The following is a 72089-nucleotide window of genomic DNA, read 5'->3' on the forward strand; positions in this document are numbered from 1 at the left end:
AACGTCCTGTCATTTTCCTCTGATGCAAGTGCAGTGACTGGCGATTTTCCCTGGGTCCTCGTCTCTATCTTCTCGGAGGTGTATGGGACCGGTTGGGTTCGGATTCCTGGGTAATGGGCTCCTTCCGGAGGGGGGTATCAGTTGCCGTTCCTGTCTCCTTCTATCCAGGGTTGCATGTTTAGGACATTGGTACCCAGCGCACGGTCCAAGTAGTTGGCCATGGGATCCGTTCTCTCCGAATGATTGTTGTGGGTTACCGTCTTGCCCGTTCCTCTCCCTTTTCAGGGTCAAGTTTTCTACTTGCGGGTGTTCCTGGTCCCTATGCCTTCTAGGATGTATCACCTGTTTATGGGTCTCAAGGCCCTGCACTGCTTGTCCGGACGGAACGCTTCAACATGGGGGCTTTGCGGAACGTACTCTGGATGTTGTGCAGGGGGGGCACTTGCTGGCTGTTCTGGGCTGGGTTCTCAGAAGGCAGTATGTCTCGGCTCGCCTGTTGCTGAAGTTATGGGGCACATGGCTTCTTGCGTGTTTTCTAGTTCCTTGAGCCCGTCTTCAGTTATGTCCCTTGGTGTATTATACTCTCTCCCACTGGCTCCCGACGTCTCGGCTTTCGTAGTTTTGTTTTCAGTCTCCCCAGCGCTGCGAGTCACTCTGCTATGGTGGCGGGGGTTTCAGGTCTACAGGCTGAGGTGTGCATGGTCCTTCCTCCTGTGGCCTCTCTTACTACTGACGCCAGCAGAATGGGTCGGGGGGTCTACATTGGGGCTCAAGGGTTGTGAGATCTGGGGAGAGGTGGCGATCATCCAATTGGCAAGAGTTGTGCCATTATCCAAGCTCTGGTATACTTCGAGGAGTTTCTGGACAGTCGGCGGTTTTGGTCTGATCGGACAATAGGACGGCCTTGGCATATGTCAACTGCAAAAGGGGTTCCGGGTGCTCCTTGAATGCTCTGGTAGCGCTGATAGGCACCTGGGAGGAATCTCATCTGGTGTCTCTGGTGGCCTCACGTATCAGAGGGGTGGACAATGTTCAAGCAGATCTTCTCAGATGCCGGTTTTACTCCTCTGCAGAATTGGTCCTGTCAGCCCAGGTCTTTGCGGTGACCTGTGTCAGATTAAGGTCCCCGGTTCTAGACCTGTTTGCATCCCCGGGCTCAGCAGAAGTTCCCCTCTTCTGCTCTCGGTGTCAGGCCGAGAGGATTGGGGGATGAATGCCCTCTCTGTACAGTGGCCTTGGGGTTTTCCTTTATGCCTTTCCGCCTATTCCCCTTCTGCCCCGGGTGGTTTGGCGCATCAAAGTGTTCAGGGTGACTGTGTTGTTGTTAGCTCTGTTCTGGTCCAGCCGGAGTTGGCTCCCCTCTCTGTTGGAGCTTCGGTCCTAGGAACCATGGCTGGTTCCGAGGTAGCCGTGTCCCCTTCAAGGGGATCTGCGGTTGGAAGTCCACCGGATGCAATGGGCAGTGTGGCTATTGCTTAGTCTAGGTTGATATCTCAGGGGTTCTCAGATCCTGTAGTTGAGTCCATAATGGATGCTCTTGGACCCTCCACTCTGAAGGTGTTTGGCAGGCATTGGGGCCATTTCCGAGACTGGTATGGGCGGTCTGGGATCCCTCCCCTGCGTTCTGGACTCTCTGCTATCCTTTGATTCCTCCAGGAGGGGTTTTGACAGGGGCCTGGCAGTTTTTTTCCAGGCTTCGCTCTCAGTGGGCCTCCATGAAATTCCTTTTGGGGGACTCTGATGGTCACATGGATGGGAAGGTGTTGTGGGGAAGTTGCTCCAGGGTTTTTCTTCTTCCGTCCTTGTGCTGATAAAGGGCTTCCCCCTTGGGATCTCCCTCTTGTATTACGGATCTTTCAAGGGCCTCCTTTTGAGCCCATTTCCAAGATTGAAATCAAACATCTTACACTGAAATCTGCTTTTCTTATTGCCCTCGCTTCTGCCCGTAGGCTTGGAGAGATTGGGGCTCTCTTCCGTCACCCTCCTTTCCTGAGGGTGCTGCCAGACTCGGTGGTGCTGGGGTGTGGTCCGAAGTTCCTCCCTTAAGTTGTATCTCGGTTTTTACACCTCTCAGGATCTGGTTCTCCCAGACTTCTTTCATAATCTGAGAATGCCTGAGGAGGTGGCTTGGCTTAACATTATATCCGGCGGGATGTGTTGGAGTATTTGACTCGGTTTGCTTTTTTCCACCAATCTGATAGTCTTCTGATTGCTTGTGGTCTGGCTGGGGCTGGGCATAACGCATCTGTGGTTTCAATTTTCCGGTGGTTCCGTGTAGTGATCTCCAGGGCCTATGTGGCTTCTGGCCTGGTTGTGCCTGCGCACAATCAGGGGCGGTCCGCCAGGGGTTTGGCGGCTTCCTGGGCCGATGCAAGGAGGGTTTTCCTGCAAGAGATTTGTATGGCTACCGCATTGGCTGGTCTAGGCATTTTCATCAACCGCTATGGGTTGAGTTTCTCCCACTCGGGGGTTGGTTCGTTCGTGGTTGGAGTTTTGTCTGTGGGGATGTGAATTAAGAGTTATTGTGGGTGTGTGTTTTGCTGCACTGTTTTTGGCTCTGTGTCTCATTGGGACCTTTTCCCCGTTGCTGCTTTGGTATACCTCATGAGGCAAGTACTGGGACGAGGAAGAGTGGACGTGGAGGTAATGCTCTGATTACTTACCAGTAATCTTCATTACTCCTAGTCCTACGTTTCCTCGTCACAGTACTGACGACCCTCCCCACCCTCACTGCGGGGAAGGTCTCATGCTCTGGCTTGGTAATATGAAACTGAGTGACGTGGATGTGGGGGAGGAGTTATAGGGATTTAAAGAAATAGAAGAAGGTCTTGTGTCGGAGGCAGGGGCCTCATGAGGTAAGTACTGTGACGAGGAAGAGAAACACTAGGAGTAATGAAGATTACCAGTAAGTAATCAGAGCATCAGTTTCCAAGTTGTTTTCTCTTTGTTGAGATTGTTTGATGTGTGTGCTAATCGTTAGTTTAAACTCTTTGCCGAATTAAAAAGTCAATAGATATATTGTAATAAAGTTTGGGTATTGATACACATTTTCTGTTATGTTTTCCAAATAGCTACATCCTGCCTTTCTGTGATTGTCATAGATTCCAGATGCCAACTGACAGCTTCTTCAATCTGACTGTTTTTTGGGACGAACGCCTAGGGCCAATGTGCCCGTACACTGTACTAGCGATTAGGAGTAACATAACATCCTTTATGGTGGTCTAGGACCAAGTTGATGCAGAAGCCCTGGAATTCACTGTGCGACCCAAGCGGTTCTTTTATCGAAAACGAACACTTTGTGTACAGAAAAAGAACAACGTGTGCCTCACGATTAACATTTTGCATCATGAGCGAAGAAACAAATTTGCAATTTTGATTTAATATGGGAATAGTCGGATGTTGTCGGAGCGTTTATTGTGGAACAAAAGTACTTTACAAATTGTACAGTGTTATTGTTTTCTTTTAAGGAACGGTTTAATATTCCGAATTGTGACGTGCTGTGTTGTTAGTCGATGTGTGTTGATTTTCGGGTTCTGCGTCACGTGACGTAGGTGATTATGGGCGCGTTTGGATACGCTGAAGAGGAACGTCACAGAGAAAGGTGTAGAATATCACTAGGGTTGGTGATGTGGTGGTCAGGGGCGGGGCATATGATTTAGTGACGTCAAGGCAGTTTACCTTAAGCAGATGCAACAATGGATAGGAATAGCACAAGATGGACGCGCCCTGCTGCCAGATTTCAAATGTTTTTAAAAGAGGAAAAGTGAGGTAAGGTGAATTGGAAATGTTTGCGATAGATTAACGTATGTATAAAAATAAATGGCCGAACCCTCGGGACAATAATATTTTCTGAGCATTGCACTTGTGAAACTTATGAAATAATGTTTGGGGAGGTGAGGGGTGATGATGATGGGTGGGATATTTCTGACGTGATTTCGAATGAGTTTACAAAGTTTGGTGGGATTTTGTGAGGAGCTTATATGACGATTGTATGTGCATTCATTTGACAGTTTTGAAAAAATAAAACGTGGGTGGATTTCCAGCAAACTTGCGTAAGGCGCATTGGCAAGGATCAAAAAGCATGGTTTTGCAAATGTGGCAGTGTTTTCTTATTTGACAAGTGTCATAATGTCTTTAGTGACTGAGGGGTAGGCTGTAGCCATGGGCAGTGGGCAGAATGTCTGGGTCATGGAATAAGGTCATGATACGGACAATGTGGCTACTGGCCATGACCAGAAGGGACAAAACATAGGATTAAAGTGGCCATGTCCACCTGGGACTGGCTTTGTGGTAAAGTTATTCGAAATTAGGATAGATTTGAAAGGGAAGAAAAATGTGTTTGTGGTAATATGGTCATAGGGTTTTCTTTTCGCCTTTTGCAGGCTGCAATTGAAAGCGAAGAGGGGCCCTGTATGGAACCCCCACCTTCCCTTTCCATTGTGGCCATCTTGGAAAAGGATTTTCCTTCCTATACCGGACGAAAAATCCTCTTTTTTAGTACCACGCGTTACCGCTTTGGGAACCTAGGCTGCTAATGGCCTTCATCCCCCATTTCAGGGGCTGGAATGGGTGGTAATGGTTCAGAGACCTCGTTATCCACCCTCGCTTGGCTTGGGCTGCTGGGCCGGTATCCACCATTGCAGTCTATGGAACGGAGGATGAACGCCCCAATATTCCCAGTAGCATAACACAAAATGTAAATGGAAATGTTGGAAAATCTTATTGAGTCTATGTACTTTACTGAGAAATATAAAGTAGATGGAGTCTATGCGTTTTGTTTTTTAGTTCTATTTTTTAACTGTGAAAGGTGGTTCCTAAAGGAACATGTATTTTGTTTTTGAATGGAATTTTCTTGGCAGGAGAGCTTAGAACGAAAGGTGGGGAGGGAAATGAGGGAAGAGGCACCAAACACTAATATGGAGGAGCAGGTGGACAGGGGAAAATGTTGCGCCTGTGTTATTTCTAAAGTAGGGGGCAGTGTTTCTCATGCTCCTTGATTACAGCAGTGGTGGTGTTCTTGGGGAGGAGGAATGGGCTTAGCTGATGCCATTTTAAGATAAATAGCAGTTTTGGTAAAAGTTTGTACTGTGTACTAGGTTGTTAATGGATGAGTAACAATAGGTGTTGGAGCTCTGCAAGGGACATTTTGAAGTTGAAAGTTCCTAGATCAGTAGAAAATGCAGTTGCAAACTGTCCGCGAAGCACAGATTTTATTGTGAAGTGCCTACGGGTTCTCGGACACGTCATCATGCTGTGCGCCAGCATATGGTCATCTGGCACTGTCCGGAAGGTCCGCAATAAAGTCAGATGTTTGTAGACATTATGGTTAAGTTGCACTAATAAAAACCTGTGATATTCAATTAAAAACCTTTGTTAAGGGGATGTTATGGTTAAGTTGCGCTACTAAAAACCTATAAATTCAGTAAAAAAACTTTGTTAAAGGGACGTTATGGTTTCAAGTAAAACCGAAAAACCCCTGAAATTCGCCAGTTATGGTCAGCTAAGCAACCATAACTCGCGCCACCACCGTGCACTGCTAAGACTAACACCCAGGACATCAAAGATGACATCACAAATGTCACTGATGACATCACTGATGACATCACATGTCTGGCTCCCCCTTTTTTCCTATACTGACATATCTAGGCCACATGGTTTTCTTCAGTAACAGTCAGGAACTAAAAATTGGAAAGGTACTACATTTGTAGACTTATCCTTCAAGTATGTTCTTACAGTAATTCCCTTAGAGTCCAGACACATCATATCAAACATATACATAGGGGAAGACACAAGCTCGAAAGACAGCAATCCTTTCTGTACATGAAGAGAATCAGTGGGGTTATCAGCACTTTCTGATAGCTCTGTTGTTTTTTATTACTGTACTTTCCTTGTGTATGCTCATATTTGTATACATTGTACTCACACTACTTTCTTTAGGGTCCAGTCACATCATGTGATACATATACATAGGGTAAGTAGCAGCTTTGAAACAGAGCAATCATTTCTCTGCATTAAGATAATCAGTTAGGTTATGAATACTTTCTGCTACTACTGCTGTTTTTTTGCTTATTTCACTTTCCCTGTGTATACTCATATTTGTATGTGTTGTTGTCTCTTTGTGTTTTGTCTGTAATAATGCAATTATGTAGTAAGTGGGTTTTATAAGCTACTTATTACATTTTTCACAGTACGCAAAACTCTAATAAGAAAGCAGTTATCATTTCACTGTTCAACATGGAAAGGTTATGAATATTGCACCTCCATCATGTATGCTGTATATAACGCCTATGTTTCTACATGAGTAGCTTAGTATACTGAATAGAACTTCATAATAGAATGCTATTTATATCAATGCATTGCTTAATGCACTAAGTAGCACAAGATATTTATGCCAATGATCCTTGACACTTTTTTGTCAACATTATAAAAAGAATCCCTTGTACAGTGTTTTCATGAAAAGTAAATGCACATGTGATGTCATCAGTGATGTCATCAATGACATTTGTGATGTCATCTTTGATGTCCTGGGTGTTAGTCTTAGCAGTGCACGTTTATGGTGTCAGTCATGGTTGCTTAGCTAACCATAACTGGCGAATTTCAGGGGTTTTAACAAAGTTTTTTTACTGAATTTCATAGGTTTTTAGTAGCGCAACTTAACCATAACGTCCCCTTAACAAGGTTTTTTCATTGAATACATACATATTTCTTTTTGATTGGAGGAATTGGGCAGGGACGGCTCAAATGGTCAGACTGGAGCATAAAACTGTTTCAGGCAACAATTAAATAGTGGCCCGCATTTGCAAATGGAAATATTCATTTCTTTAGTTACAGACTGTTTGAATAGTACCCAATGGGATGTTTTTGTTAAAATGTAAGCAATGTGATATTTAAAGAATATTTATTCAGCAACAATGGTCAAAACTACTAGCTGCATAGTGAAGTAACTCACACATCCACCCAGTGGACCCTTAATCCTTTATGGAGGAGCCGAGAAGCCAGCCCAGTGTAACACTGAGCACTCCCTCAGCTGCTTTTTCCAGCTGAGGGAGTGCTCCTGGGATGGCTGAACTCTCAAAGGGGGGAACCATTGTTTCCCTTTGACAGTTCAGTTCAGCTCCCCAGCTGCACATGCTCAGTGAGCCATGCAAGGCTGGGGGCATTTTGCTTTGCCAGGCTTGCATAGCTCATTGGAATTGCTGGCTGGGGTACTGCATGTCTGTATGTGCGAGGGGGAGCTGCTGCACCTCCTCGCACATACGAACATATCAGCCTGGAGTGGGGCGTTTCAGCACCCACATGCAGGCCCCTGCAGAAGGTACGTTTATGTTCATTTATTTTTTTATTTAAATATGTGTATGGATGCGTGTATGCTTTTATTATGAGTGAGTGTATGGTGATGGGTGCTCCTGTGAATGATAGAGTGATTGCTGTGTGAATGTGTATGTGGCTGGGTTTCTTTTGGTCCAATGAGCTGATTTGGGCGAGTGTGGGGTTGAGGGGGGAAGGAGGGTTGTACAACAAAGGCATTTTAAAAATGTCTTTGGTGCACAATCCCCCTAGCCACCTGCCAAAATCAGTTCACCTTCTGAGGCGCTGTGGAGCCCATGGGAAAGGGATGTTAATTCTTTACTGGATAGCTATCATAGATGTCCAGTCAAACATATCATGCTTCCCTCCTTGGCCCTCCAGCACCTTGCATACACACATAATCATGTTAGGCCAAGGGGACAGGGATGGTTCGACTCGGAATGGCCCGGTATGTCCTTATTCCGAGGACTCGGACATGGATGTGATTTCGGCGCAGCCATGCCACCAATAGCGGCATGGCTACCGGCCGAACTCGTAATGAGGGCCACTGTCCATTTGGCATTTCTGGGGATGCCCGGCCTGCCCACATTTTGCTCGTGGAGTGGGGGGGCCAGGCCTAAAAAGTTTGAACACCACTGGTTTAGAGGTACCCGTGGCTATAATCCATCTGACAGAGCATCACATTATTTTGAAAAAAAGGCATTACAGGTATCTACCTTTTCCAATATACTTAAAAAGTTATTTGGGTGGCTCTTAAAATAGACTTTGCATTCTTTTAGCAATATATAACCAAAAAGTAATTTTTCAATCATAAAAATACTCTTCACTTCTATTACAAAAAATAAATCTTGGACCATTTCTCTGTGCTCTTTGTTTAGATGATTAATTCATTTTCTTTTCCCAAACAGAAAAAAACCTGTGCTCATTGTCAAAAATATTTCTCCACAATTGCAGCATAAACCTCTAATTTCAAACACTCCCTCTAAAATAATATTATAGAACCAAAAAAACTTGGTAAGCCACTGCTTTGACAACACATCACCTATGTCCTCAACATCACTATGAACCCAATTCTCAAAATTATTCTCAAATTCTCGACAGTCTTCTGAACAATCAAATTCTTCTCCTTCTGAAATTGACTGCATGTTTGAAATATCCAATCAAACAATAAATATAACACCAAAATACAACGATCTCCAAAAACTAGACCTCACTCTCAAGCAACAAAAATGTACTATGTAGGAAAACTCTTAATACAATGATACAATATAATCTACAGTTTCATTTGCATGTAAAAGCTTCACTCAAAAAATATGTTCTCTGATAGGTTCAACAATTCAACAGCATCTGAGGTACTTGACATCCTATTGGAAGCCACCCACCACACAACCAATCAGAAATGAAATGCAAACATTCCACCTTCTCTCATATACTCTTCCTCCATTGCTAATTCTAATATCTGAAGTGAGAAGTGGATTTTCTTTCTACCGCAAAAAAATGGAAAACTACATGTAATGGCTGGTGTACAATTATCGTACAGAAAAAGACATTAAAAAAGAAGATGCTGAACACAATGCACCAGAAGAAAATATAGCACAATCAGGATTTTGTATGTACATTCTATATATTCATTTAAAATTAGACTAACAATTAAATTTAAAGGAACAAATATCACTCACCAAATATCACTTATCTACCTACTATCAAACTACCAAATGTTTATACAACCAGCACAAATATTTATAAAATGTATTATATCTTCAATTGTTTAAAAATATTTGAAATATTTTCAAACAGTTGAAGAAGTGATTCAAGCCTCATGAGGATTCAAACAGGAACCACCACAACAAGTACCCACAAATATAATTATGGATTGCTTAACAGAAGTAAAATAACTATTTATTAATATTCATCAAGAAATACAATCAATGAAAAAGGACATTACAAATTTAAGACAAATCATGGACAGTAAAAACCCAGATAATTGGGCAACAGAAGATGTATCATGTGTTCCACCTAAATTTAAACAGAAACCCACAACCACATTCCCACCCAAATAAACATGTTTTGAACAGACTTTGTTTGCATATTTATTTACCTTTTTCAAATATGTACACTTATATGTATTATTAATGTATAAAAAGTATTTAAAATGTTGCAATAACTGTTTACAAACACTGCACTCAATACATCTTAAATGTTTTTTCCACATTTATTCTCTTTCCAAAAGATTTAGTATAGTCACGGCTATAGAATTGTGTGTGTTTCTTTTAATAAAATATTGATAACAAAAGAGACAGTAAAAAGAGTACATAAAAAGAGTGTACATTTTGTGCATTCCAGCTGTAGCCGTGGCTATAATTAATCAAACCTGCAGCTAGGATACCCCCAGTCATTGCTGCGGTAATCCGTGCCTCCAAAATCCAACAGCCCATTGGACAAAACCATAGGCACGGTTATTCATCTATGTTTTAAAAAAACATATATATCCTTCTATCTGAAAAAAAGAAAACGTAGTCAGCTCAAGAACACACACACTTTAATAAACACAATTTAATACACAACTTTTTATGACCCTCATACTTTGTATATAGTGCATTACATGCCCTGTATAAAATACAACATTCGTGCATATACCACTGTTGTTCTCCTTGCACATATTAATCATTGGGTCATTGGGGAAAAATCCATCTTGGATTAAAAAAACATACAACAATATAACAAAGTATAAGAAAATACCTTTACAAAAAACAAACGGATATATAAATTGAGTGAGAATAAATAAACAACATTATGCTGGGTGGTTGCAGGACAGAGGATGGGGAAGGCTAAGTAAACTTGGAGAACAAGAGAGAATAGGGTGGGATAATACAATTTGGAGAACAAGGGATAGAAAACAATTACACAGATAGAAACACTAGTACTGTCATTTAATTAAAGAAATGAAGACCACTACAGATAGTTGGCAATATTGAGGCATTGTCTTTTTAGTGCTCTCATTTTAATTGTTTTACTTATTCCTCCCCGTTGACCATTCCAACATGTCCAACCATGATATTAACAGTAGTGATGAATGTCACTAAAGTCCCGAATCCATCACCACCAGGGGAAAAAGCAATGGAATGAAAACCGTCGCAGAAGTGAAACAACGCTGTTCAAAAGAGTGACCAAGGATGTACTATGTACATTGCACAATAAAGCTATACGACGGGCCCTTCTAATGGACCGTCACAAAGCCTAGAACACCAATAATGAGAAACCATCTGGTGCGAATCAACTGCGAAGATGTGGATGATGCCTATCGTAATGCCTATCGTTCTGAATGTAGGTTGGCCTTTCACAGGAGTTAACTGTACAACATCTAGTGAAAGTCCACTGGGTTGATGAGATCGATACAGCTACAATAAAATACACACAAAAATTGCTAAAATGAACTTGCAAACCACCATCAATTCAACACTCAAAAAAGACCCAAGAATACTGCATACCTGAAAGTGCATTAGAATTACAATAAATACATTCAAATAAACCTTCAACCTCACTAACATAAATACAAAAACTAAATCCCTGCATGTAAATATCATGAATTGACAAATCTAATTTTATAGATCCATATTAAATATCAAAGCAGGTTAACAAATCATAATCACCAGCTGATAGCTGTAGTAAATATAACTAACAACCACATGACTGCAAATAAACTTTCAAACATTAACAAAATGTATTAACACTTACTTTCACGTTAGCCACACTCTTGCCACCTTCACAGTGAGAGTTCTGGAATCAAAAGGATAAAACTGCAGATAATGGTGGCTTTTATACTTTCAAATTGAATACCAAAAAAAGAGAACTATATACCAATATAACTACTAAAATGGATAACACATTTTCACTACAACCAATCACAAAGACCTACACAAATAGAACAGTAACAACAACCAATAACAAACAATGAAGCGCACAGAAATCTATTTTTCCCCACCCTGCCTCTTTCATAGCTGTGACTATTTGACGTGGGTGCAGACCTTGCTTTGTAACCACGGCTACACGTACATTATTCTACAAACCCAAAATCCAACTAAATTGGCCTTCAAAACTTGAAATCAAATAAGTGAACAACTAAGTACATACAATAGCACAACCAATACAATTATGTACTTTATCATCCACATAAAAATATGATTATTGCACAGAACATTTATGTTTATAGGCGCGGCTTTAAATGTACCTGCGGTTCTGTCCACAACTAAACTAATTAAACGCAGAATAGTACCAACGCACCTACACATGTCCTTTTTCTTTTCTTTTGAAAAAAATAATATTTTTATTGGCATTTCTTTAAACATCAACATTGGGATTTCAACATCATCCCTTCCCCCTTTTCCCCTCCCTCCTCCCCCCTCACCGGTTATTCTGTCCTTCATTTTCTTCTGCTTCCACTCTTTGTGTTTTGACTCATCCCATATAGTCGCTTTGTAGATAAACTATCACCTCTCCCACGTTCGTTATACATTTTCGTCTGGCTCCTTGTATGTTGTAAGTAATTCTCTCCATCGTGACAAATGCCCAAATTCTCTGTAGCCACTCTTGATTGGATGGGGGTGTCGTCTGTTTACATTTTTGTGCCATTGCTAGCCATGCCGCTGTGAGGAATCCCATAAAGTTTCTCTTCTGTATCTTTGTTAATGTCCTGTCTCGAGGTTACCACATGCCACACATCAACACCTCTTCCCCTAGCCTTTCTGCGCCTTTAAACATTCCTTGCATTTGGGTCTTTACTTCTGACTAGAAGTTTTGTAATTCTGGGCAGTCCCACCAGATGTGCCTCCAGTTGCTCACAGCGTCACATCCCCTCCAGCATCTGTCTTGTGTTGTGTTGAACATTCGGTGGAGTCTTTCCGGGGTGTAGTGCCATTGAATGATCATTTTCATCCACGCTTCTCTTGTCTGGATCGCCCGAGTCCACTTGGGAATTATTTGCCAGATGTATGTCCATTGCTCTCTCGTGATGTTTTTGCATAGGGTAGTTTCCCATTTCTTCATATATTGCCATTTTATTTCCTCTGTCTGGGTGTTTATGAATTTGTACAGTGTGGAGACACATTTTTTCCCCCGTCTGTGTCATCATATATGTTTCAAATGGGGTCAGGTCTCTTGTTAATGCCTGTGTCAATCTCGGGGAGATGAGCCAGTGATGTAGTTGTTCATATTGGTATCTGTCCTTTTCTGAAAGGCCCAGTATATCCTGACATTACGTGAATGATCTGATCTGTAGACCGTCATACATGTCTCCCACTTTCGTGCAGTCTGCTTCTCTCCATTTCTGGAATGCTCCTTTCTCCATGCCCAGGAGGAATTCCGGGTTGTCGAGGATAGGTATGGATGGGGCTCGATCTTTTGACAATGTTTCTCTTTTGGTCGCTCTGTCCCATATTTCCAAGGTTGATCTCATGATCTCACTTATTAGGGCGTTCTGGTGTCTGTGCTCCGGTTTGATCCATAACAGGTGTCGCATGTTTGATCTTGCCACAGCTCTGTCCTGTGCCTCCCATATGTTTTCTGATGTGTTTGGGATCCACTCCTTCAGGACCCACAATTGGGCTGCCTCGTAATACTTCCGGAAGTGGAGGAGAGCCATACCTCCTTCTTCTTTTTGCGCCATTAATGTTTGATTTGACAATCTCTGGGTTTTGTTCTGCCAGATGTATTTCGTAATTACTTTGGTAAGTGATTTAAAGAATGACGCCGGTATTCTTATTGGGAGTGCTTGAAAGTAATATCGAAGTTTGGGTAGTATTGTCATTTCTATGGCTGTAATTCTGCCCCACCATGATATTTAGAGGGGGTTCCACTTTTCCAAATCTCTTTTCATCTGCTATTAAGTTCGTGTAGTTTCCTGCATAGAGGTTTTTTATCGATTTGGTCAGAGTGACTCCTAGGTATCGTATCCCTTGTTCGGCCGTTTGCAGCTGAAGCTCTTCTGTTTTTTTCTGTATTTCTTGTGTGTCTCTGGCCAGTATCATTATCAATGACTTTTGTCTATTTATTTTTAGCCCTGATATTGTTCTGTAGTCTTCTTTTTCTTGTATGAGGTGAGGTAGTGAGTTTACTGGATTGGTTAGGGTCATCAGCATGTCATCCGCATATGCCGCTGTCTTGTGTGTCTGTCCTCCCATTTCTATGCCCTTGATGTCGAGAGACGCCCTTTTCTTTGCCAGCAGTGGCTCGAGAAAGATTGCATATAAGAGGGGGGACAATGGGTAACCCTGTTTAGTGCCTCTCCCTATGTTGATCTTGTTTGAAAGTTCTCAGTTTACTGCTATTCTTGCCGTGGGTGAGTTGTAGTTGGCTCATATCATGTCTATGTACGTGTTGCCCATGTCCATTTTCTCTAGAATTGCGAACAACATAGACCACTCCACACGGTCGAAGGCCTTTTCGGCGTCTACCGCTAGGATTGCTGCCGGGGTGTTGGTGATGCCCACTTTCTCTATCAAGTGTGCGATTCGTCTGATATTGTCATGCGTTTTCCTGTTTGGGATGAATCCTGATTGGTCTTGTTGTATCAGTTTAGGCACAAGGGGCGACAGTCTGTTAGCTAGTATCTTAGTCTAAAGTTTTGCATCAATATTTATTAATACATATGAGCTCGGATTCTCTGGGTCATTTCCTTTCTTGTGGAAAACCAGTATTTTTGCCTCGTTCATTGATGTTGCAATGTTTGCCGTGTCTTTAAAGGTATCGAAGAGGTTCGTTAAGATTGGGGCCAAGATTTCCGTGTACGTTTTATAGAAGGCCGCCGTGTAGCCGTCCGGGACTGGGGATTTATTTTTAGGTAGGTCTCTAATTGCTCTTGTTACCTCCTCCAATGTTATCGGTTCATCCAGTATTGTTTTTTCTTCTGGGGTGATGGTTGGTAGTGTGATCCCCCTCAGGTATGTTTTCTGTTCCTCCTCCTCTGGTTTGTGCGAAGTGTATAGGTTCTGATAATAGTCTCTGAATATTTCTTTTATCTCTTTAGATTTTGTTACCCTTTGCCCATTTGCGGCTTTTAATTCTTTTATCGTATGAATTTGTTGTTTCCCTTTCAGCTGTCTTGCCAGTAGTTTGTCCGCTTTGTTAGATTTCATTGAGTACCAATGTTTTAGGTGTAGCAGTTGCATTTCCGCTCTTTTGGTTCTGATTGCTTCTTGCTGGCTTTGAACGTGTCTGTAGGCTCTCTTTAATTTCAGAGATCTATTGTCTGCCATTTATTCTCTTATCTCTTCCAGTTTGTTTTCTAATTCATTTTCCCATATTCTGGATTGCTTGTCCTTCTGTGCTTTCAGGGCTATTAGCTGTCCTCTTATTACCGCTTTGAATATTGTGTGTTTTTTTTTTAGATATCCCGAGTTTCGTTTTGTTTGAAGTATTCTGTTATTTTCTCTCTGATTATTTCTGTCGGTACTGGATCCTGTAATGTTTCCCTAGGAAGTGTCCATTGCCATAGGCCAGAGTGTTTGCGAATCTTGGGGAGTGACATCCACAATGGGGCGTGATCTGAAAGGGAAATCTGGCCTTTTTCTATGTCCTGAATCTCCCCTAACAGGGTGGTGGTTACCCAGATGAAATCTATTCTGGAGCTTGTGCCATGTACATGTGAGTGGTATGTATATTCCGGGGTTGTGCCTCTGATTCTGCGCCATGCGTCGTCTAGGGCCATTTTTTTCATCAGATCATTTAGAGATTGTGACAGAGACCTTTGTTGCATTTGTTTGGGGTGTGAGTGATCTTCCCTCGGATTCCATTCAATATTGAAGTCTCCTGACAGAATTATTTCTCTGACTGCGAACTGTTCCAGTTTGTTCAGTGTGTCTTTTAGGAATCCATCCTGGCCTGTGTTTGGGGCATATATGGTTGCTAATGTCAGAGGGCGGTTTTCGATCTGCACAGATCTGCACGATCTGAATAGATAGCAGCCTTTTTTGTCTGGCATCGTTTCTCATATTTGTACATTTAGATGGTTGGCAAACGCTATTAGGACACCTTTCTTCTTCTCTTTATCATTCGCTTGGATTATTTGATTGTAACCTCTTATTCGAAGTTGTCCTTTCCTTTTCTTCCGTATGTGTCTCTTGCAGCATTATGATATCGAATTTTTATCTGTGTAGAAAGTGTTCCGTTTTCTTTCTTTTTACGGGAGAGTTCAGCCCTCTAATATTGTATGTGAGTATTTTCAGCCCCATCCTTCCCTTTGCATTTGTAGCTTACTCTGTCTCTTGCCGTGTGGTTCGCAGATATGTTCCTTGGTACCGGTGATTGAACTTTCCCCCACAACTCCCCCCATCCCTCCCTCCCTTTCCCCCCAACTTTTTCCCTGAGGAGGGCAATGGGCCCTATGGGTGCTTGGGCGGGTGGCCTTCGCTCCATGTCCTCTAATGACTCAGGTGTCTTTGCAGGGGATCCTAATCCTAAATTTCATGCGACATTTGGCCCTAAACCTTCTTATCGTAGCGTATGCAAAGTCTCTCTTTTATCAGAGAAGCCTTCGTCTTTCTGTCTTGGGATGGTGTTATTTATGGTCCTGGTTTCTGGTTTAGCAGCGCTTTCGCTTATCTTCTGTTTGCCATCCCCTCGGCGCTCGTCGTTCTCGGCGTATGTTCCCATCTGTTACTGCATCTTTGTCTTGCTCTTGCATATTCAGTATCTTGAGGCCCTCCTCACATGTGGAGATGCAATGTTGCTTCTCTTCCCACACGCACCTGTTTCTCTGTCAAGTGTTTTGTTATTTGGGCCATCTCTCTTCGTTTCCTGAGCGTTGATTGTGCCAAATCTTGGAAGAGCTGTATTTCTTTGCCGTTCATCCTTATGTGGTCTATGATCCTGGCCTTCCTTAGGATTTGTTCTTTTTGGGTGTATTGCGCTAATGCGACCAGCACATCTCTTGGGCGGGCTCCTGGTTCTCCCGCTCTTCTGGGGCCAACCCTGTGTATTCTGTCTATTTGGATTTCTTCACCTGTGCCATCCGTAAGTATGTCCTGGAACACCTGTTGTACTGCCGTGCAGAGGTCTTTGTCCTCGACGGATTACGCCATATTCTTGATTCTTATGTTTGACCTACAGGAACAGTTCTCTAGGTCTTCACATTGGGTTTCTAGTTATTGGGCCAGTCTTGCCAGGCACTCTTGAGTCTCGGTGTAATGCTGTGTTTCCTCATCTAAGCTCTGCAATGTTCTTTCCCGATGGTCCGTTCGCTACTCCAGGTTCCCCATGTCCTTCTTCAGTTCCTGAATTGCTTATTTCATCTTGCCTTTCATATTTTCAAACTGTGTTTGCGTGGAGGAGATGAATTGGTCTTGGAATTATTTGAACCATGTTTTCATGTCATTTTTCGTGGCCATTTCTGTGGCTTCTGGGAGCTCGGAAGTCGTCTTCCCCTTATCTTTCTGCGTATGTGGTTTCGGTTTTGTTCCTTTGTCTGTTCCCAGATTTGAGTTAAGTCTTGATCTTGTTGGTGCTTGCTACTGTGTGGCTGGTGAAGGCGAGCGTCCCCCAGATAGCACGATCCTCTCCGTCTATGAGAGACAATAATGGACTCTTCCAAGATGGGAATAAGGCTAAGACAAAGTGCGGGTGAGCTTAAATGGGAGTTTATCAATCAGAATAGAGCATGCAAAGGACTCTGCAAACTCCGAGAGCGCTCTGTCCGACAATAGCAAAGACAGGCATATATATTTACAAAAAACGCCATAAGAACCTACATGCTATAGGGGGCACAAGTTCGAGGGGATTGGGTGGCGACGACTAACTATAGGTGCTGCTGCGATGTGGTTTGCCGTGGTCGGTGGACGTCACTGGTTACCCTCGTGGGCTGGGCTGGGCCGGGCAGGTCAGCTGGGCTCATCCGGATGGTGTTGTTGTGCCAGCCGTGACCAGTGTCAGTGATGAACGTCTTTCCTGGCTTTCTGCCCTAAGGCCACGCACACCGCAGTCATTCAACATTGCAATATTATCTTCCTCGGTAAATATTCCAATAGGTTATTCTACAGGTTAATGCAACACAGGAGGAATGCACCTAGAGTGGGGTCTTTTGGTGATACATCAATACATGGTTACCATCGTCCTGTTGACCGGGTATCATAGGTTGCGAGGTTGGGTCTCAGGGCATGGGATGGGCTGTCCGAGTTATCATGTCTCGTTAGAAGTCATTATGAATGTGTTCCTGTTGTGTTGCTATAATATTGGGTGTCCTAATTTTAAAGGGGACCATTAACCTAAGGTCAGCCGGTGGGTCGTGGAGCCTAAGAAAGGGCGCCTTTGGATCTGTGTTTTAAGGCCGGGGTTTACTGCTGGGTTGTAAATAATTCAGGTGGCAGGCCGTGGCCTTGGGTGCTGCGGGGGAATGTAAATGTTTGAAGCGGCTCCAGCCGAATTGGGGGAGGTGGAGCAGAGCAGCGCAGGCCTCTGCTTTTTCGTCTGGCAGGCTTCAATGGGAGGAGGGGGGAATGGCCTTGCAAATGCTCACAAAGGTATTTTCCTCGTGTGTTGCAGATTTAAGTGGAAGACACATTAAACATTCACATAATATACAATACTCATTGAGTCTTTTTAAAGCTTATATTTTGCCATTGTTAGTGCCTTTCACATAGCCCTTTCAAACGCGTTACCTATACGATAAGTATTTAACAACCACAACATTTTGTTACATTTCTATACATGTGCTGTAAGCGAGGTAGTAGTAAGGTTGGTGGAGCACGCAGGAACAACCCGCTAATAAGACTGATGGCAGTGACACATAGTGAGCTTGGACATACATATGGTGCATTTTCATGCACCACTTACATGAGCTCCCAATAGGGTTGTATTTGTCTTCCTTTGCACTCTAGCAGCATTAGTTCAGTTATGGCATGGGACCTTGGGGTGCAGTCTTCTCGGCGAAACACATAACATGAAAAACCCCCGGGATACTTTTACTATTTGCGCATAGCTACGGGGATGTGGGTACTTCATCCCGAATGTCATATAAGCACACATTCTGCCATCTTCATGGAGGTTACAGGTTTTTAGTCAGCCGGGTCGTGGAGAGAAAAGTTTCATCACAGGTGGTTTCCTCATTAGTATTTGGGGACTCTGCTTTTGTCAGGGGACCATTTTACAGTTCTTTTCCAACCCCGGCCCTGCTGGCCGGGTCATACTGGAAACAGCGATACACTGCGGAAGGTGAAATGTTACAGTGTTGGTATCTAACACTAGCTCATGTCCATCTGTTCGTGGGAACGGGCTCTCAGCGGATCTGCCAGAGAGCTGCGGCCACAGGGATAAGTGAAACTCTCCAAGGGTGGGGGCCGCGCTGTGGTGCACAGGGCTCAAGCCATCTTTATTTCACAAAATGGTTTCCAGGGCCTAGCTAAATTCAGCATGTTTGGTCAATGTCTTCAGCCAGTGGCCCACCCACCACCTGGGCCCTGGTGGCAGAGGGAACCCCTGACGAGCCATGGACTTCACAGGGGGAGAGGATGCAGGGGAGGGGGGGTCTCTTGGACCAATCCTCCCATACATTTCCCCCCTTTCGTTACTTAATTAACAAATACTTTAAAACCTCCAACCTTTTGCATTCTTCCTCTTCAGCTATAGCGTCATCCCATGCAGGGGTGCCTTTTATGGGCATCCATGCCCTGCACACTCCTCGCAGGCTTTCTCCTCTCCTAGCATATTCGTCTGGGGTGCATGTCAGATATATACAACCACTGTCCCCTTCTAAGTCCACCCACACCTCCTCATACCATTCAAGTATACAGGGTTCTTTAATTGTAGTGTGCCATAGCCTATCTATTATATCCCTGTCGTGGTATATGGGCACCATCTGGAATCTTGGCGTGTTATCTGTTCCTGTTTGTACTTGTACTTCCTGCATGGTTTGTATCGTACCGCGGGCGTTGCCCATTGTCACCATCATCATTGCACCATTTGGTACGGCGTTAGCACAACATTGAAGACCCACCTGGCACATGCAAAAAATAAAAAGGAGGAACACTACTGCCGGCATCAAAAATTTAACAGTCATTCCCAGCCACGATGGGACTCAGGAGAAGATGTTGTCGAACCATGTGCTTTCTTCTGCTCCACCTTCCATTTTCATTCTTTCTCCTAGGTTATGTACTGCTTCGATCACATGGGACAAGGAACCATTATCCGCATCTTCGGAAGGTACGAAAGTGCAGCAGGCACTTCCAATTTTTCGGCAAATACCTCCGTCCATTGCTGTCAACAGGTCCAAGACATACCTATTTTGCATGGTCATTAGCCGTAGTGCTCGCAGTTCCACCTTTATTACGTTAAACCCTTCTTCAGTGTCATTCGCCAGCTGGATCAGCTCCCAGCATGTGATTTGGAGCCACTTTGCATTTGCTCGTGCCTGGATGCTAGGGATGAGTGTGGCCAAGAAAGTTTCTGCAGAGCTGAATAATCAATATGTATCCGGGATCTGTGCCAGCAGCTCTGATGATGCTTTTGATATGTAGTTCGATGATCGTTTGTTTCGGGACAGCACCTCCTCCTTGTTACCGGAAGACAGGACATATACTTGTGACTCTGCAGTTGGCTGGGCCTCATTCTGCAGAGGTCTTTCTCGCATTTTCTTGCTCCCATCAATGTGGCTTTCCGGTATCACCACTAGTGCGGAGTGTAGGGTGGCCAATGAGCAGCTGCCACCCCAGGATTGTGGGAGGTGCAGGTATGCCTGGTTGCCACATACCCAATAAGTGTCCATGAGGGCCGCTGTCCCCTTTCTCATATCTGGGATGGTGAGGGTCTTGTTGCAATTTTTGTTTACCCCCATGATGATTTTCCCGTCCCCCTTAAAACACAGTTCATAGTTTATTTCTTTCTGTAGCTTGAAGGGTTTTTCAATGGCCGTTACCCAAGTCAATTTTGAGATGTGCTCCTTCCAGACTGGTGTGCAAGTTTTTTCTATCCATTGCAGTTTCTCTGGTGCCCACGCTTCGGCTTTGCACATTATCTCTTTGTCTTTCCACTTATTTTCTGAAAACAGTGTCCCTTGTATTATAAAAAATGGTTCCTCCAAACATATCACTCCTACCGCCTTTGGATAACATGACTTCTCATTCTGCAGCATTTTAAAAGTTACCTCATGTGCCTGGAAGGTGTTCTTAATTCTGCACAACGTGAGATGAAGGAGACACTGGGCATCGACAATAGGCAATTCTTTGGGCAGCAATACTTTGGGTGTACCTGAAGCATGGGGAATGAGGGAGCAGACATAACAGCTTTCGTTTGTTGTTTGCTTAGCTGTTGCACTCATGTCCGCATACCATTTATTTGTCTGGTGGGGGTGTCGTGGGTCTTCCATTTTGTCCAATCCCAACCCGTAATATTCGTCATATTTCCTCCTCCCCGCCTCCCTTTTCCTTCTGTTATTTCTAAGATATTTCCCAGCTTCATGGGCGAGGAACAGTGTGGGCCCCCCTTTCTCCTCTTCGCCCCCCTTTTCCCAGTCATCATATAATGCTTCATATCTCACTGTCATTTTTTCATTCTCTTTCTTCATGCTATCTAGCAGTGTGTTTTCTGTTGCGGGAGTGGGCACACTGGTGGGGGTGTTGTATAACCATGATATAACAGAAGGGTTACGATCATTTAAACTATGGGCATTGTAATTAGATGATTTTGGCAGGGAAGTTGTGCTGTTTCGCATTTTTTCCTGCAATCTTTCATTTGGTGAGAATGCAACATTGGGTTGTGTCGTGTAATAACCCCATACCAGTTTAGATCCGTCCCATACCAAAAAATCACCTTCTTTAGTATTTACAGTTGTTGTTTAATTTTCACATTAATCCCGTTATTCCCTCCCCCCTCTATAAACCAATACGTAACCAAGCCAAACAGTATTGTAAAAAATAATGTAATGCATACAGACAATCCACACTCATACGAATATCTACATCTTTCAGCTAAAACTTCACTATATCTAACAAATCTATCCGTTGCAGGCTGCCTGTTTGTTGACATGGTAGTTCCTGTTTGAGATATAAAAGTGCATTAAGTGCGTGCATGTAAACATTTTTGTTGGCACTATTTGTGCCAGGAGGTCCTGGCAGGAAAATGGGTTGGGTAGGGGAGGGGGGAAGGTGGGAGATGTACAGAGAAGGGAGCAGATAATATACATATTTTACACATCGTTATTTATACTTGAAAGTTGTTTTTTTTTTTCCATTTATCTTCATCGATAACCTGTAATATAATGTCTTTCGTTAACGTTTTTATCTGTCAGTTACACTCCTCTATTCACTTGTTCACGTTCACTCATCATTCTCATTATTTTTGTTTGCTGTTGTCTGTGCCTCCTCATCCACCTCTTCCTGTACACTATTATATGCCTTTCGCACATCCGTCAAATGTATCCAGTATTTGAGCCCCTTTACTTTTACAGCTGTAGGGGTACAAAATACCACTTCGTACGGTCCATGGAACCGTGGGGCATTCCACCGGCACACAAAGATTCGGACATAAATGAACTCTCCTGGCATTAATTGTCCCTGTACTTCATGTTCTACATGGGACACTGTCGTGTTTCCTTCATCCCTTGCGAATGGTGGTGAGAGCTGTCTTGATATTGCACGCGCTGCCCTAGTTAGCTTCTTCAGGTATTCTGTGAACTCATCTCCCAATATCGTGGCGCTTCTGTGTGCGTCTGAGTGTTGGCGTAGTGGGGAATGTGCAGTGTGCATCCGTCTCCCTGTCACAATTTTGTGCGGAGACAGATGGTGGTCCTTGCTCGGCTGATTCCGCAGCTCAAACAGCGCAAGGGGTAAACAGTAGATCCAGTTTTTCTTTAACGAAAAACACAATTTAGACAGTCTCCCTTTTAACAGTCCGTTCATCTTTTCGACAACGCCATTACTTTGAGGATGATAAATCGAGCACAATTTATGTTTTATCCCCAATAAAGTGGTCACTTCTTTGAAGAGCTCATTCCCAAAGTGAATGCCGTTGTCTGAGCGAATTACGTCGCAAATTCCCCAACGCGGGAACACTTCCCTTAACAGGAACTTTGCACCGTTTTTAGCATCAGGTCATGCACATGGGCCTGCTTCCACCCACCTTGAAAATGGACATACAACCACTATCATGTAGCGTGCCCCATTACACCTTTCCCCCATATCTGCGTAGTCAATGTGCAGTTCTCTGAAGGGCTCTATGGGTTTTGGAATTGTTCCCCTGAGGGTTCGTAGCGTCATTCCAGAGTTATATATCTGGCACGTTGTGCACTCCATTGTCAATCTGGATATGTGCTCCTGGAGACAGGGCACGAACCAGTCTTCTTGTATCTCTGCTGCAATGTGTTGTTTGGTGTTGTGCGCTGGAAAGTGTAATTGCTGAAATGCAATCTCTAACAGTTTGATGGGCATTACTACTTTTCCTGAGTTATTTTGTCGCCATAGTAAGTCTGTTGCCGATTGGCTGCACCCTCTTTTTTCCCACACCATCTTTTCATCACCACTGGCCCCTTCCTGCAGCTCTAGTATTTGTGATATGGGCATGGCATTGTATCCTTCTGGGAGTTCTTCGCTCGTTTTGTGCTGTAATAGGTACTCACCTGTTCCATGTTTTTCAAAATATGAAGCTTCCTTGGCAGCAGCGTCTGCTGCCACGTTCCCCAAAGACACAACGTCTGTGTTGGACGTATGTGCTTAGCACTTCACTATTGCTACCACTGTTGGATCTTTTAGGGCCTCAATCAATTCTTTCAGTAGTTCTGCATGTTGCACTGGGGTCCCATCTGCCCTTCGAAACCCTCTCCGCCCCCACCTGGCTAGACCTCCATGTACTGTCGTCATGTAGGCTGAATCTGTATATATTGTTACTGCACATCCTTTAGCTGCATGTAATGCTTCTATTAGGGCAATAAGTTCTGCTGCTTGTGCCGAGAAATGTGATGGAAGGCGATACTGTACCAGTACTTCATACTCACCTTCCTCTAACCTCACTACTGCCAGTCCCACATGTTTCTCTTCTGTGTCCATGTCAATCGATGCTGACCCATCCTGAAAGTACACCTCCCCCTCGCTCAGGGCATTTTCACACACCACTGTGTCCTCCCCTGTTTCCCCTGTGTAAGTTGCACAATTGTGTTCTTGCAGGTCCTCTAGTGTGCACGGTTCTGTGATGAATGTTGCCGGCTTTACTGTCCTGCACCGTACCACGTGAATATTGGCGCTGGACAATATTATTTCATAGGCAGTTGCTCGCTGTGTGGTCAGTGTACTTTTTGATCTTTCAAGTATTGCAAATAATGAGTGTTCTACGAACAACATGACAGGGCACCCCATTACTATTGTGGCACTTTTCTCAATGGCGAACGCGGCGGCAGCGAGAGATTGCTCGCACGCGAAGTGGCCTTGCATCACCGCATCCAATGTGCCACTATAGTAAGCCAATGGTTTGTGTCCTAGGGAAGTCTTTTGTGTCAGTACAGCTGTCATAAGGGTTCCCTTACAATGTGAGAACAGGTAAAATTTGCGCTCATAATCAGGATTGGCGAGTACTGGAGCACTCGAAATCAGCTCTTTTAGTGGCTTAAATGAGTCGCTCATCTCTTCTGACCACTCTATTTTCCTGTTCTCTTGTTGGGCCTCCTTGAGTGCTTGCAGTAATGGTCTGGTGTAGGCTGCATAATCTAATATCCAGGCTCTGCAATAGTTACACATTCCCAAGTATTTCTGCATCTCCTTCACTGTTGTGGGTTCTCTTACTGACCTTATTGCTTCCACTCTGTCAGGGATTATTCTTTTCCCGTATCTTGATATCAGCTGCCCCAGGTACAGCACCTCTGTCTGACAGTATTGTAGCTTTCCCTTGTCCACCTTGTACCCTTTATTCGCCAGCAGCGTCAGAAGTGTTACTGAGTCTTTTCTGCACGTCTCTTCACTTTGTGCGCAGATGAGCGAATCGTCTACGTACTGAATGATCGTGCTTTCAACTGATAAATTACCCAGGTCTTCGTGTAGTATGCGGTTGAATATGCTTGGGCTTTCACAGTATCCCTGAGGTAATCTGCAGTGTTCGTATCTCTTTCCCCCTAATGTGAATGCTGTCAGGTATCTGCTCTCTTCTGCCAAGGGGATGGAGAAGAATGCATTTTTCAAATCAACCACTGTGAAATGTGATGCCGTTTTTGGGATGCTGCATAATATTGAAGCAGGGTTCGGAACTAAAGGGAACTCTTACTGTATGACGTCATTTAGGGGGCGTAAATCCTGGATCATCCTCCAAGCCCCTCCCTTTGCTTTTTTGATTGGGTAGATACAGGTGTTACATGGGGAGTTTGAAGGCACTATTATCCCCTGTGCTAACAATGCATTTATTGTCTCTTTTATCCCTTCCTCAGCTTCACGGGACAATGGATATTGTTTCACTCGGGGCAGAATTGCCCCTTGTTTGAGCTTTATTACCACTGGTGTCACTCCATGCAACAACCCTACATCATGGGGGCCTGTTGTCCACAAATTGTTTGGCACCAGTCGCATGTCATCGTCAAAAAAGGATGGTGGCATTCCCACCACTGCCATCAACTGGACGGGAATTTGTCTAGTCTGAATCAAAATGTCACAGGGCATTGCTATTTCCATTATTATTTCGCCATCGTTTTCCGCATCAGAAAAGAGATCCTCATCAGACAAGTCTCGTAGGGCAATATTAGCATTGATGCACAGTACAGTGCGCCATTCACACCCATCTATGTCCATCCCAATCACTGCAATCCTTTTTGCTGATACCTGTACAGCATGCAAGTCTAAGAATACCACTGACCCTGGTGCTATGTCTGGGCGCACTATTGGGCGGAAGACAAACTCTGCGGGTATTCTCCACTCTAACTTTTTTAGCTCGGGAACTACTTGGGCCAGCGTTTTTAAGCCTTTGATGAACATTCTCTCGTCCACTGGCATGCCACGTATTTCCGGTGCCGTTGTCCGAACCTGCACTACCAGCATTACGCGTAATGGGCATATTCCTGGTGTCGAACACACTATTCCTCTTTCTGTAAATGATATTGTCATGTTAAGCTTGCTAAGAAGGTCCCTTCCGAGCAGGTTTATTGGCGATTGTTCATAATATAGTAAGGGTGTCTTTATCGTTTTACCCCCCACTGTCACATCCAAAGCTTCTGTGTAAGGAACTTCAATTACACCCCCAGAGAACCCCTGCGTCTCTAACTTCCGGTTAGATAACGGAAACCGGCCCTCCCGAATACATGATTTCTCCGCTCCCGAATCCACCATGAATATGAACTGCTTGTCTCCTATCTGCGCCCCTACCAATGGTTCCTCCGCTGCATCGTAGGTTGTAGATAGAACAGGACACGCAAGTGTTCTCTGTGGGCTGTCCTATGCTGGTTGTCTCATTGTCCCCCCCTGGTTGAACACACTTCCTGAAACCACTGACACACCACTATAGGGGGCTGGTGCTGGGGCTCCATTTGCATTCGTTGTGAAAGGGTTGCCTGGGGTGTAGTGCATAGTGTCGTTATTTTGTGGGTGATTCTGTGTTCTGTAGTGATGCACTTGCCTTTGCTCTGGGTACCCCTGCTCTTGTTCCCTTTGTTGTTGCCCCATTGGGAGACCATATGGGCTTCCCGGGTGAGGGTGGCCATAGTGTTCTATCTCTGGAAATCCATTGTTTGTTCTACTCCTGCACTCTCTGGAAAAGTGCCCCCACCTCCCACAGTTCCAACAACTTCCCTGCACACATCTGGGACCTTGCCATCCACTTCCTCCCATTCCCCCGTACCCTTGTCCTCCCCCTCTACGACCTCTGTACCCACCTCCTCCCCCTCGAGGGGCCCACTCTTGCCACTGCGGACCTCCACTCTGCTCCTGCTCGTTCCACTGCCGTTGCCCTGCTCCTGCCCAATTCGTTGCCATCCTCCCCTGTATTGCTACCAGCCCCTCCTCCTCCTCTTCTCCCTCCCTGCTGTGTGGGAGCGCGGCTACGGCTGCAGCGACCTTCACCAGCTTCGTTTGTACTAATTTTGCCTCGTCTGCCAATCTTTTCTGCGCTATCTCCTTTTCCCTCTCTTTTATTCGTTTACAGTGGTGAACTATTATGCTCTGTATTTCGGGCCATCCTTTTGCTTCAATACCTGCGATTTTGTCAAGTGCTTTTTGTACCTCTTTAGGGAGCCCCCTCTTTATTATGAAGTAGAATAATGATGTTGATTGATACCAGGGCATGCCCGTTTCTGCTCTCCACATCTCTTGGACCCAAAAAATGTAATCCATAGCATCTTCCCCGTCGTTCATTGTACATAGCATTACTGACTGCAAATCTGGGGTGTCTGGAAATGTCTCTCTTAAGGCGTCCCTCACCCTGGCACGTACTGTGTTAAAAGAGGCGCCATCATGGTGATCGCAGTCTAAAGTTACTCCCGGGAAGCCAGCCTTTACCCATACTCTGTCAGCTTGATCCCCGACTGCTGATACTAGCAGACTCTTCACATCACCTATTGTTAGAGGTACCCCGGCTGTGTTTTTCTCGAATGCATATATCCACTTGCTTGCCCCTCCTGATAGCGGGGGCAATGATTTTAACAAATTGGCCTTATCCATCTGAGCCCAAGGTATGTAATTTAGCCTCCCTCCTCCCCTGTGTATTAGTGGGAGTTGTAACCTCCCCTTTGTTGTCGTATCTGCACTCACCTTCGTTCCGTTTTTTCCTGGTGGTGCCATTTTCCCCAACCTATTCCTTAGTCGTCCTGCCCACTCTTCTTCCATGGTTCTCCCTGAACATGCGCCATCCAACCCCTCACTTCCTCCTCCCATTGCCATGCTTAGCCTTTCACTTTCCTCTAAGTCTTCTCCTATATCACACAATAGCTCCTCTCTACCTCCTGTAGTCCTTGTCTCATCGTCAGTGCGCTCCTCCCTCCCTTCTAATTCAATTATTCGGGCCGGCTCTTCTTGTATCCTAAACAATATCTCCCCCTTTTCCCACCCTTCTTCGATGGTTTTATTCTCACTCTGCGCTCTTGATGCGGGCTCTGACCTAGCAGCATTAATCGCAGTCTGTTCACATATACTTTTTATTCTCGAGAGCTCATGTTTTGCTATAGAGAGCCTGGACCCTAGGTGTGCTGTTGGCCCTTGAGTCGTAGTGACTGTTGTTGGGGGTACATAGGTTGGGTCACTATATCCTTCTGCGGGCCCTGGCTTATTTAGTATTGGGTACAACCTAGTTATCTCTACCGGTGGCTCCCCTTCTGGCAACACCTTGTCATCTTGTGGTATCAGTAATGGATTGTCAGTGGTAGATGGCAGATCAGTACCTAATTCCCTTTTCTTAGGCGGGGGTACCTCTTCAAACAATCTCCATAGGTCTAATATCTCTCTCCTATTATGCAGCTGCTTCCCCTTGTATTTCAAACAAATGCATGTAGCCACCATATCTAGGACACTCTTGTCAAAAGATCCCCCATCAGGCCATATCTGGGGTAATCCTTCCCCCTTCAGCTCTGTGATCCACTGATCGTGATATTTCTTGATGCGTTCAGCGTACCCAGGTAGATTCTTACAAATATGTGATAAGGGTGTTTCTGCCCCCATAGTTCGTGGTTGCTCGATACTGATGTATATTTATATATATCTGTGTACAGATGTATCACCAGATGTATCTAAGTATTTGTGTATTACTGCACGTGGGGCCCTGCATGTGTTTCCGCCACCTGTACAATACAAGAATGGCCGCGCACAGCCTCTATTCTGTATACTTTAGGGGGCACATACAAAAGCAAACCACCCTTCGTACACCATCAATATCTTCAGCAATGTTACCCAACAAATCAAAAGTAAACAATTACTTTACCGCATTGCGCTCTTCTTTGTAAAGTTTCTTTTGGTCACACTTACCATAACCACACCATAATTATGCATTTATGACCATCTTTACACATTCATCGTAACAAATATGTTCTGACACATACGATGCTTACACACCCATAGGCAACACTCTATTCATAGCCCAATTTGTACTCCCTTTCCTCCCTTGCCAGCTGTCCCTTTCCGTTTTACTCTGATATGAATTTGTCTCCTTGATATAAACTTGTCTTTCTACTTAGATTATCTCTTTTTTTTTGGTACTAACCCTGTTTTTTCCCCGTAAACCCAGAGAGAAGAATAGAAAGAATAGCAGTCACTAATGTATTCACCGTGTCTTCCTTTACCAGACACCTTTATCTCATTTTCCACTTCTTCATATATTCCCAGTACTAGTCAAGATAGCACTACGTGGCGCCGCCTTCTACCCCCTCGCGGAGCTAGGTTCCTGTCTCTTTATCTCTTTTCACCTCTTAATGGCCATATGCAAAGAAAAAGTAAAGAAAGTCTAGAGTGGTCCTTAGTAGTCCCAAAGTGTCCCTTTTCAACCAACCTCGTTCCCTGTCCTATATTTCCTCCCCTACTCCTTTTATGGTCGCTCGCACTTAATACTCACGTGCCCGTCTTGAACCGAGAGTCTCCGAAACTGGGTCCGTCCAGGCAGTGTTGCCGTACGCTCAACGGTCAGCCCCGGCTCTGGCGAGCGGTACTCAAAGGGGTTTTTCAACCGGGATCCCGTACCCTCTCTCTCTGAGCGTACCGGTCGCCGTTGGCGGGCAGCCTTCCGGAGCCGGCGCACCGTGCGTATCCCTTTTCGACCGGAGATTTTCGTGCCAAAGGGGACGGTAGGGATATATATATATATGTTAGCAGAAAATAATAATCACGCTTTCGGGGTCACCACTGAAGGCGAGCGTCCCCCAGATAGCACGATCCTCTCTGTCTATGAGAGACAATAATGGACTCTCCCAAGATGGGAATAAGGCTAAGACAAAGTGCGGGTGAGCTTAAATGGGAGTTTATCAATCAGAATAGGGCATGCAAAGGACTCTGCAAACTCCGAGAGCGCTCTGTCCGACAATAGCAAAGACAGGCGTATATATTTACAAAAAACGTCATAAGAACCTACATGCTATAGGGGGCACAAGTTCGAGGGGATTGGTTGGCGACGACTAACTATAGGTGCTGCTGCGATGTGGTTTGCCGTGGTCGGTGGACGTCACTGGTTACCCTCGTGGGCTGGGCTGGGCCGGGCAGGTCAGCTGGGCTCATCCGGATGGTGTTGTTGTGCCAGCCGTGACCAGTGTCAGTGATGAACGTCTTTCCTGGCTTTCTGCCCTAAGGCCACGCACACCGCAGTCATTCAACATTGCAATATTATCTTCCTCGGTAAATCTTCCAATAGGTTATTCTACAGGTTAATGCAACACAGGAGGAATGGACCTAGAGTGGGGTCTTTTGGTGATACATCAATACATGGTTACCATCATCCTGTTGACCGGGTATCATAGGTTGCAAGGTTGGGTCTCAGGGCATGGGACGGGCTGTCCGAGTTATCATGTCTCGTTAGAAGTCATTATGAATGTGTTCCTGTTGTGTTGCTATAATATTGGGTGTCCTAATTTTACGGGGGCCATTAACCGAAGGTGAGCCGGTGGGTCGTGGAGCCTAAGAAAGGGCGCCTTTGGATCTGTGTTTTAAGGCCGGGGTTTACTGCTGGGTTGGAAATAATTCAGGTGGCAGACCGTGGCCTTGGGTGCTGCGGGGGAATGTGAATGTTTAAAGCGGCTCCAGCCGAATTGGGAGAGGTGGAGCAGAGCAGCGCAGGCCTCTGCTTTTTCGTCTGCAGGCTTCAATGGGAGGAGGGGGGAATGGCCTTGCATATGTCACAAAGGTATTTTCCTCGTGTGTTGCAGATTTAAGTGGAAGAGACATAAACATTCACATAATATACAATACTCATTGAGTCTTTTTAAAGCTTATGTTTTGACATTGTTAGTGCCTTTCACATGGCCCTTTCAAACGCGTTACCTAAACGCTAAGTATTTAACAACCACAACATTTTGTTACATTTCTATACATGTGCGGTAAGCGAGGTAGTAGTAAGGTTGGTGGAGCATGCAGGAACAACCCGATAATAAGACTGATGGCAGTGACACATAGTGAGCTTGGACGTACATATGGTGCATTTTCGTGCACCACTTACATGAGCTCCCAATAGGGTTGTATTTGTCTTCCTTTGCACTCTAGCAGCATTAGTTCAGTTATGGCATGGGACCTTAGGGTGCAGTCTTCTCGGTGAAACACATAACATGAAAAACCCCCGGGACACTTTTACTATTTGCGCATAGCTACGGGGCTGTGGGTACTTCATCCCGAATGTCATATAAGCACACATTCTGCCATCTTCATGGAGGTTACAGGTTTTTAGTCAGACAGGTCGTGGAGAGAAAAGTTTCATCACAGGTGGTTTGCTCATTAGTATTTGGGGACTCTGCTTTTGTCAGGGGACCATTTTACAGTTCTTTTCCACCCCGGCCCTGCTGGCCGGGTCATACTGGAAACAGCGATACACTGCGGAAGGTGAAATGTTACAGTGTTGGTATCTAACACTAGCTCATTTCCGTCTGTTCGTGGGAACGGGCTCTCAGCAGATCTGCCAGAGAGCTGCGGCCACAGGGATAAGTGAAACTCTCCAAGGGTGGGGGCCGCGCTGTGGTGCACAGGGCTCAAGCCATCTTTATTTCACAAAATGGTTTCCAGGGCCTAGCTAGATTCAGCATGTTTGGTCAATGTCTTCAGCCAGTGGCCCACCCACCACCTGGGCCCTGGTGGCAGAGGGAACCCCTGACGAGCCATGGACTTCACAGGGGGGAGAGGATGCAGGGGAGGGGGGTCTCTTGGACCAATCCTCCCATACACTGGGTCACCTGATGCCCCTGTCGGCTTCTAGATCTTGACATGTGTATGAGTCTTTCTCCATGATAGCCTTGTCAATATGGTTGTTCTTCCGCTTGTATTCGGATCAGAGAGGTTACTAGCTCCGTCGGGGTCTGTTGTTTAATTGGGCATGGGGGTCGCCCCGTGTCTGTTCCTTGGGGATGTCCTCTTTTGTTGTGTGGTGGCGTAAATCGTGTTTAGACTTGTTTGATGCTATTCACCCCGTGGGGCGGTGTGTGTGTTGCCACTTAACGTTGTATCCCTTCTGGTTGTCCAGGCTTCATATGAGGGAGGATACTTTTTCCTGCCTGCTCCCTTTGGGGGGATTTCCTTCTTATTATTCGTTGGATGGTGGCCCCTCTCTGCGCAGCTGGTCATGTGGACGCGCTCGTTTTTAATGTTTCCTTCCCCCCAGGGTTCATCTTTTGTTGTTGGGCGTTTTTCCCCCCTCGGGGGTCCGATCCACCCCCTTGGGCTTCCCCTGGAACCTCTATTCTGTGGGGATACTGAGAAGTCTCGGGGGGGCCTGCCCCGCTGAGTGTTCCCTGGCCCCCACCCCTTTTCTGTTGTAGGGCCCGGCAGTGGGAGGGGGAATAATGGGGTGATGTTGCCTGACTTCCGCCCACCGTCGCTGTGGGCTTACCGTTCACTTTTTTCTTGTCTTTTTTCCCCCTGTGATGCGCTCGTGGTCCTTGTTGTCCTCCCCTCCGGCGAATGGAGTCCCCGGCGCTAGGTCCGCGTCTTACGCCACTTTAGTTCGCTCGCCGGTCTCCGAGCAGAGGAAAGGGGAGCTTTGTCCCTTGTTGTTGGGTCTTTGTGGGTTGCACGGTGGGGTACCTTCGCCGTTTGCAGGGGATCAGGGACTGTTCCTGGCTGGACCTTCTGAGGGCTCTGAATTTCACTCCTGCTCCCGGGTTCCCGCGTTGGGTGCCGGGTCTCCGCGCGGGCTGAATCGCTTGCCGGGGACCAGGTGGATATTACCGGGGCTCTGCTTCTGATGAGTGCTGCCCGATTGGTCGAGAGAGAGGCGCGCCAGACCTGGTTCCTGCAACGCTGCTCCAATTGGTGGTCCGCGTTCACTTTCCGCCGGCGGGGTGGATCGTGTGGGCTCTGACACCCTTCTTCTCGTGAAGGGCCTCGGGACACTCTTTTTACCTTCGCATGATGGATTTCGGTGTCCTGATATAGTTCTCTCTGCCTGGCTTCTATGGAGACTCGCTCCGGAGGGTCATTTGTCTGCTTTATTATGATTTCTTTGTTGCGGCCCGAGCTGGGGGACGGAGCTATGCTCTCGCACATCTGCCCTGCTTGGCCACCATCTTGGAATCCCACATGTCCTTTTTTAATAGACGCAGCTACAAATACGCAACGTGCCATTTGCCATGATATAGCCGCAGCTGCAAAACTGTGTCACATTTATCTGCGGGTAACAACACCACGCACAGAGTGGCTGCTGCATAGCTGCGTATCAGCACAACAGTACCATCAACCAATCAAAAACGTCAAAACACACACATCAAACACACCCTGCTCATAAAAACTATTAGAACATTCAAACTAGGAATCATTTTCCTAGAAACAGAGAAAGACTGTAGATATCATGGCTGGTTTGAAAACTGTGTGGCTAATTGGAGACAGTGACTGTTTTGGTTGCTGGCTTTTTGTGAGAAACTAAATATTAAAATGGACCTAGATTTCAGCGATTTTACAATAAAATGGTTTGGATTGCAGGGAATGTGTTGGTTCCAGATTTTTCCAAAATTGTTGAATCTGAGAAGTAAAGGGCAGCCAGGCGTCATACTAACTCATTGTGTAGGCAATGATTTGGGGGAATGTTTCTTTAATGGTGAAACAAAACATGGGAAAACGAATGCAACTATTTCCTCACACCATCTTTATCTTTATCGTAATCTGAGCCAGAGGCAAAAATGGAGATGGACCACGAGATTTAATGGTAAAATTAAGAAATCCCAGAGAAATGTTAATAAAGCAGTTTCAGCATTCACGGCAGACCACAACCAATTATTGACTTCGAACAACAACTTACAGTTCTACAAGGTCCATTTCTATAGACATGACGGAGTACACCTAACTGATGAAGGAAATGTGGTGTTCCTTCAAAACATCAAAACAGTACTCCAGATGTGCTATAATACTGCACTCATTGTAACCCTAAACAGTCCTTTTAAGGACTACTTATGACATATAAATACACAAATACAATAAAATAAACAAAAACAAGTGTTTTATCATACTCGCAGTTACAGTTAATTGACTTTTATCATAACTGCGGTTACAAAAATTGGTTAAAAAGGCGGCTCATTTCAGGTTTTCATACTACAATACAACTTAAAAGATCAATACAGTCAACACTGCTCATGTACTTATGTAAAGTAGCTAAAGATAAAGACAGCAAAGTATAATACATAACAGTAAACTGGGTAGGCAAACCTTTCACAGCCACACAATATAATATCATAAGTGAGAATAGAAGGGGCATTTAAAACTAGAGTACGATTCCTCCTTTTTATTTTCTTATCTTTTTCTCCAAAGTCTCACATACACAAAACTCTAAAAACACACAGCCCAAATAAAAAAGGCTTCCAAAATACCTGCCAGTGATTTTTCACATCCGTCACTATACCTATAAAAATAACTTAAAAAATAAAATAAAACACTGGCACCCCAAAATATATAGCTGTGGGCATGGAACTACTCCTACCCACGGATATCTGTAGTCCTTCGTAGCCTTGGATATAGCCACGGATATAGCGGTGAATATCAGCAAAACGGGCAAAAAAAATCCTTTCCTACCCCTCAGGCCCTCACAAGTGTCACCCTCATATGTGCCAGCTCTCCCCACTCTTCGGATGGCCTTTCCACCTCCCCTGCTCTTTCCCGTGCCCCCCACAACAGACGCTGTTTTTGTGAAGCAGTTTGATTTCAGTTGTCGGCTATTCGCGGCTATAGCCGAGGCTACAGATAGCTTTGTGTTCCAAACTCAGTCCCTAGACTCCCTCCAACTCCCAAATTTCACTTGGTGCCCTCTAGCCACCCCCACCTCAAGCCAATGGCATTTGTATGTTTTTCACCTGCAAATAGATTTTTTCCTGCATTTCATTTTCCCATATCCTCGGTTAGAGCCACAGATATTGCTCTCATCGAGAGAAAAACAAGATGGCGGTTGTTTCATCTCTAAGAAAACCTGGTTTCTGCTAAATCCCCTAAATATCTCTTCCTATTTTTGGGAAGGGGCACGCCCTTCTCTGTCAAATATTTAAAAAACTACTCTCTGGAATAACCCCAAGCCGCACATGGATCGTGAGTCAACGCTTCGTTGCAAAGTTTTTCAGACCTGGTCCAAATCCATTCAGCTGCAAAAATGTTTTGTGTTTGTCTATGGGAAAATTAATGGGAAGTAGGCCGCTCTTTTTGAAAAGAAATTGATTGGACGTTTAATAACCTTTTAATTTCTTAACAAACCTTTATGAAACTTTGCAGACTGGAGGCAGGGGAGGCACAGGTTTTTAATCACTTTAGAATTTTCGGCCAAAACCGTTTCTGAAATCAAAGGTTATTAACGATAGAATTTTGGGGGGCTCCTATGGGAGTCCGACTTACCTTAACTATATGGTGGCTATCGCTGCCGTATCATATATATGATATGATATGGCATTTGTTGGGCACCTATACACAAGTGTTTCAAGGCGCGATGAGGTAAGGAAGGGGGAACAGAGGGAGGACAGAGACAACGATCTTACTAGGCCAAGTGACACTGAGATCACCCAAGTACAGGGGAGGGAGATGGGCAAAGTGCCAGGGGAAAGGGGAGGGGGCAGTGCTGTACATGGGATCAAAACAATAACAAGAATATATATATGTTATCTTCAAAGGTGAGTATGGAGATACTGGGTGTAGGGTGGTCATGAGGCCAATGGTCCCTTGGTGAAAAAACTATTCGAGTTGTACATTTTGTTTGGCACCCCCCGTACATGCCCAGTCACACACCCCCATTGTGAGTGCATGGCCCAAGTGACAACTGCCTTTAATGAGGAAGGGGGCAAATAAGGATGAAATGAGTGGAAGAGGCCGGCACCCTGTCAAAGGTCAGATAGATATGTTGATTGAGTGGGTTGAGGTCTTCAAAGGGTAGTATGCAGACACAGTTCTGGCGTGGCCACGTGGCTAATGGTGCCTAAAGGGAATATCCCGTTGAGTTGTATATGCTGTTTGGCACCTTGTGCATATCCACCTGACCACCCACCTTCTTCGAGAGTGCATGACCCAAGTGAGAAATGGCTTTGATAAAAGAGGCAGGTGTGTCTCGACGTGTGAGCGGAAGAGGACAGGGCCCTTGTCAGGACACATACCTATGTTGATTCAGTGGACTGTGGTCTTGAAAGGGGAGTTTGGAAACATTGGGTCTGGAGTGGCCATGTGGACCAGGGTACCCAGATAAAAGAAACCTTTGAGTTGTCCAAAGTATTTAGCACCTTGTGTATGCCCAAACACCCACCCACCCCCAATGCAAGTGAATGGCCTAAGTGAGTGCTGTCTTTGATAAGGGTGGTTATGGACAAGGAAGATGCGAGCCGAATATGCCCTGCATCTAGTTTAAGGACACATACATATGTTGTTTGAAGGGACAGGGTCTTCAAAGGGGTGTATGGAGACACCTTCTCTGGGGTGGTCAAGTGTCGATAGACGCAAGAGCACATTGCGTTGTACATTGATTTATGCTGGCCCAAAATACAACCCAAATAAAAAGGCATGGACAAACTGATAAAATTGCATTGATATGGGAAACGAGATTGGCTAAATTATGGTTGAGTCCGATTAATATTGGTAACATATTCAAAGGAATGCCAATAACATCTGGCTTGTATAGCAGACCATTTTTATTAGAAGACAGATATGTATTGTTGGTGTATGGAGTTGGTGACTTCTACAAGCCCTTTCATTCACTGGTCATCATATTTCCTCATTACTTTTATTTCCTATGACTTTAAAAGTGTAAGGGTTGTTTATATTTAATAAAAGAAGTTTCTGTTCATAAATGCATCTATGCAAGTACGTAAATAAGTATGAGTAATGCAATCCCCCTCAGAATGCAAGTGCTGAGTATTTGATATTGTGACTTTAGGGTTTAAGTCTTGTTTTATATTGTTGGGGAACATATGAAAACAACTTGAAACTTTTTATGTGGGTTAATAGTTAAACTAACAACTTGAAATAATTATAAAGTAAACAATTTAAAGTTATTAGAGGCATATATTTTGTATTTAAATTAACATATTTTAATAAAAGCAGCATCTTCTTTAAGGTCAATGCAAACTACAGATCATTTTGGTACTCGCTGTATAAATCCAGTCTATCGTCTGGAAACATTAGGAAATTCTACATGGATAGCTCACATGCAGGTTTGACATGGCTAACACAGAATCCCTGTCATTCATGAATCCACCATCTAAATGCTCCATAGGCCACAAGCCTCTACTATATGTTTAAAAGGGAGACAAACAGTTTTGCAGAATCAATCAATTGAATTAATCTTTTTTGTCATAGCTTGAAAAAAGGCATACATAGGAATTCAAAAACATACTTTGTAAGCAAAAGAGTGTGCAGTCCAATATTTTTAAACTATATTATAAAAATGTACATTTGCTTTTAAACAAATAAATAGATGGGATGATCATTTGGTCCGTAGCTTGTAATTGAGAAAAATTATTTTGGTGACTCTCAAAATAGAAGATGGAATCGTTTAGCATGACCAAAGAACAATATATTTTTCAATGTATACCAAAGTATATATCGTGAGTGAACCCATGATCTCACAATGGGCTTGGAAATCAACATAATTGGCTACAGTGCAAGGTTTACACATATAAAAGGCATATACACAATACTTACTCATTACTAGGAACACAAGGGCGAACTGTTGCAATACGTTTGTGCATCAGCACTATCATCATTCCCGAAACTGATCGCTTAAGTAAGGCTGCCTTGAGGTCTTGCTGCTGGGCCATGCACAGTAGTGGAGATACTTCCTTGGCTATCTAGGCTAGGCAGCTTGAGTTTTCTGGGCTGCAAGTAGTCTCCACCAAAGTGGGCATTATCTCACATTGATGGCATTTACACCAAGCAAAAAACGTCTTACATATGACGAGGACCACCGCTTTGACTCAATTCATCCTGTTTTAGCTGGCTTTCTCTCTCACCCATTTCCCTCACAGTGCACTCCAACTCATACAGGAACGGTTGAATTACGGCCACAATGTTTGAGGATTGAAGGTGGAGAAAATGAACTATGTGAGAAATAAATCAATGCATTGATGGTTCTTTTTAAATGGTAGTTATAACAAAAGTGAGCGTGCAAAGACAACAGGAATAGGCCCAAAGATGGAAAGTAATGATTGGCACATGAAACTTATTGATCTAAGAATAAAATGTATATCTGTCTTAGCAAAGACATTTGTCAATTATGTAATAATTATTAAAAAAACAAAGTGCTTGTAGAGAAAAGTCATTAGAGCTAGTGTAAGAATCTTTTTCAGTTCTATTCGTCATAGTTGTAAGATAGCTGAACAGAGCAAAAAGAAGTCATAGATGCTCAGAATTAAATAGATGGACACAAAGGCGAGAGAAACTCCAATTTTGTCTGCTCAGAAAGGGTTTGTTAATCTTTTATTTATAGAGCAAAGAGGTGCCTTGCAATTTTCATGGATACACGTTAATATGCACACAGAGTATGTTCTAATGGGATGTGCACTGGCGATTGATCACTGGATAAGATTATCACAAGATGGCGGTCCAACCCGTGCAGTTCACATGTCTAAATGTCGGAAAATTGAAGGTAAAATGCATTGGACAAAAAAAAATGTGGATGTTCGATATATGTTCAAGAATATATATCCATTGGGCCTATACAATTCCTACCACAACTTCTCCTTTAACTTAGACATTAACTATCTTGAGAGATTAATTGAAAGATTTTTAGGATTATGTACACTTCGCTATCCCAAGAAAGATGAAATGTTAGCCATCAGAAACGCTATACAGATCCTTGCAAACATATGAATATTATTTTTTGTAAATGTCTTTTTTGTTTGTTTTTCGGTTGTCAACATAACAAACATCCAATGGCATCTGCAACTATTCGGTATAAAGTATGATGTTCTCTCCTTACAGGGTCAAATCTTTCCCATCCTCCTCACCCTCCACACCTTTTCCTTTTGCTCTCCCTTTTCTGTCTCATTTCAACACAATCTATAACTCCAATACAGCTGAGAATGCCACTTCATGGTAAGGATTTGCAATGAGCTTCATGAGAAGATGTTACCTGTATAACCACTGTGCCATTATTTCTAAAAGCCAGTCCTACCATAGGCAGTTTGTCTCTGACAGTGGTTTATGATCAGAGGGATAGAACAGTGATTTTGTTATCCAATTCCATTCCATCGGCGTATCATCGCCTTGTTCTTCCCCATTCTCTATAGCTCGATGCCAGCCCACAGTTTCAGCCACGGTCCACCTCTTAAGATCCACCATCCACTTATCCATCTCAGGGCCGTCCGTGCCCTTACGTACGGATATTTGTGTTGAACCACAATGGCTGTTTCAATAGTGGCATCATCAGCATCTGACAACATGGTTCTAACCCACTAGAGAAGGAATCTGGATGGAGGATCATATGAAACACGAAGCTGCTTAACTGATAGCAGGAAGCATAACTTCTCAAACCACTTGTCTAACCCTATCCCAACTTTAGCACCAATAGTGCTACACCCAGTTACACTATGGATAAAAGCATGGAGGGCTTAATCAAAACACTCACTGATTGGCAACAACAATTACAACAAATATTTCAGCTCATGGGTGGATTGGGAAATAAAAGTAGCCCTGGAGAGATTTCTCAAAGTGGCCCCATATTACACCATGCAAATATAGTGAGCATGACAATCCCCTCTTAATAGAATTTGAGAGGTCCCGCCCAAGAATATACACAAAAATAGCCTCAAACAGTGAATTTAAAAGCACATTTGTATCTATATAGGACATTAAAATTATTTAAACAAAACAAAGCACTGACTTAAAACGTCTGTAAAGAGTGATGAGTAACATACTAGAAACTATGACAAATTATTTGCTTCAAAGGGATGTGTGGGAGGAGGAGGTAAGTGGGTCAGAACAATTGGGTACCCACACAAACGAAGTTTGTGGTGTAGAGGCCCACTGGGACATCTCCAGTTTCCTGTAGGCTAGTGCACCACTGTTTCAGCTACAAAATCAAGAAGCTCTCATAGATCAACACTAACAGAGTGAGAAAGTGTTAGCAGACTGCAAGAGGCTGCAGCTGACCATGATGCCTGGTGAAACACTACTAAGAAGCACCTCTCTAACTCAGAGAGGTAATAGCCTATGCTTGAGTACACTCAAATATACCTGCTTTGGGATATACACCATTCCTGCAATTACCCTAATGATTTATTTTTGCATCTTGCGACAATGCAAAATTGGCAAACTGTTCAGAAGAAGTGCATTTCCTCAATGCTGGTAGGATAACTTACCAAGCCACCAACCTGATAGTATAACTACAATACAGGTGTTCATGGATGAGGTTAAGCTACAACAAGTTCTCAAGTCTATCAATGTCTATTCAGAGGTGGGAGAAACAGCATCATTACTTAAATTTGTAAAATGCCTTCAATATTGGCACTCAGTTTCAAAGAGTTACCAATAGTCAAATCTGGGATAATGTAGGATTCAAACCAAACCACAAGGGAGCAAAGGAAACTGTTGAAACCTTGTGACTCTGCTCTGTCAAGGAACAAACTCAGTGGGGATATTACAGTTAGGTCTCATTAAGTGCATCAGCCCCCCACTCACTTTTCTGTTGTGACTGTGGGAAGATTAGACATATTTTCCCATTTCATACACTAAAACACTAAAATCGCCTGATCAATTTATTTATTTATTTATATGCTTATATAGCGCCGAAACTCGCGGACAACCGGTGGTTGAATGTAGACAGGGACAACATACAATTAGATGAGCTTTTCTTCAATGCCTTCCTGAATGACAGGTGACTGCTCTCTCATTTGATCGGTTTTGGTAGTCCATTCCATATTTCGGATGCTTTGACCATGAAGGATCTACCCAGACGGCTGGTTCTTTTGTACTTGGGACGGGCAATCTGCCCCAATGATTCCAATCTCAGCGATCGACCTGAGATGTATTGGTGTATCTGATCCTTCAGATAAGAATGTGAGTTACCATAGAGGCATTGAAGGACTATAGTCATTGCTTTGAATAAAATTCTGTCCTTTATTGCCAGCCAGTAAAGATATCTTCTGTCTGGGGCGATGTGTTCCCTTTTTGTTTTCTTGAACACCATTCTCACTGCGCTATTGTGAATTACCTGGCACCTGTTTATACATCCGTTGTTAACTCCTACCAACAGGGCATTACCATAATCTAGTCTGGATAAGATTGTGGCCCTTGCTATGGTGGCACTGTTCTTTGCATTCAGGTATGGTCTAATGTGCCTCAATAGTCGCAGATGGTATTGGCAGTTCTTATTTAGATGGTTTACGTGGGATTCAGCACTTAGCAATGCCACTTTTATGGGTGAGTTTTTATCAAGGAAGCTTTCATATTTTTTACTAAGTTTTGCTCGCGCCTGCCTTGACCCAAATATCATCAGCTCAATTTAATTTCCATTCAGGCACATCCAGTTGTCTTTCATCCATATCTCAATGTCATTATAGATCATCTCCAAATTACGTGCATCTATATCGTAACATCCTATCAGCTCTATCACGAGCTGTGTATCGTCAGTGTAATTTGTGAACAAAGGTCTGATTTTCTCGAGCACTGTGCAAAGGTCTCTGAGATATAGGTTGAAAAGAAGTGGGGATAAACTCGCCGCTTGTGGGACCACAAAATTGATGGGTTCAGATGGTGATAAATGTTCTCCTCAGTGTATTTTGGACTTAAGATTAGCAAGAAAGGAGAGTATCCATTTGGTGGCTTTTGTTGAACAGCCTACCATATCTTCCAGTGTCAACTGAAGCTGCTTGTGATTTAATAAATCAAAGGCCACCGACAAGTCAAGTAATATTAACACACCCAACTTGCCTTTGTCCATTATCACGAGCATGTGCGACTGGAGGTCTAGCATTGCTGACTCTGTGCTGTGGTTACTCCTAAAACCAGACTGTTGATTATGTAAAATGTTATTCTCTTCTGCAAAGGTTTGTAATTGCACTGCGGCTACCTTGTCAAGAATCTTCAGGAGATAGTTGCAGTTGGTTGGGGCATAAATTGTTAGGGTCCTCTTGGACCAGGCCTGTTTTTTTTATATTGGTGTTACTGTAACCATTTTAATGAAATCTGGAATGTGACTGTCTCTAAATCAGGAATTCACTAGACGTGTTAAGAATGGTGTAGATATATCTTTGTGGTCTAGGATCATCTTGGATGGTAATACTTTTTCTACACATGCTGTTGGCTTTATCGAGGCAAGAGCAGCCCTCATGTCCTTTTCTGTTATTAGTGCAAAGTCAAGTTTCTCCGTACTTTTATATGTCTGAGTGTTTATTATGGAATTTAGTTGTTTGGGACTGATCGTCTGAGTGCTCGTGATTAATTCACATAGCGTCCTGATCTTGGCTGTGAATTCCTCTTGAAGTATAACTCATTCTTCACATGTAGGTTGAATTGGGGGAACTAGAGCTCTTGGTTTTTCAGAAGATTTAAGAATCTCGAAGAGGTTGCTTTTGGAATTAGCTGCTGTTGTTATTTGCTCATTGTAGTAGTTCTTTTTAGTTTCAATGATGTATTGTTTGAATTTTGTTTCTGCTTCCTTCCATTTATTTTTGTTATTGATGGTGGGCTGTTTTACCGATCTGGATTCATGTTTTCTTTTCTCTTTTTTTAATCTTGTAAATTCAGCGTTAAACCATTTTTGATGGTTAGTATTAGCTCCAACTAATTTCCATCTGTTAGGGGCCAACTGGTCGACTAGTTTTTAGACTTGTGTATTATATGTCGTGACTAGTTTTTCACATGAGTCATTGTCAGATGTCCTTCCCATAAGGTCCTGTAAACACCGAGTAAGATGTTCTGGTGTGATTTTGTTGGAATTTCTACTCTGAATTCTTTAATGATCGCTGTTTTTTTGGGCACCTGTTCCGGTAGTTTTATTGTGAAATGCACCTTATAATGGTCAGACAATATACACGGAATGGTCCCTTCCATTATGACTTCCAGATTACATGTTACCACCCAATCAAGTTGTTTTTTATTGGATTCGTACCAAAATGTTGCCCTCACAATTACGACGGCCGAAAATGCCGAATTTTTTTGCTCCCCCCTTACACCACATATATATGTGGGTGGTATAGAATATAATATTAATATGTGGGGGGGGTTGCCAGGGGTCTCCCCCGTATATATATATGTGGGGTAAACGGGTTTAAAAAAAAGTCATCATTTTCGGCCGCCTCAATAATCACATAGATTCGTTTTTATTCGGTGTGTTGGATTCAGTGTTACTCACTGCAAAGTCAATGTCATTAAGTGCTTTTTCCAAGCACTTAATGATCTATGGATGTTAACACCTTTAGTAGCTACTGTGATGACGTGTCATCCAGAACTGATGGTGCTGAAATACCATCTGTGGAGTTTGTGTTTGCTTGCTACATTCACATGATCCAGACCACGGCACTGTACCTGGCTGAAAAGGTCAAGGAAATAAAGAGTGCTGAGTATTTGATTGGTGTGGGGTACTTGCCTATGGTACCGTCAGCAAGAATTGTGTGTCCAATACATGTTAAGTGTCAAGAAGAGAGTCTCTCACAATCTCCCTCAGCCCCCCTCTCCTCACCTCATCTCATATTTCCAGTTCTTCTCCTGATTTTATCTTTGCTCTTTCCTCATGTATGCTGCTATCTCTGATCTTCCTATCTACTCCTCTGGGCACTTTTGACTGCATTTATCCTAAACGTCCTTCTACCTCTATATTTTTGTTGCTGTGATTTGTGTCTTTTTGATGCTGCTTCATTTGTCCCTTCCCTTTCTTCCTCTTCATTCACTCACAGACTTCTCTTTTCCCTGATCTCTCCTGGCTGCTTCCTCATTCCACCCTGGACTTCTCTCCACGCTCGATCTACTCTATCCTTCCCGCCTTTGTAATAACTCCTGGAAGCCTCCCTAACCTTAGCTTTCCCTCGATATTCTTGGTCTGCGCACCTCACTTTACCATGTGGAAAGGCGATGGAATAAAACCTACTCTACTACCAAGCGTGCTGCTCTTTTTTCTCTCTGGTCCTCCTATAAATTATATATTGCTGCTTAAAAATACTGCTTTTCTTCTCACCCTCAGTGACTCTTTCAACTCCTCAATCGTATCCTAACTCTTTCCTTCCCTGATCGTTCCTTACCTTCTCCTCTCTCTCTTCCTATGATTTCACTAACTACTTTACCTCTAAAGTTTCCATTCTATGCTCATTCTTTGTGCCTTTTTCCCCTGTCCCCCTCATTCTCTTCCTCCCCTTCCTAACGCTCACCTTCCTTCTTCTCTCTATTCTCAGACTCTGATACTGCTACTGTATTAGTTAAGGCCCATTTTACTGCATTGCATCATGTTTCTCTACCCTCCTCTCTTATTCCCCTAGTGTGTCCTTTTCAACATTCCTACTGGTGTTTTAGTGTAGCCCTGTCTTGTAACTGGCCTGGATGCTTGCTGTAAGAATGTTGGTGCATGAAAGTACTTTGAAGTATGTGAAGGGCCGTTCTCCTGTGTCATGTGTGAGTTGTGTTGTGGCCCTAGGGTTCATGAGTGTTATCAAGGTGTTTAGGTCAGTGTTTTATAGTGACATGGTAAAGTCGTCAAAATGCTGAATACTGGAAAAAGCAAATACTGAAAAGATAAAGTGAAATGTATATGTTGTCTACAGGAAATGGTTAATTTAAGTTTTTTGTCCTTAAACACAACATTTTATTTTGGGCAGCCACACCGTTTCTTTGCGTGGGTGGTTGTTGTCATGTTTTAAGGGGACATCCACCAGGTTTTAGGTTGGATGATGCAGCAATCGTTACGAGTTGCGCACATTTTAAAGTTTAAGGGGGGCATCCACCATTTTTACGTTAGATGGTGCAGCAATCGTTACAAGTTGCACACATTTTGAGTTAATAAATTGGTGTGAAGATTTAATGGCATTTAACCTGGTTTTGGAAAATGCTAAAATTAAAGAATATTCAGAGTGTTTATATGATATATATATATATATATATATATATATATATATATATATATATATAGTATAGGTTGATAGGGTACCCGATTATCTTGAGTTGTTAAAGTTATTAGTTATGATAGCTATGATTTTCAAAAGAAAATAGTTTGATGCTACCAGGAGCATTTCATTTGTTATATGGTGTTTTGGCATGGGTCTGGTAGTGTTGGGTTTTGATGATGCTTGTGGTAAGTGTGGTGTGTGTGTTCACTGTAGGCTGGTTGGAGTTTGCTTGAAGTTGGGTGGTAGCTTTATAGATATATGTGGTTTTGAATCTGTGGGATGTCTGTAGGGCGTGAAGTGGGAGCGATTTGTGTTTGAGTGAGACATGTGGGTGTAAAGTGGAAGAAGTGTGGTCAAAGTTACCCCTTCTGCAAATGTTGTTTTGGATTGGCAACACCTCTTTTTGTTTGTGAGATGGTTGGACTTGTATGGACTATAGTTCTGTTGGGTGTCACGGTTGTGGCGATACCGGGTCCGTGGCGAGGCAAATCCGTAGTCCCCCCATTTTGTCCCCCACCTGGATGTATGATTTGTGTATGGTTGCGTGCCAGAGTGTGGCAGGCTCTGTGTCAGATGTTTTGGTGATAGGGAGATGTTGTGGTGAGTCTGTGGTGAGTCTGGTATGAAAGGGAGATGTGTGTGGTTGAGTCTGGTATGAAAGGGAGATGTTGTAGTGTAGTCCTGTCTTGTCACTGGCCTGGATGCTTGCTGTAAGAATATTGGTGCATGAATGTAGCTCAGGAGAATGTTGGGTGGATCTTTGTGTGAATATTCTGAGAGTGTCAGTTGGGGGCCTGAGCTAAGGATGGTTGGATGGCCGGTGGGTCCACGCCTTTGTTAGTTATGTTTATACCCATCCGTGTTCCTGTCAGTGTCTATACGTGACTGCACATATTTACAAGAGAAACTGGTGTAATGTACATAATGTACATATGTAAAATAAAGCCTTGCCTGGAACCAATCTAGACTCCACAACAGGACTGTGCTTCAGTGATGCATCCTGATGTCTAGTGATAGGCTTTGCAACACTGGTCTCCTCAATCTCTTTATACCATTTCCTTTGCCTCGGTTTTCAAGCATGCTATTAACGCCCCCATTTTAATGAACCCTTCCCTTGATCTTGCACTTTCTGCTAATTTCTGTCCTATCTCTCGTAGTCCACTTCTCTCTAAAGTCCTTGAGGGTGTGGTCCATGCTCAAGTCTCCTTTTCCTGGACCAATACTCTCGTCTTCCTCTCTATCAGTCTGATTATTGACCTCTTCAAGTCACTAACTCCTAGCTCTCTGCTCACCACTCTAAACTATCTTCATCATTTCAGGTCTATCTCTGTTTTTAACACTGTTGATCACCCCTCTCTTCTTTCTTCTCTTTCGTAGTTTGAATTTTTGGGCTCTATTTTCAGTGGTTCCTCTCCTATCTACACAACCAGAGCTATGGTATCTTTTGGGTTAGCAAACTCTCTCCTTCATTGCCTCTTTATTTTGGCATTCCCCAGGGATCTGTGATTGGCCCTATTCTATTTTATTTTTACACCATCCCGCTCTTGGCACTTATTGGCTCTTTTGATCTTTTCTGTCATTACCATGCTGACAATTCTCAGCTTGTTTGTTTGTTTGTTTTTATTACTTGTATTGCGCACCAGACCCAAGGGTAACCGGGCGCATTTTTAAGACAATTTACAGCTTAGTTACAGGCAAACACATGCAAAGAGCAACAAGAAATATACAAAGAATATACACGTATTTACAGTTCTACTTAGGCAGGCGGTAACCGCTGGGTAGTAGGTGTGTGCAAAGTGCATAAGTGGAGAGAGATGTAGGATAAGACCAGGCAGAATGGTGGTCTATTATTTGTCTGCGTCTTTAATCCATCTTGTAAGGTTGTGTCAGAAGGTAAAGTATGGTTGATTTGTCCGCAAAGTGGGTGGTAGGGAATTCCAGAGTTGAGCTGCTTTAACTTGGAAGCTACAACCACCGACTCTGGATAATTTAAATCTAGGTGTAGAAATGTTGTTGGCGTTGGCGTATCTGGTGAGTCTTGTAGGTTTAGTTCTTATGAGTCTCTCAGAAAGGTGGCATGGTGCGGCATTGTTTAGGCATTTGTAAACAAGAGGCCACTTTTAGCTGGATTTTCTCTTGGGTAGAAAGCCAGTTGTTGGCCCTTCTGAGTTCAGTAATGTGGCTTCTCCTGGGGATGCCTAATGCTGCTCTAAGCGCATTGTTCTGTAAGATTTGAATTCTTTTGATAACTTCCATGTTGGCCCCAATATAGAGCGAGTTACAGTAGTCCAGCTTTGATAACACAAGCACTCTTGCAAGTGTGATGCAACTACTATTGGAGAGGAAGGGTTTACCTGCTCTTATCAATTTGCAAGTGTAGGCGGTGGCAGAAGCCATCGCGTTCACCTGCTTGTTGAAGGAGAGGGTAGAGTCCAAGTAGAAGCCTAGAGTTTATACTGCGTGAGCGGTTGTGATTTGGTTATTATCTATGTTAAAGGAGGAATAGTTAGGGGCAGTTTTTTAAGGGTAGCGGGTGTGCCAAGGATAATGATTTCAGTTTTGTCATCATTCAGGCATAGTCCATGAGTGTCCATCCATGCCTGGATGATGAGATACACCCTGTTCACCAAGGCCAAATCCTTATCATAATCACCAGTAAGTGGTAGGAGAATCTGAGTATCATCTGCATAGTTAGTGTAGGTGATACCAAGAAGCTCCAGATCATCGAAAAGGGGCTTCGTGAAGATGTTGTAGAGTGTGGGGGAAACGCAGGATCCCTGAGGCACGCCCCATGTGATGGGGATGGAGTCTGCTGCCACAGTGGTGGAGAAGACTCTCATGGTCCTATTATTGAGGAAGGATTGGATCCAATGTGTGGCTTCTTCGGAGAAGTGTAGAGCCATGTCCAAATGCCTACAAAGGACCTTGTGGTCAACAAGGTCGAATGCAGCTGATAGGTCCAAAGGGAGGAGTAGGGCTGGTTTCCCTTGATCCCTTAGCTCGTCAATTTGTGCTTTTAGATCTAAAAGGGCTGTTTCGGTCCCATGCTGGGGACGGAAGCCAGACTGCCGTGCTCCTAGCAGGTTGTTGGTTTCAAGGTGTTTCTGAATTTGAGAATACGCCACTTTATCTATAACTTTTAGGAGGAATGGCACGGTGCTGATTGGGCGGTAATTCGTAGATATGGCTGGGTCTAGCATCTGTTTTTTGGCAGTGAGAGAACCCAGGATTATTTTAAATTGCTAGGTATAGATCCTGTTGAGAATGAGGCGTTAATAAGTTTTGAGATAAAGGGAGCCAGGTCTCTGGCTGCGTCCTTTATCAGTTGGGCTGGACATTGGTCCCCCTGGCAGTTTGATGGTTTAAGTGACAGTATGATTTTTTCAGTCTCAATAATAGATACTTTGGAGAACTTAAAGCGAGAAGTGTCATTGTTGCTTTTAGGGGTGGTGATGGACGTTTTGGTCTTAGTATCCAGGCGGAGTGAGGATTTTTTCTTGGCAATTTTGGATTGGAGAGTTGACACTTTGTTAGCTAGGGCTAGCTGAATATTGGTGCACCAGAGTTTGTCTTTGATACAGTTGTCTGGCACTGGGATGGGCGATTCAATTTCCTTTAGGATGATAAAGAGTTCCTTCATACTAGAGTTAGCTTGGGCTATTCTAGTATTATAGGTTTCTCGTTTTGCCGACAGTATTTCCTTTTTGTAGAGGGTAGATATATCCCTCAGAGTGCTTTTATTTTCTTCCGACGGTTCTAGTTTCCATGCGACCTCAGATTGTCTTTTTTGGTGAACAGTGTTTTCAGGTGGGGGATGTACCAGGAGTTGAGGTGGGCTTTAGGTTTACTTTGTCTCATTTTCAGTGGAGCAATTGAGTCCAGTGCAAAAGACATGATTTTGTTATACTTATTCACTAAAGTTTCGGGGTCCAGGTTGTCTGGTAGTGAATTAAGTGTAGGGAGGATGAGAGGGAGTAGGTTGTCTGGGGTGATGTTTCTCTTATTCCTTGTCGGGATGGATGGAGCTGGCTGGGCTAAGCTAGGGGTGGGTCTGTCCATATCTAGAGCAAATGTTATAAGGTGGTGGTCTGTCCAGATTTGGGGGGATATCGATAGGGTAGAGGCGTTACAATTGTGGTCGGCCACCCAATCAAGTATTCTACCTTTGTTGTGGGTGGGGTGAAGTACTTTTTGTGAGAATCCTAGTTCAGAGAGTATGTTAACCACTCTACTTGCAGGTAAGTCGTTTTGGTTGTTGAAGCCCAGGTTCATGTCCCCTAAGAGGATGACATGTTATGAGTTTTTTAGGTTATGAGATAGAGTGGTGGAAATGTCCTCAAAGGTTCCGATAGGGCCTGGGGGTCTATAAATCAGGTGGATGGTGAGGGTTTGGGAGTTGTTGATAGCTAATTTAGCTGTTAGGCTTTCCCAGGATTTAGTGTCGTTAGCTGGGACTATCCTGGTAGATAAATTGGATTTGACAATAAGGGCTATGCCTCCTCCACGGGCTTCGCTTCTGTCTGATATAAGGATGGTGTAACCACTAGGGATCGCTAACATGATGGCAGGTCCTGCAGCGGCATGAAGCCAGGATTCCGTAATGGCCAAGAAGTCAAGGTTTTCTGTATGAATGAGATCAGCAATCTCAATGGCATGGGCAATCATAGATATGGCGTTAATTAAAGCACCTTTAAGGTGGGGGGTGGTAGATGGAGGTGTGCGTATCTTTCCTTGGGTCATGGCAGGGGCGTGCTTGTGCACGTTCTGTGTTTTGAAGTTAGAGTTGTGAGGTTTTTCAGTCCTCCTGTTAGGTGTAGGCTTGCTGCGGTTGGACGTGGTCAGCGTTCTAGCAAGAGGTTCATATATTTTAGCAAGCCTAGCTCGGAGTCTAGCATTTCTAGATGTGGTGTTGCACGGTTTGGACTTGATTGAACAGGGCTGCTGGTGTTCTTCAAGTTGGTCATTATGGCTCGATAGTGATTGGGGTTGTGTCTGTGTCATGGTAGGAGAGATGGCCCAGAGGTGAAAGGTGGTGTAATCAATGGTAGGGACTGGAGCGGTCCTGAGTTTGTAAACTAGGTTAGCACTGAATGCTGTTAGTGTAAGAAGGGCTAGTGTAACTCGTAAGGTTTGCATCTTGTGGAGTAGGCGTGGTGGGGTGGGCAAATCAAGCTGTGGCAGTGCTATGTAGGACAGCCTATTAGGGTGACATAAGTACAAGTGGTAATAAATGCTTCAGGTGTAATGGGCAGCACCTAGGTTAGCAGTGGTCATGAGTGACTAGGATACAATGGGGCGACACATAGTTACAGAGTGAGTAATAGACTAAAGTGCAATGGGACTGCATACGGGACCACTTGACTCAAAAGTCAATAATCAGCACATATTTAGAGTGAGCAATAGACTAAAATACAATGGGACTGCATAAGGGTCAGTTGGCACAGATACAGTTGACTCAAATGGAACTAAAATACAATGGGATTGCACGTGGGAACACTTGACTCAGAAATCAAGAAGCAGCACATATTTAGGGTGAGCAATAGACTAAAATATGATGGGACTGCATAAGGCTCAGTTGGCACAGATACAGTTGACTCAAATGGAACTAAAATACAATGGGATTGCACGTGGGAACACTTGACTCAGAAATCAAGAAGCAGCACATATGTAGGGTGAGCAATAGAGTAAAATACAATGGGACTGCATAAGGGTCAGTTGGCTCAGATACAGTTCACTCAAATGGAACAGTTCTGTGATCTAAATAGTGTGAGATGCAGTGAGGGTAGGTTCAGTTAACAGACGCAACATGGTAAACAGTGCACAATACAGCAGGCTGGGGTCAGCGAGGATCACTCTACAGGCTTAGTAGTACAGGGCACACTGAGGCAAGGTTTGCATTTAATCTTAATAGGCTAGGGGCCGACGTGGCTAAAGATAGTTGTTCCCGTGCCGCAGTATAGACAATGCTGATACATGGCAGGCTTGCAAATCTAGGTACATAGTAGCAGTAATGCGGTGAAGAGATAGACAAATAGTGTAGAGACCTTGATCGCCAGGCGGCGAGGGAGCAGTCTGTGAATGGATACCAGGGCACAAGTATAATGTCAAAGAGTGTGTTCTGGTACAGGTAGGTGGTAGTGGTTACCTTTTGTAGACACGTTGCGGGCAGGAGGCACTAGGAATGTCTGAAAACAGCAACAAATTGCTCATGGAGACGTCGCCTGGCGCCGGCAGCGCTCGGTCAGCTCAGTCAGCGACCAGCCTTGTCGAGTGCCTTAGCGAGGGCCGGCGTTCGCCTGCCGGCAAATCCAATAGGAGGATGAAGGAGGAGGCATCCAATCAGGGTGTCTCATGGTGAAGCTGCCTACAGGCAGGAGATGGTTGGAAGGAGCCCTGTTGCAGCGGCCATCTTAGGAAGAGCACAACAAAGTGCTTACAGATGCCGTGAGATGAAATATGGTGACAGTTCATGTATATAATAAATCAACTGACCTTACTTATCTTTTCTTTTGGAGCGCCTGCATATATGGGTGTATTCTGATTGCTTCTACAGGTTCAGAAATGTGCTTGCCATGATTTACGCCCGCTCCCAAAAGGTGCGTGTGGATGCTCCTCATTTCTGTGCATTTAAAAGCGCATCCCATTTATGAATTCCGAATGCGAATGTAAATGCAGTAACGACCCCTTATTTGCACAAATGCGCAAAGGGGGGAAAAGGGCATATGAATGAACACATCTAAATGCATAATGCACACTTTTGTTTTCCATCTATATATCAGAACGTTTTTTATGCTGTGCCGAATTACCACAAACAGCAGCCTCAGAGCACTTAGGCTTGTCCTTCCAGGCAAAACGTTTAAGGCCACTAAGCACTGTCTTTGGCTCAGCAGTGATCAGACAATCAGGCCTTCCACTGTCCCAGGATGCTACATTGAGCCTCGCCATGTTGAAACCATGCCCCACAAAACTGGAGGGCAAGGCCCTTCTACCTACTCCTGTAAGTCCCAATCAGCCAGCTTCCATAGACAGGGAATCCGTAAGGAAATAGGGCACTTTTAAAGGATGGAACCTAGAACCAGAACACATACCTGCTTCTGGAGTAGAGCAGTCTATCCAAGAGGACCATTTCACACCTCTACTCCAACCACAAATATGCTTGCAATGTACATTTCCTTCATAAAACAAAATATATTTGAGTGAAACAAATACATCTCAATTCAGTAACTCTGGAAAAAAACAACTATTCAAGTCTAGCATATGTCACATTGTATTCCAGAAGGGAGTTTAGAAGACACTCTTTCAGAAAACTTCCTTTCATCGAAACTACAAGTTCAAAAGGTTCTAACATAGTACTAATGGGGCTGGATATTGTGGTAGTAGGACACTCCCACCCATCACACCCTCCACATCCCAGTTCCCTCTTACATTAGCACTGTGCCCCAGAGCAGGGGAGGCTGGTAAATATTTTGAAGGGAGGGGCGAATACATTTCCCATCAACATGCAAGAGCGACTGACAGTAGTGAGGGAGCCCAACAAACAAAGGTGCGTCTCCCTCTGAGACATTTATAAATAATGGGTTCAAATGGTGCATTTTACAGCACACCTTTGTGAAACATTGGGTAAAAAGTGGCACAGTATACAATTGGCTTTGCAGCGTAACACCTGAAAAAATCGAATAGATGCCAAGATACCAACTGTGCAAAGGAGCATTTTCCCACACATTTTTGTATGTTTTTGCCCTCAATGTCTGCCAGTATTCTGCCAGTGTAAAAAAAAAAACATGTCGATGCTGGCTGAGCCCATGCATGTCCATGCTCGGTGGATGCACCTACATATACCAGTATTCCCAGATAAGAACATACTCCTTTTTGGTTTGCCCATAATGGCAGTAAAAAAAATCTGTGCCACTCCAAGTAGTAAAAAAAAAATACATATTCATACTGGTTGCACCCAAGTAGAACAGTATGACACTTAAGAATACTCATCCCATTGGCTTTGCCCATAACGCAACTATAACATGCAATGATAGTCTAAGAAAACATGGCCATATTGGCTGCTGAAAAGTAATCAGGTAGGCCCTCATAAGAACACTCATTATGTTGGCTTTGCCCACAAGGCCAGTAGAAAATGGCATAAAGAAAACTGAATGAACCACTCCGTAAGCCAGTCGCTCACAGTCTGTACCCCAATTGGGGTTACTATAAATTATAAGAAGAGTACACTCAATTGTTAGAAAAGATCAAATGTGTGCAGAGCTCTTGTGCCAATGCATTTCAGAGGGATATACTCCTTCATCGGGACAGAGTCCGCTATAAGGCAGTAAATCATAACAATCGAACAATGGTAAATCACAATCAACAACCATTAATGTTTAACAGATGATAACATATACATACCCCAATACATGACTGGATGTAAACAATTGCGAAGTGTCAGAAGGAAAGAAAAAAACATGAAGCACGTTTCACCATTTATCTCATGTGTGTCCACTAACAATTACATACATTTTTAGAAAGTACCTCAGTCTTCCGACGAGCCAATGCTGTCTAAGAAATTCTAAGAAATGCTGTGAGTTTTCATGTTCTATCCTCCTGAAAATAAATAAATCAAAATGGATATGCATCCGTAACCCTGATGGAAGTGCATAAGGCAAACGCTTGCCTGCACTGTCTGTACTGGCGTTTAATTTCCAGCAAAAAAGCGCACTGCCCATGTGCTTGAAACAGAGACTCTTGAGGGGGTCTGTGAAACATACAAATGCCGGTCACTAAATCCGGTAGCTCAGAAATCTATGCTTTTCTATTTAAACATCAGAGAATCGCTGCTTACCTCCTTCAAATACCGTAAGGGGTCCAAAATGGAGCGCGCGCATGCAGCGCGCTAACAGTTGCTTAAGAACTGTTACCCTGGCGCCTGTGGAGACGACCGGGTTCGGCCCGCCTGTAGGCATGTCACCACCCGTAGCGCCTCAGCGCCTCACGTCCCGACCCCAGCACAAGTGCCGAGATCGGGACATTGCAGGGCACCGAAATGTAATTTAAACTGAGCCCAAACTTACTTTATTAATAAACTAACATACATATTGTCCAATGTGTAAAAGTATTCGCATGCAACAGTAAGCTATGTGTTTGTAGGCTGTCCTACGTGGAAACCACGCCCTCCCCATGCATGCATACCTCCCCATGCCCTGTAAATATGTGAGGAGGTATCCTGCTTAAGTCTTCTTTAGAAAATGCTAAGAAAAAGAAGCAACTCTAGTACATACCACTTTAAGAAATCCTCTAGCCACTTAACAATAGTCCACTAGTACTAATACATTGCTGTAACCTTCTTTCAAGGTATTAACAGGGACAGGTAGATCTAAAGAAGTTTGGCCCCAAAGCTTGCCAGGAATTCCACAGGTTGCAAAAATGGCACTCAAACCTTTGGATTTATTTCCTACAGGCATATTACCACAAAGCGTCTTATGATTTACCCCTTAACATCACTTACAAGCAAATTCACTCTATACCAAATCATCTTTCTTATTATGTCATTCTAGCAAACTGAATAAATAATGTGAACAACATTTCTATTTACAGATACATTGGGCCTCATTACAAGTTTGCCGGTCCGTTTGTAACTACGTTACTATGGGACCGGCAAACCACGAGTTCTGCTCGCGGGTGCCTTTTCGCCCGACAGGTCTGACCTGGCGAGGGTACTGGAACCCGCGAGCAGAGCATGCGGATTCGTGAATGGTGTCGGTTCATCTGACCTCCCCATGCCCATTGAGCCCCATGAGGCTCAAGTGGGAACGGGGAGTAATTATTACCGGCACCCATCAGTGGGGATATACCGGGTCTGCCGGGGCTGGAATGCCCCACTACATCCCCATTGCCGGGTGCCGAGGAAGAAACGACTCCACGTGCCAGTTATCACTGGCACAGCTACCGCCGTAGTCATAATGATGCCCATAGTGTACATTAAAATTGTACACACTTCTTCCAGCTAACTCGCTAGAGCTTCGTGGAAATAGCCCTCTTGCTAGAGCCCCTATTTGTCAGTGCAAGTGGTTTGTGATCCGCATCAATGATTTAGGGAAAACCCACTAAATTTGGTGGAATGTTTTTTATGGCCCTGAGCCAAGTTAAAACTTCCCGCCCAATGACATAATATTTTGACAGTATTATATTTATATTTCGGGGGGAGGAGGTGGGTGTAGAGGAGACAAAGGTATTTTCCATGGTTGTCGTGTTAAGGACAGCAGTGGTTTTGGCAGTGGTAGAGGATGTGGAGGCCGTAGTGGACCAGTTGGTCCTGTCAGTCTTCCTGGACCCTTCATGGAGATCGGGGGCAGAGGAGGGCCTAGTGGCAGGTGTGGTGGACCTGGAGGGTCTGGTGGACTGAGAGAAATTGACAAGTAATGTGTGCTGCAACATGACTGCTGATTCAAGGCAAGACATCTGCTAATATCTTTTGCATGTGACAGCATTTTAGACACTGTGCATGTACACTGCATGTAGCTTTCCACCCCATAGCACACAGTCCAGTGCCATTAAACATTCAGTACAGCTGTGACATAGTCCCCACCATGTATGTATGTGTGTCTCATGTAAAGCATAACAGAGCACCCAACTGTAGACAGTTGCCCCAGAGGATCATGCTTTTCATTCTAGCTACATTCATTCCTTGTACTGTTCTGTGTCCCTTAACATACAGCTGATTCCCACGAAGGAAATCCAGCCCATCTGTTGCATAGCCTCTATCATCTTCAATACACTCGTTGACTCTTCTCTATTCACTCTTCAGATTCCATCATTTCCACACTAGACACCTCTGCTTTCTATACAGTGCCTAAGCTTCAATCGCGGCTGCATGTATTGTGTAGCTCCTCTCCCTGGTCTTTCAGAACACCGTCTGCTAAAGAGCCATGCTTCCTACAATGCGTTGACGCCATTGGATATGGCAGGAAGCACTATATAACAATAACATAAGGTAACATAACCTAACCACGCCCCCTCAATGCCTTTCGAACATGTACAAATGTGACCTTGCCACTGTCCTAACACCACATCCAGTGCAATGTCACTAGCATCCACCATCAAAGCATTCTTGCGCCTCATGCTGACACTATGTGAAGTAGGTTGGGTGTAGGTCTAGTTATTACAGCCAATTTACTGCGGTTAGCAATGTCACAAGCATCAAACAGCATCAAGCATAAACCAGCTGGAAGGGCAGAGGGAAGTCCAGTGGGGAGCGTACCAGTAAGGAAGCCCAAAAAAAAAAACGCCCGCAGAAGTATCTACTGTGAAAAAGCGACAAATGAAGAGAACAAAAGGTCACAGGGGTGTCCCCTTTGTTAAGCGGGGGATAATAAATGGAAGGTCACAGACTGAATCTCGCATAAAGCAGGGGACATTCATGTAACAACATGACTTGTAAGAGCCAGTTCTTAATGGTTACCATTCGTTTTTAGTTTGCAAACCAGTTAATCTGCTGGTGGTATGGCTTTTGTTTTCATTTGCTCTTCTGACCATAAGAACTTGAAGTCTGGGAAATGTGTTCCTAAAATGGCCAACTTAGACATCATCGCCACCATCCATGAAATCTTCACATTTCATGGGTTAAAGGTTACATATGTGCAGTGCTATGGGAAACGGTCCAAATGACAACATGGTACGCCTATCTGAGGTGCTGCTACTGACTCTCGTGTTTCCATTAAAATGTCGGGGTGAGGGAGACTCTCTACCAGGAGAGTCCTGAGTAGACAGGGGCACTTTCTCCCCAAAGACCAGCCATGAACATATAAACCCTTTAGGAAACTTGATTAGGCAAAATGTGCAGGAGAAATGTCCCATTGCTCTCTCTGATGCTGCAAAAGAAAAGGCACACATGAAAATGAATACCAAGAAAGGCCGCAACAAATCAGCAGCACTATCAACACTGATCCCCTGCATTGTCCCCACACAACCTGAATGCAGGGCCCCGAAGCAAGGAACCTAAGATACTCCACATCCATTGATGTTAAGTTCCCCTCCTTTGGAAAAGGCCCATCGAGAGCAAAGTAAGGAGCTAACCCGGTTGGCACAAGTCAGCACACGTTAGAGAGACTGGGAGGGGGTCTGATGTTTTTAAAACCTCAGTCTGCATAATATGTAAAGCCTGAGTATGCATAATAGTTACACCTGTGGTTAAAAAGTCACATGGAATCCACCAATCCCAGCACAGAAATCAACATGAGAGACACTTTGAGAACTTCACCAAATGCCCTACCCAGAGAAAAGGAACATAAAACCCAACCAGGGAAAGCAGAGGTAGGGGCGTATAGAGAAGAAGTGATTTTGGAAGTGGTTGGGAAAATGAGAGGCTAGTGGAGCACAGGAGCTGGAGGTGGTGATGGGAGGAGCAGAGAAGCAGGAGTTAGTGACAAGAGGAGCAGAGACGAAGTATATGGGAGGAGGAGTAGGGAAGGAGAAGGTGAGAGTAAGATCTGAGGTGGACAGGGAACTAGAGGGGGAGTAAGATCTAAATTAGAGCAGAAAGAGGAAGTGAAAGGGGGAGCAAAGCAGGAGGATTTGAAAGTAAATTATAAGGCAAAAGCATGAGCAGAGGTACAGAAGGAGAAGGTAGTGAGGGAAGAGCTGTGGATCTACAAGTGAGAAGCGAGGGAGACCCAAATTCCACATCTAAACTGAGTATGAGTGAGGAGGTGGAAGGAATAGGCATGTGGAGAAATGTCAAGGATACAGATGAGGAGGTAGTAAAGACTATCAGTCAGAAAGGGAAGCTCAAGTAGGCTCCTTAGGAACGTTCTTATACTGAGGTGATGAGGAGGGAAGAGTGGGTTGGGGTGCCCTAAAGCCAGGGAATTTGAACGGGGAGGTCGTCCAGAGCCAAGAACCAGCCTGAACTCCTCCTAAGTCTGCCTTGCCTCTGCCAGAAACTGTGGGCCATCTAGATTGGCTGGGCCGTACAAGACGCAAAGCAATACAGGAACGCTTCATAGTGCCTGTCAACAACCACCAGAGGAAAAACCCTGTAACACGCTGGAGACCACGCTGGAGAACAGAGACATGAGATAAAGGCATGACCCTGAAGAAAGACTCTGAGGGACTTTTGAGAGACATTTCCTTTGGTTGGGGGAGACTTTTTGTATTCAGGATATTGCCATTGTGCACATCCATTGATTGGCCTTTTTGTGTTGAATGCCTGATAAATAATTTCGTTGAATGTAAAACGTATGATGATTCTTTGTGGAGAACGGTCAGTTTCTTGACAGAACATGCCCTATAGGTTCCGGCATGCTGCGTGTCCTTTTAGTTGGTCTTTTCCTTCACACTCTAGAAACGTGCACTGTAAAACCCAGCATGCAGCGTATGCTTTCAGTATGTATTTCTCAGAGTGCACTGGGAACTTGAATTCCTAGCATTCAGCATGCGTTGTCAGTTTGCCTTTCTCATTGAACTCTAGGAACTTGCACTGGGTTGCCAGATTCAGGCACATCTTATTCTGCTTTCTCACTGCCCTCAAATTGTCGGCATGCAGGCTGTCTCATTAGCTTTTCTTTGTCGTGTGCTCTACAAGCCTGCATTCAAATTTCCTACATGCATCGTGTCTTATCAGTGTTTTTGTTCTAATTCCGCTCTCTGAACTTGAGCTTGAATTTCCAGCATGTTGTTTTTCTCAGTGCCTTCTCTGGTTGGAATCTATCTTACTTTGGCTTGGTTCCACCATCTCAGCTCTGACTTCTCATTTTGGTTTTGAGTGTACATCTGTGGCTCTCCCTCTTGCCCGGGTTTGCACCACCACCTGCTGCATGAGGATTGCTCATCCCTCCTGGTTGGGTCTATGAATCAGGGCTTCCTTCAGCGGTTTTGCTCATCCTCATCAGTTCACACCTGTTTCAAATTCCACTCTCACAGCTCAGCATCATTCCGGTCAGTGTTGCTTCGGCATGTGTTTGCTCCCTGACCTCACCGGTGCTTAGTAGCTCTGTTTCAGTGGCCCTTCATGACTCAGCTTTCCTTCTTGAATTCTCCACAGTTCCTCCACTATTAGGACAACATATTTTGTATTTGTATTTTATTGGGATTGATATAGCACGTTCGTCAAAGCGTTGCACGAAATAACATTAGAACGTTACATTGAAAAATGGTGAGGTAAACAAATATACAACAAAATGATTGGAAGTTGCAACAGTTACAGGTTGGAGAGAGTAGGACAAATGTGGGATTTGAGATGTGTGCGGATGATGGCACGGATGTGGACAACCTGACAGGAAGAGTCAGATTGTTCTGATGTTTTGGGGAGAGAAGAGAAAAGGAGCAGAGGCAGGATTCTGCACAGGGAGGTTTGGGTACAGTGAGAAGAATTGGACGCGAAGTGGACACACAGGTTTATGGAAGAAGACTATGGAAGACAAAGAGAGACCATAAGTACTCTTATAAACAATGCATAGGAAATGGAAAAGGTGACAGGAGTAAAAGGGGAGACACATGATTGAGAGAAGGGAAGGAGTAGTAGAGGGGGAAGACTAAAAGGAGGTGCACAGCAGAGTAAAAGACAGTACAAAGAGGGGCATGGTGAGAAGTAGGGAGTCCAAATAAGAGAGCAGAATAGTAGTCAAGACGTGAAACAATAAGATAAGAGGTGAGAAGCTTCATAGGAAAGGAAAAGATGGACTTTGCAGATATTGTAAAGATGGAAACAACAGGTGTGGGCCATGTGAGAAATATGAAAAGAACAGGAAAAAGTAGAATGAAAAGTGATGCCCAGATTTCATGCAGTTATGGAGACCAGCAAAGATGAGATAGAAAAGCAAGGTGATGTGGAAGGAGAAGGGGTGAGAGAGAGAGAGGTAAAGGGGAAACAAGTATCTCAGTTTTGGTAGGGTTAGGGTGGAGGGAGTGGGAGTGCATACAGTAGACATTTGGACAGTTTTGCATGAAGTCCAGTAGAGGAAGAAAAAGAGAAAACAGCTTTGTGTAATCCCCAAATTTGCGCCTTGTAACACTTGTGTATAGGCGCGTTATAAATGCCATATCATATCAAATGCTTTCTATCATCCGAGTACCAGTGTCATTTAAATATTAATATTCAGAACATGTGAGGGTTAGTAGGTGACATCCTATATATCCATTATTACAATAAATCATAGGCCTCTTATTATAGAGTAGTTTTGCCTACTGCCTACTGTTGTGTGTTCTGCAGACATGAGCTGATAGTAAATTACAACTTCCTGTTCACCGGGTGGATTGGGGGTCCCGAACTTTAGAGCCTATCATTTAGCCTTCTCATCTCATTCTTTTCTTCCCTTTTTGAGTGGAGAGTTGGAACGCTGGGCTGTAGCGGAATCGAATGCCTTTAGACTGCTTGGCCCAGAAGCCTTGTTGACCACTAATACAAGAGGCTCGGTTGACAAACTATTGGTGACAGCTTTTTCGCGTTCTTCTTGGTGTGAAGTGTTGGCGTTATTGGGTTTTGCCGCCTTTAAATGCCAGAGGGCCTCCATTTGGCTGAATCCAAAGATTCTGGATAACTCCAAAACGATTTCAAAGTAATGACAGACTTCGGGAGGTTTGGAGTGAAAGGATTGGTTCGGAGATTGATATCGGTTGCTGGCAGAATTTATGCAGAAATGTTTCCTGGTGTTCGCTGAATTTAGGGGAAAGGTCTAGGCAAATTAAAATTCTTAATCGTGTATACTGGTGTCCGCAAACATTACACAAGAGAGGTGGACAGTGATGAGTGTTGGGGATGTGCTCGTTCTACCATTGTGGCCAAAAGGATAATAGTATGAGGATGGAAAAGCCGGGTCCCCCCTTCATTTGAAGATTGGGTTCAAGAGATGCACTGTCTGTCAAGAACTGAAAAAAAATATTTACAAATTGAAACAAAAGTTGTCATTGTATGAGAACATCTGGAATATGTTTAATGACTCCTTTTAAGCTTGTTTTCTTTTCTCTCTTCTCTAGTTATTGTGCTTGCTCAATTGTTTAATGATTGTTTGTATAAATAATTGTAAATAAATAAATAAAACAAATAAAAAGTTCTAAACGTAGCCTCTGCCCCTCTGTGACTGTGCATTACTCGGGCTGGTCCCCATACCTGTTGCTGTGTGCTGAGCTACATTAATGCCATTGGTTGTGAGGCTGTCCTATGTTCTTTGCTAACATGCATAAAGCATGCCAACCACGATCAGGAACTGGAGAAGAGATTTTGAACGCCACACATGCATCTACGCCAATTGCAACACGCAAAGGCCCACAGTTTCAGCAACTTAATCACTTAATGTTCGGGAGGATAGATCAGGGGCAACACGCTCGTCTTGGAAGCAAGATGATGCTGAGCAACACAGGTTCGAACCCATGGGTCTGCACTTTTAAATCTCTGGGTATTAAGCGCATTATAAATAACCCATTACTTTTACATTTACTTGGGGAACGACTCCGAGGCCCACAAATGACCGAGCACGGAGTCACAGGAGTCACTGTTACAGATTACTGATGTGGTAGGGGTGCCTAATTTGGGTGCTTTGTGTGGCCACACAGTATCGACAATGAAAAACTTCTTTAAAGAAATCACAGATGTGGAGTTATTGGCCCTGCGAAATTTGTCGACCTCCTGGTGCTCAGTGGGGAAGGGGACAGTGTTGGGTCAGAAGCAGAAAATGGGGACCTGTGTGAAAGCATGGTGATCTTAAAGTGGGTTTGAGTCTGTCCAGTGGTCTGGGAGTAGCAAGGTCTTGGAGATCACTGTGGGTGTGCAATTGGGAGGCGACCAGCAAGGCCAGAGGAAGGGCGGAGATGACCAGACCTTGAGTTCCATTATTTTCTCACCTATACCCAAAGTGCGGAGCCCAAGGTCCAACATGTTAACGGGGGAAAGGGTCCACTACATTGTTAATAAATTGGGTGAAATAGTATGTGAGAAATCTAGGGACAACCAGGTTCAGGTAGGAGAATTAGTAGCACTATCTTCACCGGTGGAGGTGGCTATATAATAAATGAGTGTCAGTGTCAAGGCAAAATATGACACCTGTGTACTTCCCTTTTCCTTCAGAAACAATTCAAAACATTAGTAAATTTGAGTTTCCTAACAGAGTGACACCGAGGGCAGAGGTACGACGGAAACCCCTGATATAAGGGGGCAAGAACCCAAAGCAGAGGTGGCATTTTATTGCAAGACTAGTTGCGACCTCCCGATGCTCCAGAAGCCCACCACACAGTTTCAAAATAAGAGTGTGAGCTGTAATCTCCTAAATTATTAGTAGGACCCACATGTGTTAATTGAAAACTTAGGGTCAGTTTCTAAAGCTCTGGATACAGCTATGTCGACGTTGGCAAATACCCAAACATCTCTAGGAAGAGCTGTCTCTAATCAAGGGGAAGCAATATCGATTTTGGTGTAAAAAATAAACTTTATTGAAGGCTACAAAAGGAGTAAAAATGATTAAATGATTCACCGTAAATAAAGAGAGGGGCAGAGGGGGTGAAAGGAGAGTGTGTGGATATAAGAACAGTCCCTAATGTTTGCTCTGTGTCCGTGATTAATGTTGAAAAGGAAGCAAATGGAGCTATGTGCCAGGTGAAGGAACCAATAGATAAGGGACGGCAGGGGGGTAGATTGCCAGTGCAACCCTTATCGCAAACAATACTCTATGTGGCAGAAGAGTTCATGAACGAAAACTATCAAGAACCACCAATAACCGGGGAGTGGAGTGAAATTGTTAACAGGGGGGGAAACATGGCAGAGGACAATAGAGAGGGTTTTGAGATATTTAATTGTGCATAAATTAAACAAAGATCTGGTCTTTTATCAAGGAATATGAATGTCCTGAAAGCGAAACACAAAAAAGGCGCAAAGGAGAAATGGCCAAAGGGGCGCTCAGCAATTTATTCAGGACTTGTCAGCTACTCCAGTCCCAAGACCTCCCATGAGATTCCTAGGAAAAAGGGTAAAGGGGTGGGAAAAGTTATAGTAAGAGTGGAGGAGAAGGGGTCAGGTGTTCGCTATGAAGAACTAGATGGTACGATTAAGGACCCACGGGAGTGGCCACAGGGCCAGGACCAGGTTGGCCTTACCTCGATTAATATAAGTAGGACAGACAATGAGAGAGAGAGTAATGAGAGGGAGGTCTCCTTTGAGATGGAGGAGGAGCCATATGAGCTTGTCAAAGGGCATCAAAGGCCAGGCCGTACGAAATATACGATGGTAGATACACAAACGGTTGTTGAGTTTAAGTATGAAGGAGGGTCAAAATCAGAGGGGGGAGCAGCCACAAGTGGGTAGTCGCAATTTTAATCCTAGGGCAGCCACCTTTATGACCTTAGAGGAATGAAGACAGTCGGGCCATCAAATCTCAAGTCAGATGGGACACATCATAAGGAGGGGGAGGGACAGAGTAAATGCTTATGTCTTAGCCATATTGACGAAAGCCCAGTCCTTGGCCGATTTGTCTTCAAGCGACATCAGTCGGGTGGAATTTTGGAACAAATCTAATCTGGATAAAGTCATACTCCGTTTTAATTCCAATTTAGTGAGTAAGCAGGTGCTGGCTGCGGTCGATGTGATTAGATCCTCGGGTTATGACTTGTATAAACTACCAGGTCCCAAAGTGATACACGAACAAACAAGCAGTACTACCCTGACAGTGCCTTGGAAGGCTGTTCCCACACTGGCAAAAGCTGAAATAATCATAAAATGCTCCGGGGTCACTTCCCAACCCAGAGATATTAGGGACATGGGAAACGATTGGATCTTTCAGAAAGGGAGGGAGATTGGGCTTGTGTGGCCGCCACCTTGAAAGCGAGGCCATGTGGGACAGCATGAAGGAGGTCGAGAAGGGGTAATACAGATGGAGGTAGGAATGCCATCATGGAATTGTAGGGGATTTGGATTTACTAGGCGCTGATTTGTTCTACTTGCAAGAATGCTGGTTGGGAGTGGTTTCTAGTGTCGATGCGTTCTCTGTACTTCTATCCCCAGCAATGAGGGGAGGAAGAGGTCGCCCCTCCTCAGGTCTGATGATAGGGGTCTCTGGGATGATCTGGGAACAAGCTGTGATGTTTGTACAGCCCACCCCATACGTGCAAGGAATAAAGCTTGTATGGAATCACTGGGGTTTCCCGGGTAGGACCGATTCTCTTCTACTGAATATTTACTGGAATCACTCAAAGATCATGCAAAAGGAGTTTCGACATTCAGTGGAATAAATCCTGTTCAGCTCGCATTCTCTGGGTCTGAAGTCAATAATAATCTGTGGAGATTTAAATATTAGGTGCCTGGATTGGCCAGCAGGCAAAGAGATTTTGGGACCAGACATGTTAGCTCGTGAAAGAGGATGCTTGTGGGGAGCCCTTATGGAGGATTCAGGTTTAACTATTTTAAACGGAAACACCAAGGGGGATGAGATGCCGCATCATACGTGGGTGAGGGGCCCCCGAAGAAACATTTTGGACTACTGCTATGTTTCAGAGGATATTTACCCAGAAATTCTTTCAATGGACTTAGAAGAAACAACGGTGAGCGACCACCTGTCTCTGAGAGTAGCAAAAATATAGTCATAGCCTGGAAGTAAATATGGGGTTCAACGGGGTCCATTGGAATGAGTATAGAATGAACGCATTTAACACAATTGTGTCCTCAGAGAAGCATAACAAATTCTTTAAGGAACGGTTTAAGGGACTAATTACAAAAGAGTATGAAAGGAAATTCATAAGAAACTTCCTAAAAGGAAAGCCGCAAAAGTAGTGCACCCACAGAAATCCAACAGGGAAATACTGCTTAAAGAAAGAGATTTGCAGAAATCTCTCAAATGGCAATCACAAGGGGATCTCTTGGGTAAAAACCAATCGAAAGCCTCCTACGGCACGGCAACATTGTCATCAGCTCATTTTGGAGGACGCGCAAGAAATTATGAAAGTGATAATGAGTAAAAACTCTTATGATTTCTGGAATATGGTTAAATTCAATGATAACCTGCAAACAGGCTCTCAAATAAATTGTATCACGGAGGAGTCATGGAAATCACATTTCTCAGCAATCTAAAAAGCAGATAGCAACAGTGAGTTTAAGCGGCGAAAGAAGGATGGGGGAAAGAAAGAGTGGAGTTTAACTTAGGACAGAAAGGCTTGCATGAGCTAATTAGATGTAGTAAAAAATCAATGGCGCCGGGCCAGATGGTTTAGCAATGGTTGTACTGAAGAATAATCCAGAAGTCTGGGTCCATGTCTTAGACATGATCTTTAAGGTGGTGGCAAGGGAGAACGCGTTCCCAGAGTCATGATCAACAGCCATAATGGTTCCAATATTCAAAAAGGGTTCATGGTTAAGCCCCACCAATTATAGGTCAATCTCATTATTGGACAGTCCATCAAAGATCTTTGTGGGTTTAGTGTTATGAGATTTGAGAGGTTGGGCCAACAATACTGGAAGGGTGGACATCTTCCAGGCAGGGTTTTGTCGAGGGGTAAAAACAGAGGTGAATGGATTTATTATGGAACTGCTAAAGAAGGAAGCCATTAAATGACAAAAACACTATATGTAGCATTTATTGATTTTTTCTATGGCCTTCGATACAGTGCCAAGGAATACGCTGTTGGCCAAATTAGACAACTGGGGCTGCCCGTCATACCTACTGGAGATCTAGCATCACACACAGTCACCTCTATGCATGTTAGGTTTGATAGACTGGGCAGATTATCATCACTGATTACATTAGAGAGAGGGATGAAACAAGGTTGTCTATTGGCTATGATTTAATTTAATTTGCTCTTATCAGACATTGGGGATGCATTTTCTGCCATTCGTTGTTTTCCCTCATAATAGATGGTACCTACCTTAATTATTTATTGTATGCTAATGACATGATTTTAATGGACCACACGCCTATAGGTCTCCAGCGTCAGTTGACCACTCTGGAGAACTATACTGTAGCAAGAACTACAACTATATCAAGAAAAAGAATCTGTGTATTAATACTGTGTATTAATGCTGTATTAATGCTGTATATTAATGCTGAAAAAATCCCAAATCCTTGCCCTGCAAAATTTGTCAGGCAAAGTAAGAGGGCAAATCAACTGGTTTTAAGCAGGAAGCCATTGGAGAATTTTGAAGTTGCCAAATAACATGCCAGCTCTGGTAATTAGGTATGAGTTGGGGCTAATATCCTTTTAAGCGTTAGCAACGTGGAAAAACATAAACTTCCTACGAAAGATTAATTTAGCGGAAGACAAGGATATATGGGGTTGTTAAAACATGGCATTAAGAACAAGCCCTCAGCTTCTATGATAGGATGACAGACGCATTGCCTTGATATACTAAGTTACCTTGACAGTCCAGTGGAGTATTTACTGACTAATCCGTTAAAGGTAAAAAAGAGAATCTGGGAGAGAGACTGGATAAGGACCTTTGAGTGTGTCAGGGAATATCACTTGTTTGCAGGGCTACTTCAGGATGTTAGGTCTTATAACATCATGCCCCACTATCTGAGTAAATGTCCAGGGGAGTATTGGCGGTCACAGTGTTTACACCTACAATTGAATCTGTAATCTACTTATGAAATTGTAGGAGCAAGAGGGCATAGTCCCTGGTTTAAGGCTATGCAGGTTTTGTAAGAAAGAAAAGACAGTGGAAACAGTTTACCATCTGATCGTAGACTGCTCCTTTTTTAGTGACCAACAGCAGGCACACTTCGCTCACGCCTTGAAAGACTTCAGAAATGTTCAGCCAGGTTGGGTATGGCAAAAAATATGTTTAGATAAATCTTTTAAATGATCTCAGGCTACAATACGTTTCATACAAGAGGTGTTGGCAAAGTTTGCCAGGATGAATGAAGAGAATAGAACAGAGCAGCAATGACATTTTAATATTAACCTTTTTGGCATTTGTTTCTTCTCATGTTGTATACGTGTACAGTAAATGTAAAGTGACCTGGTGTTTCTTAGAAGGGATGAAGTCGAATGTGCTATGAAAATGTCAACTAGAAAAATTGCCAAATACGATTGTGGTAATGTAAGTATAGTCTTGTCCTGTCCTGCTGGCCATGGCTGCATGCTGGTAGAATGTTGGTGAGTGTTATGATTGGCAGCTCAGGAGAATGTTGAGTGAGTGTTGTAATTGAGTGTTCCATGTGTGCCAGTGGGGGGCCTGAGCTGATGATGTGAGGTTGGCCGGTGGGTGTCTGTGTGATTATATGTCCTGTAACATCCCTACAAGTAACTGGAACTGTACCTATATACATATGTTTAATAAAGCTTCCTGTAATTACATCTGAGGCTCCGCAGCTGGTCTGTGTGTGAACAACTGAGCCCTACCCCAACCACAACAACAATGAATTATGCCGACATGACATTTCTTTTTCATTTTTAATAATGTAAGAGTCCTCTCTGCTTGTCTTTTGCTTTTTATTTTATGAGTTGTAAAAAGGAATGTTATATTAAAATGTAGTGTTTGTGTAATGTGAAAAGTTCCTTGTGATCTATAACACAATACGAATAAAAAAAATAAAAAATGGGTGATGTTAATGTGGCCCCTAACAGTCCAAACTAAAAAAAATATGCCTGTATGCTGCATTAGTTTTTACGAGCGTGCAATTAATTCTTGGAACTGCGGCCTTTTGTTTCCCGAAACTCCTTGTCAGTAGCAAAGTACACGAGGACAGACGGAGATAAAGATTTGTTTGTTTCTACCTCGCCAACCATTAAAACCGAGAACGAACGAAGCAAGAGCACGTGACTCTGCAAATGTCGTCTAATCTAATGCATAGTCCTCAAGTTATTCACACTTAGAACTGTTGTTTTTTCCCACTTTCCTAAAGAGCGTTTTATTACTTATTAACAACCTTCTCAGCTTCTTTCACTAACTGGTTCGGAGTCCTTTTCTTTAATAAATGCTCAAAGTCAGTTGTTTTTTGGACTTTTGGAAGGAGCTAAGTGCAGCAGTTAGGACTTTAGTTGTCGATGATGGGAGCGGGGGAAGGGAGCCAGTGGAAAGAAATGACTGCTTTCCAGCTCACTGCAGTTTTGAGAATTTGTTTGCATGAATAAAATATGAACTGGCGTGGAGGGAAATCATATTTTTATGAGTCTTTCATGACTTCACTGTTCGGTAGCACAGATAAACCTATTAGGATAATCCCATATCCATTATCATCAAAACAAGATGGAGATAAATGTACATAAATTATCACTTAAAGTGTGGCCATAATATTGCGTTTTCCCTGTTTTATTTTTGAAGCTCGGCAGAAGCAACGATTGCTGTGCTACAAGTAATAACATACATTTTACCAATATTTTACATACAGAGGAATAATTATTATCCTGTTAAATGCACATTTTCAGTTGCTGACAAAAATGAACAAACAAGAACAAAATTTCTCAACTATCACACTGCCGGGGTACAGATTACTTTTCTCCCGCTCCTCCAGCACTTTCACTGAGTGCGGCAAATTACCATGCCAAATTACCATGCCAAATTACCACGCCTAATCCTCTACACCTCACTTATTTGGATACCCACAGCTTCCAGGCACTGGGCAAGATGTTCAGGGTATCTCAAGAAACATTTGATTATGTGCAGACAGGGCTGAGTGGACAACTTTGCTCCACACATTATGCAGACAGGATGTGGGTACAGTCTGCACAAGATACAATTCTAGTATGAGTTAATAGGACCTATGCATTGTGGGAGCTCTTTACGTGCCACGACCAGGGATCCCACAGCCTCACGGCCTTGCAGAGACCAGTGTTTGGGGTGGGATGTTTTGGACTTTACCTTGCCCTTTGGGCAGGTCTCCACTTGCATCATTACAGTGGACCTTGACTTCCATGGACTGAGAGTGCCCTTTCCCGCATTCCTCTTTGCTCAACCAACTCCAATTCCCAGCTTGGGCCCCACAAAGGCAGTCAGTGTTCATGCAGAACCTTCCATTGGCACAGATTATTTCTGCTAGGCCCCCAGTCACAAGCTCAGCATGGGAGCAGTGCTTTGACACACATTTCTGCCACATTATGCCCTCAAGCACAATGAAGGACATTCGTTCTGGATAATGTGCCTGGGAGGCAACTGTGATCCCTCCAACACCAATTCCAAACACATAGGAGCCTCCACATCTACCGCCTTTTCATTCGCTAATCCATGGCTACCAGAGGTGTCAGTCTATGTAGGGCCTTTTGACCCAGTTCTGTTTCTAATCCCTTTTGGGGTTCCCCCAGAATCCCTGACCTTGATCCCCTGAGTTTTCCAAGTTAGGCCCGATTGCTGTCTGACGACTCGGGTCCTCCAACTCCTGTCCCAATGCCTAGGTGAGCCACGACCTAGATGATGAGCAAGTGGTATCATCCTCCACAAGCTCCAGCCACTAAAGTCTCTTATCACTGCCCCTGGGGCACATATTTCCTGGCTCTTCCAATCATGACCCCATCACAGATAGAAAGTACTATGTTGGCATCAGTCAGGATGGCATGTGTGCCCAGATCGAGAATATTGTTACAACTGGATGTCCTCTTGGAAGATGAGAGGTTCTGGGTTAAGCCTCACACCATTTTATGACTGGAAACAAAATATCAACTTCTGTGTGATGAGAAGCATGATTAGAAGTTGTGTCTGCACAGTTGGCAGTGATAACGTATTCTCAATCTAAATCCACTACCAACCTATAATCTTTGACCCTAACGCTTTGAAATGATTTGGCAAGAAATGATATGCTGAAAGTTGGCTGTAGCATTGGGGGGCTATTTCAGACATCATTGCTAGCAGGACAAGAAAGCACAAATTCTATGTTTTTAGAAACTTTATTTATGCTTTTTCAAGCAGAATAAAAAATACAATCAAGAATATTTGTTCAATATAAAAAAGTACGTCCCTGTGTGATGAAGTCCTATGCCTGACCTTGAGGTCTGACAGGGTGGTGGCCAAAGAAACCAAGGGCCACCCCACCTAGCGAATGGTGCACCTGGATGAGGTATACCAGGAATCCCAGCCATCCGCAATTGGGTCCATGGAGTAAGGCAGGGGCAGTCACAGGAGCACTCACGCCCTCACCATAGCTACAGACCCCCCATGATCATTATGGGTGCTGTTACATGAGAATTGAGAAACCCATCACCTATACACACACCCATGACCCCCAAGGAGATAGTCATAGGAGAACCCACAACCCCACCCTTTTCACAGGCATCTATGACCACAAGGGGAAATCAAGGACCCTCAAAGACACCACTTAACTTGAGGTTGACTACCCTCAGAGAGGTATTGCATCTCCCTACCCTGACCCAAACACGCAGCGTAGGAAATAAAGCCTTCCTCTTAAAAGAACAAACTTGCAACATTTCAAAATCACCAGTGAGCAAGGAAATGCATTTTTCCTTCGGCAATGATGCTGAGGGAAACATTTCCTACTGTGAGTCATACCCGTGCAGTCTGGGGAGGCTGTGAAATACAAAGTTGCATATGAACAAATTGAAACTGACTTGCATTGTGCATGATAAAATGACAATAAACAAAGCTCATTCTCCCACCGTTTGGAGCATTTCAGGAGCTAAAGAGTTTCAACTCTCCCACAACAAAGAAGTTACAAATGTACCAGAAGGCTTAACAAAGGAATTTCAGACTATAATTCACATGCTAGGAAAGCAGAGGTGCTCAGGTTAAAGCAGGCAACCGAGACACATGTTACAGGGGGACAGAAGGGGCCCTTGCATGCCTAATCCTTGCATGTATAATCCAGATCTAAAATAAAAACAAAATGATGTCAGACTTTAATATAACCCTAGGCCAACCCTCTTTCAGCCCACATGATCATATGCACATGACCCAATCAAAAACAGCCCTCCACACACCAGATGCAACCAATGTCCATAAGCATCCAGGGCAAGGAGAGACCAACAAAATACTGGCCATTCAGGCTGGCAGTTTGGGGAATTTGAGAAGGAGCTAGAGAAAGGTAGAAAGGTGTTTAAAGGAAGTGGGAAAGTTACAGGTCTGTAGAGAGGAGAGGTGGAGGTGCAGGACAGTTCTGAAGGTTGGAAGAGAAAGTTGAAGGTATGGGGAAGGGTATTGCAGAGGATGGAGGACTTGGTACCATATGGCGGGGAAAGTTGGAGGTTGGGGGAAGGGAGTATCAAAGAGGTTGGAGGGAGAGAGGAGCAAGGAGGTTCAAGGAGGAGTAACACCATCTGGAAGGTAAGAGTAGAGAAGAGGTAGAAGGAGAGGCAATACCATCTGGAGAAGAGGCCAGAAGAAAACGAGAGGGGTAGATAAAATGACAGCACACAAGAAGGTGGGAGGAGAACAGGTGACACTACTAGCTAGAGATACGGACCAAGGAGGTTACAGTGCACCAAGTTGGCACATAGCAGATTTCAGAAGTGGGAGGAGGTAGGAGAAATTGGATTCTCACAATGGCCAGGAAGTCTACATCAAGAGTAGCAAGGGGGGATGTGTCCCAGAGACAAAGTTCTTAAACAAGATCATGGTCAAGGGACCAAAGACCACCCTAGCAAAGCCTAACTCTGAGTGAATGTAACTGTATTGGACAAGACTTATGTCAACACAGCCAAGAGAAGAGGCCTATATACTTGGAGGAACCTGTGATGCCTGAGTCATGAACGGACCGTTCCATGGAGTCTACAGAAGAGGGTTGGTGAATTCCACAAACCTGCAGCCCGAAGACAAATATCAGGGTTAATTCAAAAGACCATGAATTAAGGCCAAACAGATACCAAACCAAGAACTGTGTAAGGCTTTCCTTTACTTTTGTGCACAATTCAATTAGCACACTTTGCCATTTTATTTTTCAAATAATTCACAGAGACTCTTTCACATCCTATTTGAGTTCCCTTTCTTTCTTGATTAGAAGAAACTGGAAACAAACAGAAGGAATATTGCCCCTGTGTGAACAGAAGCATCCTTTAGTTATTGACATCCCTATAGCCCTTAAAGCCATCCTTCTCTACACTTCTACCTGACCCACTGTATCTTTTGTGGTGCTTATGTAAATGGAATATACTCACATAAGTGAACCCATATTGCGACAGGAAATGCAGGCAGATATGTCGACAAACACAAGAGTATTCCCGTTGAGAAATGTAACCAATTAATTTGCAACTATTATTCCTAAATTCATATGTGTCCAATATTTTGACATGAAACAGAAACAATCAAAGTTAAGCACAATTCAAAGGAACACATTAAAGATCAAGATGCGATTCAATCAAAACTTAAAAATGAAGAGTCTGAAGATTGAATAGATATATTGGAAAGGTATCTTATAAATAATCACACCATTATGTGGTGTAATCATGTACATACACATTGAAAGAATGGTTAATATACTTATAGTGAGATCATTTAAATAAAATAGTTAACCATATAAACAGATGACAAAGCAACAAATCAATACTTAATAGTAATTAAAACAATGTAAAAAATGAATCCATCATAAACCAAAAACATATATTCGCAGTAGAGTTCATACAAGGTAACTAGGGTTGATCAAACGAGATTATGCCATGAGGCAGTAAAATCCTTACTCACTAGGGTTTGAAAAGATTGTATTACAAGTTGAAATAACCCTCACTGTGGTCTACATAAGACAGTTGAGTGGCTTCTTACATTTCGGCAAGAACATTCAATGTAGCACCGTCATCATGAACAAATTAGATGCTTCTGAAAAACAATTGTTTGTTA

The sequence above is a fragment of the Ambystoma mexicanum genome, chromosome 8 (genome assembly GCF_040938575.1).
Source record: "Ambystoma mexicanum isolate Mex_15411 chromosome 8, UKY_AmexF1_1, whole genome shotgun sequence".
Taxonomy (NCBI): Eukaryota; Metazoa; Chordata; class Amphibia; order Caudata; family Ambystomatidae; genus Ambystoma; species Ambystoma mexicanum.